The sequence below is a fragment of the Vicia villosa genome, linkage group LG1 (genome assembly GCF_029867415.1).
Source record: "Vicia villosa cultivar HV-30 ecotype Madison, WI linkage group LG1, Vvil1.0, whole genome shotgun sequence".
In the NCBI taxonomy this organism is placed as follows: domain Eukaryota; kingdom Viridiplantae; phylum Streptophyta; class Magnoliopsida; order Fabales; family Fabaceae; genus Vicia; species Vicia villosa.
This window is the reverse complement of record NC_081180.1, coordinates 29267038-29327985: the sequence shown is the minus strand read 5'-3', so window position 1 is coordinate 29327985 and position 60948 is coordinate 29267038. Positions and strand designations below refer to the sequence as shown.

Here is a 60948-nt window from a genome sequence, read left to right as displayed (position 1 = left end):
GACACATTCTGTGTCAACCCATCAAGAATCCCTGTGGTCTTCTTGTCTTTCCAGACTAGAACCTCCACTGTAGGAGAGATTCAAGAGACCAAAGAGGAAGAGAGGGACAGTTCACAGACAGAGAACTGCTGTTGCAAACGGGGCTTTCTCTTAACATAGAAGTTAAGAATATCATTCTTAACCTCTTCCCATAATTCAAGAAAGTCTTCTGTCTTTGGGTGAACGTTGATAACAACATCAAAGAAGAGGTCTGACTTGAGAGGTATTAGGAGAGCCATCCCGAGATATGCATAGATCTGCCGCCTTTGAGTCATAGATCTTCAACAGGCTTAGAGCATGATTAAGAGATCCAGACAAAGGATTCAAGATGAACGCTAGGTTTGAACTAGGATATTTTAAAGAAAGAAAAACTTTGTTTGAGCAAGAGAAAAAAAAACAGGAGAGAGAGAGAAAACTTGATGAGGAATGCAAAGGAACGGAGGATTTAAATAGACAAAAAAAATGAAAAAGTACAATAAAGAAAATGGTGAAAAACAATTAGTGTTACATGACAAGACGGGAGAGAGATTTTGACAAAAGATAAGATACGCACAGTTACCTATGGTCGGCGTCCCTTCAACTGCACGCGCGCTTATCCATGAACAGTAAAGACAGGTTTACCATCCGAGATAAAACGTTACAGCTGTTTTGCTTTAAAAGAGGTTCTGAATCAACTTAGACAATGAAACGTTAGTAATAACCGAATCATAATTTCTAAAAGATTTCAATCAGAACTTCTGATTAAAAAATAATCCACTTTCATTTCAGAAGATACTCATACATAAGAACTTTTCATCTTCTCATTCTGGGCATAAATCCATACTGATGTTCTTCAGAATGAACTTAAACCTATCTTCAGCCAGGGGTTTTGTAAAGATATCAGCCCATTGATGGTCTGTATCCACAAAGTTTAAAGATAGAACACCCTTCTGAACATAGTCCCTTATGAAATGATGTTTAATCTCAATATGTTTAGCTTTTGAATGAAGAATAGGATTCTTAGATAAACATATAGCAGAAGTATTATCACAGAATATAGGAATGTTACTCTCATATATCTGATAATCTTCTAGCTGACTCTTCATCCAGAGCATCTGTGTACTGCAACCAGCAGCAGCGACATATTCTGCTTCTGTTGTTGATAGAGCAATAGTTGCTTGCTTCTTGCTATACCAGGAGATCAAATGACTTCCAAGAAATTGGCAACTTCCTGAAGTACTCTTTCTTTCAATTCTGTCTCCAGCATAGTCAGCATCGCAGAATCCTACTAAGTTGTATTCTTTAGATTTTCTGTAAACTAAGCCAACATTAGTAGTACCTTTCAGATACCTTAGAATTCTCTTAACAGCAGTTAAATGAGATTCTCTAGGATCTGATTGGAATCTAGCACACAAACAAACACTGAACAGAATGTCAGGTCTAGAAGCAGTCAAATATAGAAGAGATTCAATCATACCTCTGTATAACTTCTGATCTACCTTCTTACTTACCTCATCCTTACCTAGGATGCATGTTGGATGCATAGGAGTTTTGGCTTCTTTGCAGTCTAGAAGATTAAACTTCTTCAGAAGTTCCTTCACATACTTGGTTTGGTGAACATACGTTCCTTCTGATGTTTGATTTATTTGTATTCCAAGGAAATACTTGAGTTCTCCCATCATGCTCATTTCAAACTCAGCCTGCATAGACTCAGCAAACTCCTTTCCAAGTGTAGCATTAGATGTTCCAAAAATAATATCATCTACATATATTTGACAAATTAAAATACCCCTTTTAAAGGTTTTACAAAAGAGAGTAGTGTCCACTTTTCCTCTAGTGAAACCATTATCCAGAAGGAAAGAACTTAAGCGTTCATACCAAGCTCTGGGAGCTTGTTTCAATCCATACAACGATTTCTTTAGTTTAAAAACATGATTAGGAGACATAGAGTCTTCAAAACCAGGAGGTTGATGGACATAAACTTCTTCATCTATATAACCATTTAAGAAGGCACTCTTAACATCCATCTGATAGAGAGTGATGTTATGTTGAGTGGCAAATGAAATTAATAGACGAATAGATTCTAACCTGGCCACTGGTGCAAAGGTTTCTGTATAGTCAATCCCTTCTTGCTGACTGTAACCCTGAGCCACCAGTCTGGCTTTGTTCCTTACCACTTCACCTTTCTCACTGAGCTTGTTTCTGAAGACCCATTTTGTACCGATTATATTGAATCCATCTGGTCTAGGAACAAGATCCCAAACATCATTCCTTGTAAACTGATTCAGTTCTTCTTGCATAGCAATTATCCAGTCTGGATCTTCTAGAGCATGATCAACAGAAGTTGGCTCGATCAAAGATACAAGACCTAATTGACAGTCTGCATTGTTCTTAAGGAATGCTCTTGTTCTGATTGGATCATCCTTCTTTCCAAGAATGACATCTTCTGAATGACCAGAAATGAGTCTGGATGATCTTCTGACAGATGGTTCTTCAGAAATGCTTAGATTCTCCAGAGAAGCTGATACTTGATCTTCAGATTCTTTGCTTCTGAGAAGCTCTGCTTCTGATGCGTTGCTTCTTGGCTCAACAACTTCTGATATATCAATATCACAATCTGCAAAATTATCAAACTGCTTTGGTTTTTCAGAACCAAACTTATCATCAAACCTGATATTGATTGATTCTTCTACAATCAATGTTTCAGTATTGTATACTCTGTAGCCTTTTGAGCGTTCAGAATATCCAAGAAGGAAACATTTTTGTGCTTTGGAATCAAACTTACCAAGATGATCTTTAGTGTTCAGAATAAAGCACACACATCCAAAAGGATGGAAATATGAAATGTTGGGCTTTATATTCTTCCACAATTCATAAGGAGTCTTATTTAGAATAGGTCTGATAGAGATTCTATTCTGAATATAGCATGCAGTGTTTATTGCTTCTGCCCAGAAATGCTTAGCCATATTGGTTTCATTGATCATGGTTCTGGCCATTTCTTGCAGAGTCCTATTCTTTCGTTCTACAACTCCATTTTGTTGTGGAGTTCTAGGACAAGAGAAATCATGGGCAATACCATTTTCTTTGAAGAACTCTTCAAAGAATCTGTTCTCAAATTCACCACCATGATCACTTCTAACCTTTATGATTTTACATTCTTTTTCAGATTGAATCTGAATGCAGAAATCAAAGAACACTGAATGAGACTCATCCTTGTGTTTCAAGAATTTTACCCATGTCCAGCGGCTATAATCATCTACGATGACTAATCCATATTTCTTCCCTCTGACAGATGCTGTTTTGACTGGGCCAAACAGATCAATGTGCAAGAGTTCTAATGGCCTTGAGGTAGAAACAACATTCTTGGACTTGAATGCAGGTTTGGAGAACTTACCCTTCTGACATGCTTCACAAAGAGCATCTGATTTGAATTTCAGATTAGGGAGTCCTCTGACAAGATCCAGTTTGTTAATCTGAGAAATCTTTCTCAAACTAGCATGACCTAATCTTCTGTGCCAGACCCACTGCTCTTCAGAAACAGACATAAGACAAGTCACCTTCTGACTCATAAGATCTTGCAGATCTGTCTTATAAATGTTGTTCTTCCTCTTGCCTGTAAATAGGATTGAGCCATCCTTCTGATTTACAGCCTTGCAAGACTTTTGATTAAAGATTATATCATAACCATTGTCACTCAATTGACTGATAGATAAGAGGTTATGTGTTAATCCTTCTACAAGAAGTACATTAGAAATGGAAGGAGAGTTACCAGACTTTATAGTTCCAGAGCCAATTATCTTGCCCTTCTGATCTCCTCCAAACTTGACTTCTCCTCCAGACTTAAGCACCAGGTCTTGGAACATAGACCTTCTTCCTGTCATGTGTCGTGAGCATCCAGAATCCAGGTACCACGACATGTTGTGCTTTGTCCTTTTTGCAGCCAAGGATATCTGCAATAGGAATAATCTTATCCTTAGGTACCCACATTTTCTTGGGTCCTTTCTTGTTAGATTTTCTCAAGTTCTGATTGAACTTGGGTTTAACATTGTAAGCAATAGGAGGAACAGCATGATAATTCTTAATGTGAGTTTCATGATATTTCCTAGGTTGTGTCACATGCTTCTTAGTGTGTGTAATGTGAAAACTTTGAGCATGTGAAGTGTGCCTAATATCATGTGAGTGGCCATACTTGAACTGATCATACAATGGCTTGTATGTGATTTTCATCTTATCAACAGGTTCAAGTTTGTATGGGGTTTCACCCTCAAAACCAATGCCAACTCTACTGTTTCCAGACACAGCATATATCATAGAAGCTAGCTGACTTCTGCCAATACTTCTAGATAAGAACTTCCTGAAACTTAAATCATATTCTTTCAGAATATGGTTTAGACTGGGAGTGGATTTTTCTGAATTGGAAGGAGATCCAACATTATTGGATAATTTTAAAACTTTTTCTTTTAATTCAGAATTTTCCAACTCAAGCTTCTTCGTTTCAAATTCAAATAGCTTTTTCAGCTTTTTGTATTTGAGACTAATCTGAGACTTGAATTCCAGAAGTTCTGTTAGACTGGAAACTAACTCATCTCTAGTAAGTTCAGAAAATACCTCTTCAGAATCTGATTCTGATGTAGATTCTGATCCGTCATCTTCTGTCGCCATCAGCGCACAGTTAGCCTGCTCATCTTCAGAGTCTGAATCATCTTCTGACTCATCCCAGGTTGCCATAAGACCCTTCTTCTTATGAAACTTCTTCTTGGGATTTTCCTTCTGAAGTTTTGGACATTCATTCTTGAAGTGTCCAGGCTCATTGCATTCATAGCACATGACCTTCTTCTTGTCAAATCTTCTGTCATCAGAAGATTCTCCACGTTCAAATTTCTTTGAACTTCTGACGCCTCTGAACTTCCTTTGCTTGTTCTTCCAGAGTTGATTTAGCCTTCTGGAGATCAAGGACAGTTCATCTTCTTCTTCAGATTCTGATTCTTCAGGATCTTCTTCTTTAGCCTGAAAAGCGTTAGTGCATTTCTTGATATTGGATTTTAATGCAATAGACTTACCTTTCTTTTGAGGCTCGTTTGCATCCAGTTCAATTTCATGACTCCTCAGGGCACTGATCAGCTCTTCCAAAGAGACTTCATTTAGATTCTTCGCAATCTTAAATGCAGTCACCATAGGACCCCATCTTCTAGGTAAGCTTCTGATGATCTTCTTTACGTGATCAGCCTTGGTGTATCCCTTGTCAAGAACTCTCAATCCAGCAGTAAGAGTTTGAAATCTTGAAAACATCTTTTCAATGTCTTCATCATCCTCCGTCTTGAAGGCTTCATATTTCTGGATTAGAGTAAGAGCTTTAGTCTCCTTGACTTGAGCATTTCCTTCATGAGTCATTTTCAAGGACTCATATATGTCATAGGCCGTTTCCATGTTAGATATCTTCTCATACTCAGCATGAGAGATAGCATTCAGCAAAACAGTTCTGCATTTATGATGATTCCTGAAAAGCTTCTTCTGATCATCGCTCATTTCTTGCCTTGTCAGCTTTACGCCACTGGCATTTACCGGATGTTTGTAACCATCCATCAGAAGATCCCATAGATCACCATCTAGACCAAGAAAGTAACTTTCCAGTTTATCTTTCCAGTATTCAAAGTTTTCACCATCAAATACCGGCGGTCTAGTATAACCATTGTTACCGTTGTGTTGCTCAGCAGAGCCAGATGTAGATGTAGACTTTGCAGTTTCATCAGCCATCTTTTACTGAAGCGTTTTTTCTCTTCCTGAATCTTTTCTAAACACGGTTAAGTGCTTGCACCTTAGAACCGGCGCTCTGATGCCAATTGAAGGATAGAAAAACACTTAGAAAGGGGGGGGGGTTGAATAAGTGTAGCTTTAAAAACTTGACCGATAAAAATAAATTGCACAGTTATTTTTATCCTGGTTCGTTGTTAACTAAACTACTCCAGTCCACCCCCGCAGAGATGATTTACCTCAACTGAGGATTTAATCCACTAATCGCACGGATTGCAATGGTTTTCCACTTAGTCAGCAACTAAGTCTTCCAGAGTCTTCTGATCACACACTGATCACTCCAGGAACAACTGCTTAGATACCCTCTAAGACTTTCTAGAGTATTCTGATCCACACGATCACTCTAGTTACAACCTGCTTAGATAACCTCTAAGACTTTCTAGAGTATTCTGATCCACACGATCACTCTAGTTACTTACAACTTAATGTAATCAAATCTAAGAGTATTACAATTGCTTCTTAAAAGCTATAATCACAAACTGTGATATTTCTCTTAACGTTTAAGCTTAATCTCACTAATATATTACAACAGCAATGTAGTGAGCTTTGATGAAGATGAAGATTCTGAGCTTTGAATAGAACAGAGTTTCAGCAAGTTAATATGAGTTGTTTTGTTCAGAATCGTTAACCTTGCTTCTCATCAGAACTTCATATTTATAGGCGTTGGAGAAGATGACCGTTGAGTGCATTTAATGCTTTGCGTGTTCCGTACAGCATCGCATTTAATGTTATACGCTTTTGTCAACTACCTCGAGCCTTGTTCACGCTGTGTCTACTGACGTTGCCTTTAATAGCTTCTAACGTTCCTTTTGTCAGTCAGCGTAGACTGCCACATGTACTTCCTTCTGATCTGATGTTTGTGAATACAACGTTTGAATATCATCAGAGTCAAACAGCTTGGTGCAAAGCATCTTCTGATCTTCTGACCTTGAAGTGCTTCTGAGCGTGATACCATCAGAACTTCAGTGCTTCTGATCTCATGTTCTTCTGATGCTTCATAGACCCATGTTCTGATTCTGCTTCGACCATCTTCTGATGTCTTGCCAGACCATGTTCTGATGTTGCATGCTGAACCCTTTGAGACAAAGCTTCTGAGCGCTGAATTATGCATACTCTTTATATATTTCCTGAAAAGGAAATTGCATTGGATTAGAGTACCATATTATCTTAAGCAAAATTCATATTATTGTTATCATCAAAACTAAGATAATTGATCAGAACAAATCTTGTTCTAACACATTTGATGCTAGAGGCAGAGCCAGGAGAGGGCGTGGTGGACGGAGAGGCAAAGGCGAGGCCAGAAGCAGAGGAGAGCAGTATAATGATGTCCGACACACATTAGTCATGCCTGTGGTTTTTTTTATGTTTGTATTTCTTTGATGATGTATGTTACTTATGTTACTTTGATTATGTATTCTACATTATGACCGACATTATTTATACGATGTATTTTTTTAGGTTTACCTACTATTGTGTTTAAAATGCATTACTTTAATTTTACATTTTTGTAACCAAAATTTAGTTTTGTAATATAGCAGACTGTTCCGTAGGTGCGTCTATAGAACACTCTGTTTTTACCATGTTCCGTAGATGCATCTGCGGAAGGCTTGCTGAACTGAAATCACTTGATTTTAATTATACTATACTATTTTTTAATGCTCCTGCAGATGCATCTACGGAAGAAAACACATTTTTTGCAAAATAGGGGTGCTTCGGGATGTGCATCTACAAAATCAAGGGGCAAATTTGGAATTTCACGTAGTGTTTAGAGATCTATGGGGTGTATTGAAAAATTATCTATAAGTTAATGAGCTCATTTTTTAAGTCCATTAATTAAATTTAAAGTATTTGATAAAATTAGTGGTTGAAATACCTGACAAATATAAAATTTAGATGTACTTTTGATGACATTTACTTTATTTTGATCAAAATAAAATTGTAGTCTCTCCATTTTAAAATTTAATTTATTTAGTCCTTCGTGTCTTAGAATTTTCTTGCTAGTTGTTCATATGACATATTCATTTCTGTTTCTATTTAATGAATTATATTTACCATTAAAAAATATTACATATTCATTCTTAGGGGATTTCAAAACCAAATTGGCCCATTTAAAAATTGTAAAATTTAATCAAACCAAATTCAAACCGCAAAAAATCGTATTTGGTTCGGATGTGTTTGGATCATTTTAACAGAACTGTACTGTTCGGTTCGATTTGTGATTTGTATTTTGCAAACCAAACCAAATTGCACGATCACATCTACATGTTGGTAAACCTAGAAATCGACTGGAAGTTGAAGAAAGGGAATCGTATGAGTGGCTATCTACCATGTTAGCAGAAGAAGAGGACGAAGATGAAGAACGAGAACTGGGATGAAGGATTCGACAGAGACAGTGATGAAGTGGGTGCTAGAAGAAGAAGGTGGAGCCAACGATGAATGACTTGAAAATTTGGGAACAAAATTCTACTGAAAGGGGTTAAATAAGAAAATGAAGGTAAGACAAATAAACCCTAGGCACAGTTAGCATCATATACATAGTCACCAACTTATCAAGTGCCAAGTGTAAAGATTCTCTTGCCAACTCAGCATTAGGGGGGACGTGTTTTGGAATCTGGGTTTGTCAAAAGGGGGTCACAAATTTTTTTTAAGGGGGGGAAATCAAAACTCGCTTGTTTGGCAGGGGGTTTATATATTAAACCCTAATATAAAACAATAAGTTAAATCTATTATTGTGTTTCTCTTATATTTATTTTTCTTATCCTGAATCCTAGAACATCAAACCATCACCAACCCCTGTTTTTGTTAAATTTGTCATGTTTCTCATATATTTATTATTCCACCGACACTCATCTTCATCTCGTTATAATGTCTCATTACTCTAGTTTTAGTAGGCGAGACATGTATCGTCCTCTTCGGTATTAATGCGTCACCTTCATTACTCGAGTTTCACTACAAAAAACAACATTTTAGTGTCGTTCAAAAGTCCTCGCTAAAAGGCAAAAAATCGACGCTAAAGGGTGTTAGTGTCGGCCTAGCGTTGGGGTCGAGGCGAACACCTCAAAGTTGGAAGCAAAACGTAGCATTTAGCCAATGCTAACTTTAGCGCCGACTAAACAAAATGTTAAAGGGATGCTAATACACAAAAGTCGACGCGAGAGCACACACATGTTTAGGTTTAGCATCAGCCATTATCGACACTATAATTTATGTAGTGTCGGTCTAACGCGATACTATAGTGTTGACTTCATGTGATTAGCATCTGCTATGAGCGATGCCACTATCTAGCTATAATCATATATCGTCGGTCCCAAGCAACACTATAGTGTTGTATACATTATGTAGCATCGACAAATAGCGACAATGACTTCTATGTATACCTAACCAAAGCTGATGCTATCTATCTTATATTCCATAGCGTCAGTTTCTAAAGACATTATATGGGTATGTGTATTGTGTGACGTCGATCTGAGCCAACGCTAATTTTATTTTTCTTACCTACCAAAACCTAGTTGGGATGAAACCTGCTTGAAATTTATCTTTTTATGACCTACCAAAACTTGTTTAGAAACATGTTTAAATCCACGATGAATTGCTACATTTATATATTACAAAAACATGTTTTTTATTTCCTACTATATAATTTCTTTGATATATTATCACATCAAAATACCAACACAAGATATCAAACCTGTGTAAATTCATAATGACTTACTACATTAAGATGTAAAAGTTACACAAGCCTCAAACGTATTCTGATTTTGTCTTGCATAGATATTGATACAACCAAATTTTCTTTTGCAAACAGAAGCACAATTGTATTCATAAATTATTTTGAAAAAGTTTTAGAACTAAAAAAAGGACAATAATGTGATAACACGATTTTATATCGTATATTTAGCCTAAAATCCATAGATATTTATAGCATTTTCCGTTTATTATGTTAATTTATTATGATATTACGCGTGTATTTGCTTTATTTCAGGTTTTACACTTCAATTTCGACTATTTGCGAAAAGGAAAGAAAATTGAGCTTAAATGACCAATATTTATGCCTAAAAGATGAAAAGGGAGTGCTGAAGTGAAAGAAGGGTGCAATTAGGACCCAAAAGGCCCAAAAGAGATATTCGGCCCACCATGAATCAAAAGGCGCGTGGCCCAGACCTGCAAGCAAGTGGAGACGCACGTCTCCACGTTCTCTTCAGCCACGTCACCAAGAGGAGACGCCCGTCTCCAACTGCCCAAGATTTTCTCCACTTGAGACGCACGTCTCAAGTCTTCCTGAAGAAACGGAGACCCACGTCTCCACGCCCAGTCTGCAGAAAGTTCCTCAATTCACGGATTCCAACTGCAAACCTCCTCCTATAAATAGGACCTGCTATCCCACTTCCAAAGGGTCCGATTTCCTGCCAACGAAGTGCTGCCGAAATTGTACCGCGAACTGCTTTTCCTTATTCTGTTTTCATTTAACCGTCTATTTTCTCACAACGATTTCTACACTGGAAATTGTTGTGAACTTTTCATAGATCTAGCCTTACGTTAGATTTATCGCTTTATTTCCTTGTTTTTATTTTCTGCCATTTAAATTCCGAAGAACGATCCAGCCAACCTGTGGTGGAAGTTCGAGTACTTCAAGATTCAATTCAATCCAGATTTATTTTAATTCAGGTTTTCTATTTACCGCTTTAATTATTATTATTATTATTATTGCATGACATATTATATGCCAATTAATATGCCTAATATTATGAACCGAATTTATTTATGCATGTTTAACCATATTAATATGTCTGGCTAATTTATTTAGATATCGGTATGTAAAGTAAGTTAACCGTGGGATCCGAAATAAATTGGCTTAATTATGTTTTATTAAATATCACTTGTTTTTGGTTTGTATGTCTAATTTAATTAGTAAGTCTTAAAATCAATAGAGCGAAAGTTTGAGGTTTTAAGACGGTCAAAGGTTAAAATCAATAGAGCGAAAGTTTGAGATCTTTAACTGGATAGTAGACATAGGACATTAGTTTTAAGGATGGCGAAAGCGTATTAAAACTAATTAGAACTTATTTATTTTCAAAAAGTGTTTTTAAACCCGCGCGGGATGGCGAAAGCGTACGTTAGGGATATTAGCATGTTCCGAGTCAACAGAGCGAGAGTTTGAGATTAGGAGATTTAAGTAGATAACGACTTCATAAAGCAAGCATTTTATTAACTATGTTATTTCCAAAAAGCGTTTCTAAATCTGGTGGGATGGCGAGAGCGTACATTATGAGTTAGGATCGTAGTCTTAATCAACAGAGCGAGAGTTTGAGAGGAGGACTTTTAAATGACATAGTTAGTAAAGATCTTTAATTTAATTAGAATCTGGCCAATGGAACTTCGGATCACCTAAGTTAGACGAACTACATACCGATATCCGCGCATTTATATTTTATTTAGATTTAGGATTTTAGTTTCCCCTTAAACAAAACCTACTATCATTAGCCTTAGCTTTATATAGTAACTTAGATAACGGTAGGTCGATTTATAGTCCCTGTGGATTCGATATCTTTTAAAACTACACGACACGACTGTGCACTTGCAGTTATCCCGACTAATAGACACGTATAGTCGCGATCAAGTTTTTGGCGCCGTTGCCGGGGACTATTTAAGTCGATATCGTAACTCACTGTTACACCGTAGAGACTAGGATAATTCTTCCCTTTCTTTTTGAACGATTGTATGCCAAATACTCGTTCAGAAGGAGGAGACTTAATACAACGAATTAACGAGATCGAACGTTTCATTAACGTTAAACGTCGAGCTCGCAACCTTCCCGAAGTAGCAGAAATTCCGATTAATCAGGAATTGAATTTTACTGATCAAATCAATCAAATCACCCCGAAGTTAGAGATGGCTGCTATTCGTCCTCTTAGAGACTATGCCGCTCCTTCGCGCGCTGAACCGCATTCAAGTATCGCACCACCTGCGATTGAAGCGAACAATTTCGAACTGAAACCTTCACTGGTCCAAGCTGTTCAACAGAATCAATTCTCTGGAAGCCCTGTAGACGACCCCAATCTCCATTTATCCGTGTTCGTGCAATACGCCGACACTATCAAAGCCAACAACGTTAGTTCCGAAGCTATTCGATTACGCCTTTTCCCTTTCTCCTTGAGAGATAGAGCGAGAGCGTGGCTTCAATCCCTGCCTTCCAATTCCATAACAACGTGGGACGAATTGAAGAGAGTATTCTTAGCGAGATACTTTCCGCCTAGCAAGACTGCTATGCTTAGAGGTCAAATCAACGGATTTACCCAGAAATATAACGAATCGCTCTTCGAAGCTTGGGAACGTTACAAGGACATGCTTAGAATATGCCCTCATCATGGACTCGAACCATGGCTGATCATCCATACCTTTTATGGTGGTCTCTTATATAACACTAAAATGACTATAGATGCCGCTGCTGGCGGAGCATTAATGGACAAACCCCATGATGAAGCATACAAACTCATAGAGAACATGGCACAAAACCATTACCAATGGGGAGGAGAACGCGCCGCTCTAGAGAAAGCCCAAACCAAAGGAGGAATGTACGAAATTAGTGGTATAGACCGCGTTAACGCTAAAGTAGACGCTTTAACTCAAAAGATCGAGAATTTAACCATCACTCCTTCAGCCACCGCTGCCGCTGTAGCACCTAACTGCGAGATTTGTGGATTGACTGGGCATGTAGTTGCTGAATGCCAACTCTTGACTGGAGTCCCATCTGATCAAGTAAATTACGCTCAAGGAAACCCTTATTCTAACACGTACAACCCTGGATGGAAAAACCACCCGAACTTTTCTTATAAGAACAACAATGCGTTGTACGCGCCTGGACAAGCACCTGCTGTACCACCTGGCTACCAAAAAGCGCCTGTAGCTGCTCAAAACACCCCTAGGAAGTCAAACCTAGAAATCATGATGGAGAACTTTATAGCTTCCCAACAACAAACCAATAAAGACTTCCTGAATCAAAACATCCACAATAGCGAGCAACTAAAACAACTATCGAACAAAGTAGATGCTTTAGCTATGCATAACAAAATGTTAGAAACTCAAATCTCACAAGTAGCTCAACAACAAGCACCTACTGCTGCCCCTGCTGGCACGTTTCCTGCTCAACCACAACCTAATCCTAAAGGACATGCGAACGCGATAACACTACGAAGTGGAACTAATTACGATGGACCCATAGATCCTAGAACCCAAAACGTACCCATGTCACAACAAGAGCCAAAGGAAACCCAAAAGAAAACAACCGACGAACAAACTGCTAAGACTAAAGAGAACAATAACGAAGTGGAACCCGAAAAAGAGAAACCTTATGTTCCACCACCACCTTATAAGCCACCAATTCCTTACCCTCAAAGATTAGCCAAATCAAAAACCGAAGCGCAATTTAAAAGATTTGTAGAACTTCTGAAGCAATTAAACATAACCATACCATTCACAGAAGCCATAACTGAGATGCCTTCGTACGCTAAGTTCTTAAAAGAAATCTTATCAAACAAAAAGAAGCTCGAGGATAACGAAACTATAACGCTTACCGCTGAATGTAGCGCTATCATCCAAAATAACATGCCTCCAAAACTGAAAGACCCTGGTAGTTTCTCTATACCCTGCGTAATTGGAAAAACCATCATAGAGAAAGCCTTGTGCGATCTAGGAGCTAGTGTTAGTTTGATGCCTCTTTCGACCTGTAAGAAACTCAATCTAGGTGAGCTTAAAGCAACAAGAATGTCTCTTCAACTAGCAGACCGTTCAGTTAAATATCCTGTAGGAATGTTAGAGAATATCCCTGTTCGTGTAGGTCAATTCTACATCCCGACTGACTTCATCATTATGGATATCCAAGAAGATTCTAACATCCCGATCATTTTAGGAAGACCATTTTTAGCGACCGCTGGTGCAATTATAGATGTAAAGCGAGGAAAGCTTACTCTCGAAGTAGGAGAAGAGAAAATAGAATTTATCCTTTCCCAATTCCTAAAAGCACCTTCTATAATTGACACATGCTGTTCTGCTGACATAATCGACGAGTGTGTCAAGGAAATGAAATCCGAACCAAATAAGGAAACCGAAACCCTAAGGATTCCTATGCCGCCAATTTTTGAAGATGACAACTGGCGTGAGGAATATCAAGATAACCACCTGAGTGAATGCTTAGCTTTAACCCCTGATCCTATACCTGGACCTAAGAAACCTGCTATAGAGCTGAAGACACTCCCTACCGATCTTAGATACGAATTTCTAGACGAAGAACTAAACCGACCAGTTATAGTGAACGCCAACTTAGGACGAACCGAGACTGAAAAATTACTTAATGTCCTAAGAAAATACCCTACCGCTTTAGGATACAACATATCAGATCTGAAAGGTATAAGCCCTTCTCTATGTATGCACCGCATCATGCTCGAAGACGATAGTAAAACCTCTAGGGAACATCAAAGGCGAATAAATCCTATTATGAGCGATGTGGTTAAAAAGGAAATCCAAAAACTGCTAGAAGCTGGAATAATATATCCTATATCCGATAGTAAATGGGTTAGCCCCGTTCACGTCGTACCAAAGAAAGGAGGAGTCACAGTAATCACTAACGCAAAAGGAGAATCTGTAGCACAACGTACCCAAACTGGATGGAGAATGTGCATTGACTATAGGAAGCTAAATAAAGCTACCCGAAAAGACCATTTCCCTTTACCTTTCATAGATCAAATGCTCGAACGCTTAGCTAAACACTCACATTTTTGTTATCTGGATGGATACTCCGGATTTTTCCAAATTCCTATCCACCCTGACGACCAAGAGAAGACCACATTCACCTGTCCTTATGGTACATTCGCTTATAGACGAATGCCTTTTGGACTCTGCAATGCACCCGCGACCTTCCAAAGATGCATGATGGCAATATTTGCCGACTTCCTAGATGGAATAATGGAGGTCTTTATGGACGACTTCTCTGTCTGTGGAGGAAGTTTTGAAACATGTTTAGAAAACCTTGAAATGGTGCTTAGACGATGCGTAAGCGTAAACCTAGTCCTTAATTGGGAAAAATGCCATTTCATGGTTCGACAAGGAATTGTACTTGGACACATCGTATCCGATAGAGGAATCGAAGTTGATAAAGCAAAAATCGAAATTATCGAAAACCTTCAACCTCCCAAAACCGTTAGAGAAATAAGAAGTTTTCTGGGACATGCTGGTTTTTACCGACGCTTCATTAAGGATTTCTCTAAAATAACCAAACCCTTAACTGAACTACTCATGAAAGACGCCGAATTTATTTTCACCGATAAATGCACTGAAGCATTTCAAACACTTAAACAAGCATTGATCTCTGCGCCAATTATGCAACCTCCCGACTGGAATGAGCCTTTCGAAATAATGTGTGACGCAAGTGATTATGCTGTAGGAGCCGTTCTAGGACAAAGAAAGGATAAGAAACTACATGTCATATATTATGCGAGTAGAACCCTAGACGAAGCTCAGATGAATTATGCCACGACAGAAAAAGAATTATTAGCTGTCGTATTCGCATTAGACAAATTCCGTTCTTACCTGGTAGGAGCCAAAATAATCATATACACTGACCACGCCGCCATTAGGTACCTCCTAACCAAAAAGGACGCTAAACCAAGACTTTTGAGATGGATCTTGTTACTACAAGAATTCGACCTGGAAATTAAAGATAAGAAAGGCACAGAAAATGTCGTAGCAGATCACCTCTCTCGATTGGAAAATCTGAAACCCGAACAAGTACCAATTGACGATGATTTCCCTTATGAAAGACTCATCGCCCAATTAGAAGCAAATGAATTCGAACCATACCGTCCAAACTCTGAAACCGAGAAATTAGCTGAAATAGCTTTAGCCCGATCTGACGCACCTTGGTATGCAGATTTCGTAAATTACCTAGCTGCTGGTGTGCTTCCTCCTGATCTAAGCTACCAACAGAAGAAGAAATTCTTCCATGACATAAAACATTACTATTGGGACGACCCACTCCTTTTCAAAAGAGGCCCCGATGGAATCTTTAGACGTTGTGTACCCGAGGAAGAGATAAGAAGCATAATAACACATTGTCATTCTGCACCGTGTGGAGGACACCATAGCACATCTAGAACCTGCGCCAAAATCCTTCAATCTGGACTTTTCTGGCCCAACCTGTGGAAAGACGTCCATTTTGCTGTACTAAGCTGTGATAGATGCCAACGAACTGGAAACATTTCAAGACGCGATGAAATGCCTCAAAAAGGCATTCTAGAAGTAGAAATATTTGACGTCTGGGGAATAGACTTCATGGGACCGTTTCCGTCATCGTTTGGAAATCAATATATACTCGTAGCCGTCGATTACGTTTCAAAATGGATAGAAGCTATTGCTTCCCCTACAAACGATACACGAGTAGTTATTAAACTTTTCAAAAACGTCATCTTTCCTAGGTTCGGTGTGCCAAGATTGGTAATTAGCGATGGTGGTTCCCATTTCATTTCAAGAATACTTGAGAAACTCCTTCGAAAATATGGAGTAAATCATCGAATAGCCACACCATACCATCCACAAACAAGCGGTCAAGTAGAAGTATCTAACCGCGAAATAAAACAAATATTGGAGAAAACTGTTGCTATATCTAGGAAAGATTGGTCAACCAAGCTAAATGAAGCTTTATGGGCTTATAGAACAGCTTTCAAAACTCCAATAGGAACTACCCCATTCAAACTCGTTTATGGAAAATCATGCCACCTACCAGTAGAGTTAGAACATAAAGCCTATTGGGCCATTAAGAACTTAAACCTAAACTACACTGCCGCTGGTGAGAGACGACTTCTAGACATAAACGAATTAGAAGAACTTAGACAAGACGCTTACGAAAACGCCAAAATCTATAAAGAGCGAACGAAAAAATGGCACGACAAGCGTATATCTAGGAAAAATTTTAGCATCGGCGATAAAGTGCTCTTATTTAACTCTAGACTAAAATTATTTCCTGGTAAGTTACGATCTAGATGGTCTGGCCCTTTCGAAATAACTAACATATTTCCGAGTGGAGCGATAGAAATCAAAGGAGAAACCGTCAAACCTTTTGTCGTAAATGGGCAACGTCTTAAGTATTACCATCATCTCGAATACGATGAAAACATCGAAGTTTTTAAACTTGACGAACTGCCCGCTCTTTCGAAAAAATAGTTTTCTATTTTTAAATCGTCGAGCTTACGACATTAAACAAAGCGCTTGGTGGGAGACAACCCACATTTATTTATTCTTCTATTTTTTTTTATTTTATTTATTAAAACGTTAATTTTTCTAATCTTTTATTTTTAATTTTCATTTTAAAACTTTATTCTATTTTTAATTTTAATTTTAATCATTTTTGATTTTTCATACATCTTATAATAATTATTATAATTATAACTACTATCTATGAATTGGGAAAATATTTCCGTTATAATTATATTTATTATTATAACTTGTTACCTAAGCTTAATTTTAACTTTTTATTTTATTTTAAATAAACACTAGCCTAATTCTAACTTATCCTAATATTTTCAACTTCTAGGTTTTTCAATTAACTACTAACTACGATGGAAGGAGTTGATAATATGGAAGTTGTGTTTCGTGGTAGAGGACAAGAAGCAAGATTCAACAAGCTGGCTGAAAGACAAATAGATCTGACTTGCTACCCTGACCAATCGACTATGATACGACTTGGCATCCAAGAAAGCGTTTTACACCTGCTTAACCAAGTCGGTTGGACTGGTTACCACTTGTTCCGCAAGTTTAATACCTACCGGAAACTCACTTTGGAATTTTTGAGCTCACTGACCTATCTTCCAAACAGTGGACAAGGACTGAAGAAAGGAGTCATCCTTTTTCGACTCTTTGGAATGGAATTTAACTTTTGCATGGGAGACTTTGCTAAAATGTTAGAACTACCTCATGGACCCGATGCATATGCCAAAGTAGCTGAAGAAAACCTTCCATACCGGGAGCTGGAAAAATTCTGGGGGAAAATCACTGGAAATGATAACCCTGAAGAGAATGAATTTCAATCTGAGAATATCCACAATCCTGCTTTCCGCTACTTTCACAAGATCCTTGCTCACTACATTTTTGGAAAGCCTGATAATGTCACTGAAGTTACTAGAGAAGAGTTATTCATCATGTTCTGCTCCTCTCAGAATCGCCCGGTCAATGCCATTGCATTCATGCTAACAAACTTCGAGCGCATCACGCAAGACGAAGTTTCACCCATTAGGATCGGCGGATTTGTCACTATGATTGCTAATGCTATAGGAATGAGAGTACCTTTGCTTAGATTGACACCTTTTGGTACCCATACCTCTATGGACATCAATTTCTGCTTTAATCGAGGTATCATCGGTAATCTTGGACCTCATCGGTTTGAATTGCTCATTGATAACAAAGTTTGGTATCAGTTCACCTTACCGAATCCTAGGACAAGTGTGCACAACCCTGCCAACTGGCTTTACTATGGTCAGATTCCTGAGAGAGAGCCCTCACCTGAAACTCCTCAAGCTTATGAACATGTTGATGAGGAAATGCCTGCATCCGAATCTGAACCTGAAACACCACCTGGTTATTATGAACCTCTTCCTGTTGATGAACCCATTCCTGAATATGAACCTTTATCAGAAGACGAGCCTATACCCGAGTACGAGCCTGAGACACCTTCTGAAGATTCTGCTGATGAATACACTGTTGACATGACTGATGTCGAACTCGAGCCACAACAACCCGCTACGTCCACCGCATCGGTAAATCAAAGGATGCCCAATCTGAACACGCACGAACAAGCAATCAATGCACTACAACAAGATGTACAACATGTGCGCAACGAGCTTCACACTTTGCAAATGCATTTCTTCGATTTCATCGACACCGTCAACGCTCAGTTCGACGAAGTTTTCAAGCACATTCAGTCTAATCAAAACAACAATAGACGTGGCTAGATGTTACCGTATTAGATTATTAGATTTTTATTTCTAGTTTTAGTAATTTCAAATTCCTAGTTTAGAATTTAATTTTTCTGCACTTCTACATTCTGCTCCTGTTAACACTCAGTACCGGTTTAATTTTAAATGCAATATTCTATTTATTACTGCTACTGTGTTTTACTACATCACTATTAAACTGCTATGCATTCCTGTATACCATATTTTTGCCGTTTATAGTATGATACAAGGACACTGTACTGAGCTGGTATTCTGTATTATTGCTACTGTCAGAATTGGTCCACACCTGCACGTGTGGAAACCACTTACCTGAGCTAGGAGACGCACGTCTCCATTTATGTGGGACCAGCAGTCTGCATGCATAGGACAGGAGACGCACGTCTCCATGCCTGTCCCCCAGCAGACTGGCTGCCTGAGACGCGCGCCTTCCCAAGGCCAGCAGTCTGTGCTGCCTTTTTGACCACGCAGAAGACCACATTTATCCCATTTTTGAATTTTGAATTTGAATTTCAAAATTCATTCTCCTCATTCTTCCCCTATTTATTCCATTTAAACTCCATTAACCTCATTCATCCTCCATCATTCACCTCTTAAACTCCATTCATTTCCCATTCTTCTATTCTATTCAAACTTCAAACACCACCATTAATCCATTTTAATTCTCCATTAACCACCCCATTTTCAAACCTCACTATAAAACCACACCACCACCACTCTTCTTCCTCACAACTATCATACCATTCTCTACTCTTCTACACTACATTTTTATTTTTCATTTCCATATTCACCATGCCTCCACGTTCATTAATCCGTAGTGAGCGTCCCGAGCGACCACCTCCCAACATTTCAAACATTATCTTCCGAGATGATGCTCAACGAACAAAATATGTTGCTTTCTACGAACGTTCGGTTGTTCCCACAAAATTTGTGAACACCGAGTGTCTAGAAACTTTGGGTCTTATTGATGGTGTCACCCGTTTGCTCACTAAATCTAGCCTCCACCATCTTTGTACCGAACCCGTACCTACTTATGAGCCGCTCGTCTTAGAATTTTTGAGTTCCTTCAACTACGACACTCCTGTCATACCCCAAATTTGTCCTACCCCTTTAGTATTAACTGGCTTAGGCTTTGCATTCATGTGTATCCTTCCATTAGGTCATTTAACATAACATACATCATTAATCAATAAATTTGGCAGGGGATCGAGGTCATAGATGGAACTAGGGTTTCATATGGATTCAGGTGGACTTGTTTCAATTGAGGTGTTCTTTGGCCATGAATTAGGGTTTATTTCCCTGATCTCTTAAATCAAGAAATAAAGTTGGTGTTCTAAAGCATTTGGTGGACAAGCATTGTCAGGGTTATCTTCTCAATAAAAGTTCCATGTAAATCAAAGTTTCTCTTTCTATGGGGGTTTGTTTCAAACAGAGGGCCCATGAACCATAGATTGAGGTTCACTTCTTTATGCTAATGTTCATCAGCCGATTCTACGGTCCATATTCTTTGTATTATCATCATGATGGTTCGTGCCTTAGGTTGTTCACCTGATTACTTGTGTGGCAAATATTTGTTTTGAGCCTCAAGCATGGATGTTAAAGTGAGACATGGTGTTTTTAAGCCTTGAGAAGTTATTTGCAAAGACTTTGACTTTTGGTCAAAAGTCAACAGTGAGGTTGAGTTTTGAATCGTTCCGATTGAGTTTCTCCATTCGAGTTGCAATTGAAGAAAGGTCCGAAATTCAAATAATGCATATGGAGGGAAAATGAGAATTCAAACATTATTTGGAACCTATCACAAATATGGTCAGGGATATCACAAAGTCTATACTACATCCATTCAATTGTGTTACTGGAAAGATTACAAAAAAAGAGTCTACATTCTATTCCTGTCCAAGAATCAAGTCCATACACATATTACAAAAAATTATCCTTACAATATTCATCAAAATCCATTTCTTACATCCAAATTCAAGCTCCATACAAAAATTACATCAAGAGACTTGCAACATTTTATCCTTCAAAAATCGAATTAAACCTCCTGCCAAAGTTTCAAGCCATGATGTTCTTTCCAAACATCCTCACTGCAGCATAACCAAAATTCACCAACAAAATAAAACAGATTCGAGCCGAAAAGTTACTCCTAGGCGGTTCACTAAAATCAGGTGATCCAAAGCTAAGTTTGTACCAGAAGAAGACCTGCAAACTCAAAACCTGCTGCAGCCTTATACCATACAAACTACCCACCCTGCAGAGAAAAGAAACAGAGTCAGCTCTTTAAACCAACACCAAATCAGGTTCAGCACTGTGCCATGATGGCAACCGATAAAAAGAAACCTATACACATTGAGCTCAACTCGCAGCAGGATAAAACAAGTCAGAAAAGTCCCATACGGATTACATTTCGGTTCAGCAATAAACAAAAAAAGGAGAATCAAAAGCACCAAGTTTTGTTCACCCAAATGCATTCATAATTTACACCAGTCCCAATCCTACATAAAATAAAGAAGACAGAATGACTAACAGCCTAATCTCCTCCATCCATTTTCTAACTGAACTCGGAAATTCAAAGGCTGGGATTAATTGAACCTCTAACCAACTTGTGAGGCCGCATAACAGAAGCTACACCATTCATTCAAAAACAGAAACTCGTAACTAACTTTTTCCCAAACAGTTTGTAACTGATTCTAACTACCTAACAGAACTACTAACAGAATTAAACAACAGATCATAACAGAAAGAGAAGAAGGATTGGATTATGAGAGGAGGAATAAACAGGATGAAACTAACCTCTAACTGAACTCAGTTCCATTGATTGCTATAAAATCACTCTTCCCTCCATTTTCCCAGGGGGGGATCGCTGAACACTTTCGTCCTCTTCCACTCACTCTCGGAATTCAGAGACGATTTTTCTTTCTCCACTCCTTCATCATCCTCATCTTCATCATCGACCACTCACCATAACAGAAAATCACCAAAACACCTTCACTCCTTCTCTTCTTCACGTCTCCGCTCTGTTCCCATCTTCTTCCCTCTTCTCTGAACCCATCATCTCCATCACCTTCAACTCATCATAACAGAATCTCTCACTCTTCATCGCCTTCACCTTCAACATTCAACTTCACTCACCTTCTTCAATCACCATCTCTGTTCTCGATTCACTCTCTATCATTTCTCCAGAATCTCCACTTTATCCCCACGCTCCATTCCTCCAATTCTCTGAGTTTTCTCTGCAAACAATATCAGCAAACAGCAACAACGTGTCGCCATCACGAGTTGAGAAACAGAAAACGCAGAAGGAGAGGAAGAAAACGGAATCGAAGCTTACCGGTTATTGAAGCTTTCTCTGGATTTCTCATCACCACTTCGACTACATGGATCTTTGAAGGAAGCTCGGCCATAAATCTTCACCACGGTCAAAATCCAAACAAGAATGAGTTTATTTCTCCGTCGAATCGAGGCTTCAGACATCATTCATCCTCGTCAAGATTATTGGAGCAGCCGTTGAGTTTTTCTGAAGAATCTATTGCGCGGAGAGAGCGAATCCGAGATTGAGTCGGAAAGACGATACGATAGAGTAAGGCGGAGAGTGGAGGTTTCCGTTGCGCTTTCTTGCTCTTGACAGAGAGGAAGAGAAGAACCTCGTCGGAGAGGGTGATATCGCCGCCGCTTTGAGTGAGTGAGGGAGAAGATCGTTAAAGCCCAGAGGTCACAGTTTACCCTAATTTCCCTTTTGCCTTTTTATTAAACTGATGAAATAATTGAGCTTAATTAGATTTAATTAGGATTGATTAAAATTTAATTAGGATTGATTTTGTTAATTAGGCTCATTAAGCAAATCTGAATCTTAATCAATATTAGTGATAAAAGGTCTGATAATATGAAACTGGATCAATACAATCTTCAATGGGCCACGAATTCCTCTTTGCACCCCCATGGCCCGTCACTGCCATTTTTGGCTAGAGAAAATCTGAAACAAAAAGATCTTGCTGGGCCAACACCCTTGGGCCCAGCGTTTTTCTATTCACCATCCTTAACTCAACTTGCACCCCCCTCTGACTCACAAAATTATTAGGATTTTAGATTTTTACTTAGATTTTTCCCACTCTCTTTAGGTAATAAAATTGCTAATTTTCTTTTAGACTATAGTACATTTTTGACATATAAAAATAATCATAAAAAATAGTAGATTTTTAGGTTAATTTTGACATTTAATTTCCTTCATAAAAACGCCATAAAATGATAGTATTTTAGTTTAATTTTGCATTTATGTTTGAATTGCTTTTGTACCATTTATATGTTGATTTCTATATGACTTTTTGTGTGACTTTGTTACTTGACTTTGGCCATATTTTTGGCCTAGTTTAGATTCCTTTTGTACATAAATAGGAATTAGAACAACTTAGACTAGAATTTAGGGATAGTTCCCTTCTTTCATTCTTTTTCTTTTCAACTTTTAAAATACTTAATAAAAACCGATGAAGATCATACCGTTGCTATATTTCATGGTAGGAAAGAAATGATTGAGGCGTAGGCCTCGATGTATGTTCTTTCCTACTTAGCGGAGAAGAAATGATTGAGGTGTGAAGCCTCGGTGTATTTCTTAACCGTTATTTAGAGAAACGATTGTGGCGTAGGCCTCGATGTGCATTCTCTAAATATTCATAAAAAACTCTTTTTGTATCTCTTTTACTTAGCGGAGAAGAAATGATTGAGGTGTGAAGCCTCGATGTATTTCTTAACCGTTATTTAGAGAAACGATTGTGGCGTAGGCCTCGATGTGCGTTCTCTAAATATTCAAAAAACAAACAAAAACTCTTTTTGGTATGATCTAAGTCACAAATTAAAATCCCCATAAAAAAAACACCAACCAAAAACACTTCAAAAAACCTAATAAATGGTCAGATTTAAAACAAAGTAAGGAAGTGATGCGAAGCCTTGTAGTAGGTTCTCGTCATCATGGAATTACCCTTAAAAGATACAAACCAATTCTCTCTCTCTTCCCTCTCTTCTTAAGGGCATTGTTATCTCCGCTCCATTGTATCCTAGGCTGTCCCCTTGTGCAAGAGCGCGAGCGTTGACTCCGCCCAACTAAAAAACACAAAAACAAACAGAAAATCTTTAGCCGAGCTACGGTAACTCTGATTCCTGAAAAGGATACGTAGGCAGCGGGGTAGGGCCCGTGCGAGTACAATTCTTTATTTTCCCTACATTTTGCATTCATTTCGCATTTAGACATAGACATAGTTATACACCCTTTAGATAGAAACAAACATAGGTGGATACCATCGAGTACGATGGGCGTGAGGGGTGCTAGCACCTTCCCCTTGCGTAACCGACTCCCGTACCTAGATTCTCTGGTCGCAAGACCCTGTTCCTTCCTTTTCTAGGTTTTCTGATATTCCTTTCCCTTATGGGATGAATATATTGGTGGCGACTCTGTTCATTTTTCGCGAGCGTGCGACAGCTGGCGACTCTGCTGGGGATGTTGCTAGACCTGTTGCTGGTCCATCCATAGCGAGTCGATCCTAGCCTGCGTTTGTTTGTTTATTTACTGGGTGTTTATTTGTTTTCATGTCTATACCTTGTATATATGTTTGCATGTTTATTTTTTCTGCTTGCATATCATGTTTATTTCTGTTTGCACATCATGCATATGGATTATATTCTGTGTTCCTTGGGGTCTTCTGTTCTGTTTTGCAGGTTGGGTGGGATTGTTTCTATGAGGTAAAAGGCCCAATACCCAGGCCAGAGTGACACATAGGATACCTAGGATAGAGTGGATAGTCATGACGCCGATGAGATGTCAGGTCTTGTCTAGTGCGATCATGAGACCCACGCCCAGTCGAGGTCCAAATGGGGTATCATTGTTGGCATGTAGATGCAACAACATTGGTGCCTCAGGAGGACTGATAACGCTGGTTGCCATTTTGACCTACCCTGACCTAGACTACACCTGTGAGTGGGGAGGGATATACATGACAGGTACCGTTGGTGACTATTCTGTTGTGTTGGTGACTATTGGTTTTCCTGGTATTCAAAAAGGTGTCGGACCTTTGGTCCTGTGACATTTGACCTGTATCAGTTATTCAGAGGATTGTACAGTGGTTACTAAGATTATATGGACCGTTGATCCCATGATTTTGCATTACATAACATCATTGCTTTGTCCACTCCATTTATGAAAGGTCCTAAAGTCTATTTCCAAAAAAAAAAAAAAGAGAAAAGAAAAGAAAAGAAAAAAAAGATATGTAAAAGAAAAGGAATTAGAAAAGCAAAAAAGAAAAGAAAAGATATTCTATACAAAAAAAAACAGAGAAGCTTTGATTCAAAAAAAGAAAAATGAAAGTGTGTGAAAAGACTTTAGGATCTCTCATAAATGAAACATTGCATTCATATTATCATGCATCTCATAGTTCTATCAGAAGCTTATTGGGGTCCTCTTTCAATACAGATTTCTGCTTCATCAACAAATTTGACTTCCCTACATCTGTATTATACAAGGATTAATTAGAAGAGGATCATGGACCGTCTTGAACAAAATCAGGTTGAACTTCGTAAGGACATGGATACTATGGGGGAAAGGATAACCCAACTCTTGGAGACTCTCCATGTTGTTATTCAGGGGCAAGAGGAGCTAAGACAAAGTGTTGCTAAGTTGGCTAATGGTACTCCGACCACTGTTGCTAATGGGGGGTCAAAACCTGTGCTCGTGGAAATTCCTAATAAGGAGGATACACATCATGAGAACGATTCTGAATTTGAAGCTTTCAAGTTCCCAATCGAGGAAAATGAGAGAAAATTCCATCTCCTGGAAGAAAGACTGAAAGCTTTAGAAGGTCGAAGCCCCTCCGGTTTAAATGCTATTGATTTATGCCTAGTGCCTGATATCAAGATTCCTGTTAAGTTCAAAGTCCCCATTTTTGAGAAGTACAAGGGTACCACTTGTCCGATGAGTCACATCAAGGCATTCTGCAACAAGATGGCACCGTATGCAGAAAATGATAAGCTTCTAATGCACTTCTTTCAGGATAGCCTAAGTGGGGCATCCCTTGAGTGGTACACACGACTCGAACGAACTCATGTCCGCACATGGGATGAACTAGCAGAGGCTTTTCTCAGACATTACAAGTATAACAGTGACATGGCTCCTACTAGACTACAACTCCAAAGTTTAACTCAGAAAGTTGATGAGTCTTTTAAAGAGTATGCACAAAGGTGGAGAGAATTAGCTTCCAGAGTCCAACCTCCTCTTTTGGAACGAGAGCTTGTAGACATGTTCATGAATACTTTGAAAGATCCATATCTGAATATGATGGTTGGATGTGCTTCCTCCGAATTCTCAAGTTTGGTGGTCGTAGGGGAACGAATTGAAAACGCCTTAAAGATGGGTAAAATTCAGGATATTGCTAATGTTTCCGAATTCACAGAAGAAGAGAAAAGTGAAATAAATGCAGTTTCTGAGATCGCAGAAGAGGAAATCCCTGCTTATCCTCAGGTTCAGGTTCCTAACTATCAGATGGTACTAGTTTCTCCTGGCCAATATATTCCACAAGCCTTTGCCACCACTATCAATCAACAACCCCAGATGGTCCAACAACAACCGGTTCAGTATCTGCCACAAAAGCAATGTGCTCCACATCAACAAGGTCATCCGAATCAACGCCAACCTAGAAGTAATTTGGAACGAAGAAATGCTCCTTTGGACCAGATTCCTATGACATACACTAAACTTCTTCCATATCTAGTTCAAAGCTCATTGGTGGTTCCCAAATCTCTAAATCCCCCACCACAACCGTTTCCACCTGGGTATGACCCTAATGTGCAATGTGGATATCACGCTGGATCAATGGGGCACTCAACTGAGGACTGCAATGCTTTCAAAGCCAAAGTACAACAGTTGATTGATGGGAGGCATATAACCCTTCAAGAAGGAAACATATGGGTGAATGGAATTCCTTTGCTCGAATAAATGCCTAGATTTCAGAAAGTCTCCAGAATCAACAAATTCTTTCCTCACAACATATAGCTTTTCTAAGTTTGACGGCCATGCAAGGTTCCTCCATGTTTGATGGTGATTACCACTCTAGCAACTATGCTTGGGGCTCCCAATTGAGGGATAAGCAAGACGTACTCTTATCTTGAGCATTGCATCACTCGCATTGCTCGAATCCCTAAAGTAACACAAAGATTTACAACTCTTGGATGACTTTGTTGGAGTTTTCTTTTGAAGTAATCTGAAGTGTTTGGAAGGAACTACAGGAAGTATTCAAGATCAACAAGCCCAGACGGAGTCAAGCCTCCTCAACTATGGCAATCATCAATTCATTTCTGCATTCTCATTTGTAGTTTTCCTTGTTTTGTTAAATGTTACTTCCATGTAAAACTTGTTTGTTTTTAATACATTGCATATGCTAGTTTCGAATCAATCCATTCGTGTTCACTCATATATTTCTGTCTATCGATATCAAACTCTTGATTAAGCAAAAAATATCAAAAGGAGAATGATGAAAAATATAATAAAAACGCAAAATCTCTAATTGTGTGCTTTTGAATAAAACCCCGCTGAGGATGTACAGGCATTGATTCTAATTCCCAAACACTGGAGATATAAGGGAGATAGACCCTCGTTAACCCCTTTGAGCCTTGAAGTAGGAGTTTCTTTTCTATACAAAAAATATAAAAAAAAAAAAACCCTCACATTTAACCCAGGGGCAGGGTAGCATTCAATTAATCTGATCGAGCATTCAGAATTCATCAGGAGTGTGCATCCAAGGATACAACAAAGGTTATCTTTCAAAAGGTTGAGGAAAGTCAATATCACAATGGTAATCCCTCATCAATCAAAGAATGAGGCAGTCACAATCATTCCCACAAGTCAAAGATTCAGGATCACACGACCTGTTCAAAAAAAAGAAAAGAATTGAAAAAAAAAAGAGCCCGCTAAGTCAACAACTTGAAAACGAGTGACTTAGGCAAAAATTAGGGCATCCCGCTGGACTCCAAAATAAAATTCAAAAGAATTTGTCCAGGCAAAAGTTAGGGAAACAAAAAGGAAATGCAAAGCAGAAACGAAAAACGAGGATTACAACATAAAGATCCTCATCAAAGGAACAATGTCGTGTGATCAGGCACCAAAAAGAAAGTGAGTGACTGCCATGTCCGAGAAGACTTCATTGATTCCTCAATCATCTCAAACTTCTCCTGAAGGATGAACGCTCGTATCAGGTTAAGTTGAACTTAGGACTGAAGAACATCACGAAGAAGGGGTGGGTTAGGTTAGACTTTGAGCCTTAAATCCTTTCTTTCTAAAACCGTGAACCAGACCACGTTACAACCCTTAAAAGACCTAATTGAAGCAGGGTTTATTTCGAAAGCATACTACATTCAATTCGCGTAAAACTGACTCCTAGATGTTTGCTTACCATTTATGTTGATATCGATATGACAAATAATTCAAACACTGAATGTCACAACTTTGTTTTAATAACTTTGATTTTGAAGCTAGCATAAGCATTGCATTAGTATTAGCATCTTCAAAACAAATATCTTTTACTTGTGAATAGACACTTGACATCAAGGAAGATCCAACAATGAACAACTGCAAAAAAAGTTGATCGATTCCATGAGCCATTCAATTCAAAGACTGATTACTCCAAGGGGCAAGTCGTGTAAAGACTCTGTCAACTGAGGCATCCATTCACCATTTGTCAATCTGGGGCAATCATGTCGATAAATCTCTTCAAGCTTTGATCAATCTGGGGCAATCAAGTCGAGGAATCTCTCTTGAGTGCAACCAATCTGGGGCAGTTACGTCAAGATTTGACAAATCTCTCCAAGGATCCTTTGGGGCAAATTCCCTCGTAGTTCACGAAGCTTGGGGCACAATCTTCTGAGTTTTATTGCCTTCTCCCCGATCATAGGAGTTTATTTCTCCTGGAATTATGGTTTCTCCCCAAGCACATGAGTTTATTTCTCATGGGAGTTGCTCCACCTCCCCAACCGGGTCTCCTTATCTGGATTTCTCACCCTTAGTATGGTGAATCGAGGGAATCTCCTCAAGCTCACCACCCCCAAGCAGTTCAAGGTGTAGGGAAAGTCAAATGAAGTCACTTCCTCCTCAACAAAGCTACATTTCAACCCTCAGTGCAGTTTCCAATGATCTTTTGCGCTGCGGGGTTTCAAACACTGATTCATATTGGTATCTCAAGATAACAAGCAGCGGACCCCAAGGAGCCTGCTTCTCTATCACTAATGCCTTTATTTGGCACTTTGCATATAGTTTCCATTGCATATAACATGGCATCCTCAAAAGCGTAGCATATCCATCAAAATGGAGCATTACGCCACAGAAAAATTCAAACATGCATACAAAGCATAAGCCAGATAATACAAATCAACACTCAATCAAGACGACGGTACTTCCCCACATAAAAAGTTGTCCTTACAAACTCCGATTGATATCTGCTACTACATCACAAATCTCCTCAAACCCCAGTTCCCGTCCTGGTAATCATTCCTCAAAGCCCAATTCCCGCCTTGGCAAACCTTTTTCAAAGTCCAGTTCTCGCCCTGGCAAACTTTTTCAAAGTCCAATTCCCGCCTTGGCAAAATTTTTCAAAGTCCAGTTCTCGCCCTGGCAAACTTTTTCAAAGTCCAATTCCCGCCTTGGCAAACTTTTTCAAAGCCCAGTTCTCGCCCTGGCAAACCTTTTTCAAAGTCCAATCCTCGCCCTGGCAAATCATTTCTTTCATTTTTTTGATCCTAGGTGAAGTCAGTTCTCGCCTGACAACCACCATTCATCCATAATTTCTTACTGTAAAACTAATTCCCAATCCCCAACAAGTCATTATTCTCTTTCCCCATTCAAATCTATTACTCATTGTAAATTCGTCCACCAGGAAAAACAAAAATCTCTTTCCCCAGCAGATATCAAAACAAAAAGAAAAATAAGGATAACACTTACACCATCTTCTCTTTAGGACAAATTTTTGGTACTTTGATATTTAATCGTCTTCTACCTTCAATGTTCGAAAGGCTAGCGCCATTCTCACCTTCAGGTTTAAGACGATTAAATAGGGGCAGCTGTCATACCCCAAATTTGTCCTACCCCTTTAGTATTAACTGGCTTAGGCTTTGCATTCATGTGTATCCTTCCATTAGGTCATTTAATATAACATACATCATTAATCAATAAATTTGGCAGGGGATCGAGGTCATAGATGGAACTAGGGTTTCATATGGATTCAGGTGGACTTGTTTCAATTGAGGTGTTCTTTGGCCATGAATTAGGGTTTATTTCCCTGATCTCTTAAATCAAGAAATAAAGTTGGTGTTCTAAAGCATTTGGTGGACAAGCATTGTCAGGGTTATCTTCTCAATAAAAGTTCCATGTAAATCAAAGTTTCTCTTTCTATGGGGGTTTGTTTCAAACAGAGGGCCCATGAACCATAGATTGAGGTTCACTTCTTTATGCTAATGTTCATCAGCCGATTCTACGGTCCATATTCTTTGTATTATCATCATGATGGTTCGTGCCTTAGGTTGTTCACCTGATTACTTGTGTGGCAAATATTTGTTTTGAGCCTCAAGCATGGATGTTAAAGTGAGACATGGTGTTTTTAAGCCTTGAGAAGTTATTTGCAAAGACTTTGACTTTTGGTCAAAAGTCAACAGTGAGGTTGAGTTTTGAATCGTTCCGATTGAGTTTCTCCATTCGAGTTGCAATTGAAGAAAGGTCCGAAATTCAAATAATGCATATGGAGGGAAAATGAGAATTCAAACATTATTTGGAACCTATCACAAATATGGTCAGGGATATCACAAAGTCTATACTACATCCATTCAATTGTGTTACTGGAAAGATTACAAAAAAAGAGTCTACATTCTATTCCTGTCCAAGAATCAAGTCCATACACATATTACAAAAAATTATCCTTACAATATTCATCAAAATCCATTTCTTACATCCAAATTCAAGCTCCATACAAAAATTACATCAAGAGACTTGCAACATTTTATCCTTCAAAAATCGAATTAAACCTCCTGCCAAAGTTTCAAGCCATGATGTTCTTTCCAAACATCTTCACTGCAGCATAACCAAAATTCACCAACAAAATAAAACAGATTCGAGCCGAAAAGTTACTCCTAGGCGGTTCACTAAAATCAGGTGATCCAAAGCTAAGTTTGTACCAGAAGAAGACCTGCAAACTCAAAACCTGCTGCAGCCTTATACCATACAAACTACCCACCCTGCAGAGAAAAGAAACAGAGTCAGCTCTTTAAACCAACACCAAATCAGGTTCAGCACTGTGCCATGATGGCAACCGATAAAAAGAAACCTATACACATTGAGCTCAACTCGCAGCAGGATAAAACAAGTCAGAAAAGTCCCATACGGATTACATTTCGGTTCAGCAATAAACAAAAAAAGGAGAATCAAAAGCACCAAGTTTTGTTCACCCAAATGCATTCATAATTTACACCAGTCCCAATCCTACATAAAACAAAGAAGACAGAATGACTAACAGCCTAATCTCCTCCATCCATTTTCTAACTGAACTCGGAAATTCAAAGGCTGGGATTAATTGAACCTCTAACCAACTTGTGAGGCCGCATAACAGAAGCTACACCATTCATTCAAAAACAGAAACTCGTAACTAACTTTTTCCCAAACAGTTTGTAACTGATTCTAACTACCTAACAGAACTACTAACAGAATTAAACAACAGATCATAACAGAAAGAGAAGAAGGATTGGATTATGAGAGGAGGAATAAACAGGATGAAACTAACCTCTAACTGAACTCAGTTCCATTGATTGCTATAAAATCACTCTTCCCTCCATTTTCCCAGGGGGGGATCGCTGAACACTTTCGTCCTCTTCCACTCACTCTCGGAATTCAGAGACGATTTTTATTTCTCCACTCCTTCATCATCCTCATCTTCATCATCGACCACTCACCATAACAGAAAATCACCAAAACACCTTCACTCCTTCTCTTCTTCACGTCTCCGCTCTGTTCCCATCTTCTTCCCTCTTCTCTGAACCCATCATCTCCATCACCTTCAACTCATCATAACAGAATCTCTCACTCTTCATCGCCTTCACCTTCAACATTCAACTTCACTCACCTTCTTCAATCACCATCTCTGTTCTCGATTCACTCTCTATCATTTCTCCAGAATCTCCACTTTATCCCCACGCTCCATTCCTCCAATTCTCTGAGTTTTCTCTGCAAACAATATCAGCAAACAGCAACAACGTGTCGCCATCACGAGTTGAGAAACAGAAAACGCAGAAGGAGAGGAAGAAAACGGAATCGAAGCTTACCGGTTATTGAAGCTTTCTCTGGATTTCTCATCACCACTTCGACTACATGGATCTTTGAAGGAAGCTCGGCCATAAATCTTCACCACGGTCAAAATCCAAACAAGAATGAGTTTATTTCTCCGTCGAATCGAGGCTTCAGACATCATTCATCCTCGTCAAGATTATTGGAGCAGCCGTTGAGTTTTTCTGAAGAATCTATTGCGCGGAGAGAGCGAATCCGAGATTGAGTCGGAAAGACGGTACGATAGAGTAAGGCGGAGAGTGGAGGTTTCCGTTGCGCTTTCTTGCTCTTGACAGAGAGGAAGAGAAGAACCTCGTCGGAGAGGGTGATATCGCCGCCGCTTTGAGTGAGTGAGGGAGAAGATCGTTAAAGCCCAGAGGTCACAGTTTACCCTAATTTCCCTTTTGCCTTTTTATTAAACTGATGAAATAATTGAGCTTAATTAGATTTAATTAGGATTGATTAAAATTTAATTAGGATTGATTTTGTTAATTAGGCTCATTAAGCAAATCTGAATCTTAATCAATATTAGTGATAAAAGGTCTGATAATATGAAACTGGATCAATACAATCTTTAATGGGCCACGAATTCCTCTTTGCACCCCCATGGCCCGTCACTGCCATTTTTGGCTAGAGAAAATCTGAAACAAAAAGATCTTGCTGGGCCAACACCCTTGGGCCCAGCGTTTTTCTATTCACCATCCTTAACTCAACTTGCACCCCCCTCTGACTCACAAAATTATTAGGATTTTAGATTTTTACTTAGATTTTTCCCACTCTCTTTAGGTAATAAAATTGCTAATTTTCTTTTAGACTATAGTACATTTTTGACATATAAAAATAATCATAAAAAATAGTAGATTTTTAGGTTAATTTTGACATTTAATTTCCTTCATAAAAACGCCATAAAATGATAGTATTTTAGTTTAATTTTGCATTTATGTTTGAATTGCTTTTGTACCATTTATATGTTGATTTCTATATGACTTTTTGTGTGACTTTGTTACTTGACTTTGGCCATATTTTTGGCCTAGTTTAGATTCCTTTTGTACATAAATAGGAATTAGAACAACTTAGACTAGAATTTAGGGATAGTTCCCTTCTTTCATTCTTTTTCTTTTCAACTTTTAAAATACTTAATAAAAACCGATGAAGATCATACCGTTGCTATATTTCATGGTAGGAAAGAAATGATTGAGGCGTAGGCCTCGATGTATGTTCTTTCCTACTTAGCGGAGAAGAAATGATTGAGGTGTGAAGCCTCGGTGTATTTCTTAACCGTTATTTAGAGAAACGATTGTGGCGTAGGCCTCGATGTGCATTCTCTAAATATTCATAAAAAACTCTTTTTGTATCTCTTTTACTTAGCGGAGAAGAAATGATTGAGGTGTGAAGCCTCGATGTATTTCTTAACCGTTATTTAGAGAAACGATTGTGGCGTAGGCCTCGATGTGCGTTCTCTAAATATTCAAAAAACAAACAAAAACTCTTTTTGGTATGATCTAAGTCACAAATTAAAATCCCCATAAAAAAAACACCAACCAAAAACACTTCAAAAAACCTAATAAATGGTCAGATTTAAAACAAAGTAAGGAAGTGATGCGAAGCCTTGTAGTAGGTTCTCGTCATCATGGAATTACCCTTAAAAGATACAAACCAATTCTCTCTCTCTTCCCTCTCTTCTTAAGGGCATTGTTATCTCCGCTCCATTGTATCCTAGGCTGTCCCCTTGTGCAAGAGCGCGAGCGTTGACTCCGCCCAACTAAAAAACACAAAAACAAACAGAAAATCTTTAGCCGAGCTACGGTAACTCTGATTCCTGAAAAGGATACGTAGGCAGCGGGGTAGGGCCCGTGCGAGTACAATTCTTTATTTTCCCTACATTTTGCATTCATTTCGCATTTAGACATAGACATAGTTATACACCCTTTAGATAGAAACAAACATAGGTGGATACCATCGAGTACGATGGGCGTGAGGGGTGCTAGCACCTTCCCCTTGCGTAACCGACTCCCGTACCTAGATTCTCTGGTCGCAAGACCCTGTTCCTTCCTTTTCTAGGTTTTCTGATATTCCTTTCCCTTATGGGATGAATATATTGGTGGCGACTCTGTTCATTTTTCGCGAGCGTGCGACAGCTGGCGACTCTGCTGGGGATGTTGCTAGACCTGTTGCTGGTCCATCCATAGCGAGTCGATCCTAGCCTGCGTTTGTTTGTTTATTTACTGGGTGTTTATTTGTTTTCATGTCTATACCTTGTATATATGTTTGCATGTTTATTTTTTCTGCTTGCATATCATGTTTATTTCTGTTTGCACATCATGCATATGGATTATATTCTGTGTTCCTTGGGGTCTTCTGTTCTGTTTTGCAGGTTGGGTGGGATTGTTTCTATGAGGTAAAAGGCCCAATACCCAGGCCAGAGTGACACATAGGATACCTAGGATAGAGTGGATAGTCATGACGCCGATGAGATGTCAGGTCTTGTCTAGTGCGATCATGAGACCCACGCCCAGTCGAGGTCCAAATGGGGTATCATTGTTGGCATGTAGATGCAACAACATTGGTGCCTCAGGAGGACTGATAACGCTGGTTGCCATTTTGACCTACCCTGACCTAGACTACACCTGTGAGTGGGGAGGGATATACATGACAGGTACCGTTGGTGACTATTCTGTTGTGTTGGTGACTATTGGTTTTCCTGGTATTCAAAAAGGTGTCGGACCTTTGGTCCTGTGACATTTGACCTGTATCAGTTATTCAGAGGATTGTACAGTGGTTACTAAGATTATATGGACCGTTGATCCCATGCTTTTGCATTACATAACATCATTGCTTTGTCCACTCCATTTATGAAAGGTCCTAAAGTCTATTTCCAAAAAAAAAAAAAAGAGAAAAGAAAAGAAAAGAAAAAAAAGATATGTAAAAGAAAAGGAATTAGAAAAGCAAAAAAGAAAAGAAAAGATATTCTATACAAAAAAAAACAGAGAAGCTTTGATTCAAAAAAAGAAAAATGAAAGTGTGTGAAAAGACTTTAGGATCTCTCATAAATGAAACATTGCATTCATATTATCATGCATCTCATAGTTCTATCAGAAGCTTATTGGGGTCCTCTTTCAATACAGATTTCTGCTTCATCAACAAATTTGACTTCCCTACATCTGTATTATACAAGGATTAATTAGAAGAGGATCATGGACCGTCTTGAACAAAATCAGGTTGAACTTCGTAAGGACATGGATACTATGGGGGAAAGGATAACCCAACTCTTGGAGACTCTCCATGTTGTTATTCAGGGGCAAGAGGAGCTAAGACAAAGTGTTGCTAAGTTGGCTAATGGTACTCCGACCACTGTTGCTAATGGGGGGTCAAAACCTGTGCTCGTGGAAATTCCTAATAAGGAGGATACACATCATGAGAACGATTCTGAATTTGAAGCTTTCAAGTTCCCAATCGAGGAAAATGAGAGAAAATTCCATCTCCTGGAAGAAAGACTGAAAGCTTTAGAAGGTCGAAGCCCCTCCGGTTTAAATGCTATTGATTTATGCCTAGTGCCTGATATCAAGATTCCTGTTAAGTTCAAAGTCCCCATTTTTGAGAAGTACAAGGGTACCACTTGTCCGATGAGTCACATCAAGGCATTCTGCAACAAGATGGCACCGTATGCAGAAAATGATAAGCTTCTAATGCACTTCTTTCAGGATAGCCTAAGTGGGGCATCCCTTGAGTGGTACACACGACTCGAACGAACTCATGTCCGCACATGGGATGAACTAGCAGAGGCTTTTCTCAGACATTACAAGTATAACAGTGACATGGCTCCTACTAGACTACAACTCCAAAGTTTAACTCAGAAAGTTGATGAGTCTTTTAAAGAGTATGCACAAAGGTGGAGAGAATTAGCTTCCAGAGTCCAACCTCCTCTTTTGGAACGAGAGCTTGTAGACATGTTCATGAATACTTTGAAAGATCCATATCTGAATATGATGGTTGGATGTGCTTCCTCCGAATTCTCAAGTTTGGTGGTCGTAGGGGAACGAATTGAAAACGCCTTAAAGATGGGTAAAATTCAGGATATTGCTAATGTTTCCGAATTCACAGAAGAAGAGAAAAGTGAAATAAATGCAGTTTCTGAGATCGCAGAAGAGGAAATCCCTGCTTATCCTCAGGTTCAGGTTCCTAACTATCAGATGGTACTAGTTTCTCCTGGCCAATATATTCCACAAGCCTTTGCCACCACTATCAATCAACAACCCCAGATGGTCCAACAACAACCGGTTCAGTATCTGCCACAAAAGCAATGTGCTCCACATCAACAAGGTCATCCGAATCAACGCCAACCTAGAAGTAATTTGGAACGAAGAAATGCTCCTTTGGACCAGATTCCTATGACATACACTAAACTTCTTCCATATCTAGTTCAAAGCTCATTGGTGGTTCCCAAATCTCTAAATCCCCCACCACAACCGTTTCCACCTGGGTATGACCCTAATGTGCAATGTGGATATCACGCTGGATCAATGGGGCACTCAACTGAGGACTGCAATGCTTTCAAAGCCAAAGTACAACAGTTGATTGATGGGAGGCATATAACCCTTCAAGAAGGAAACATATGGGTGAATGGAATTCCTTTGCTCGAATAAATGCCTAGATTTCAGAAAGTCTCCAGAATCAACAAATTCTTTCCTCACAACATATAGCTTTTCTAAGTTTGACGGCCATGCAAGGTTCCTCCATGTTTGATGGTGATTACCACTCTAGCAACTATGCTTGGGGCTCCCAATTGAGGGATAAGCAAGACGTACTCTTATCTTGAGCATTGCATCACTCGCATTGCTCGAATCCCTAAAGTAACACAAAGATTTACAACTCTTGGATGACTTTGTTGGAGTTTTCTTTTGAAGTAATCTGAAGTGTTTGGAAGGAACTACAGGAAGTATTCAAGATCAACAAGCCCAGACGGAGTCAAGCCTCCTCAACTATGGCAATCATCAATTCATTTCTGCATTCTCATTTGTAGTTTTCCTTGTTTTGTTAAATGTTACTTCCATGTAAAACTTGTTTGTTTTTAATACATTGCATATGCTAGTTTCGAATCAATCCATTCGTGTTCACTCATATATTTCTGTCTATCGATATCAAACTCTTGATTAAGCAAAAAATATCAAAAGGAGAATGATGAAAAATATAATAAAAACGCAAAATCTCTAATTGTGTGCTTTTGAATAAAACCCCGCTGAGGATGTACAGGCATTGATTCTAATTCCCAAACACTGGAGATATAAGGGAGATAGACCCTCGTTAACCCCTTTGAGCCTTGAAGTAGGAGTTTCTTTTCTATACAAAAAATATAAAAAAAAAAAAACCCTCACATTTAACCCAGGGGCAGGGTAGCATTCAATTAATCTGATCGAGCATTCAGAATTCATCAGGAGTGTGCATCCAAGGATACAACAAAGGTTATCTTTCAAAAGGTTGAGGAAAGTCAATATCACAATGGTAATCCCTCATCAATCAAAGAATGAGGCAGTCACAATCATTCCCACAAGTCAAAGATTCAGGATCACACGACCTGTTCAAAAAAAAGAAAAGAATTGAAAAAAAAAAGAGCCCGCTAAGTCAACAACTTGAAAACGAGTGACTTAGGCAAAAATTAGGGCATCCCGCTGGACTCCAAAATAAAATTCAAAAGAATTTGTCCAGGCAAAAGTTAGGGAAACAAAAAGGAAATGCAAAGCAGAAACGAAAAACGAGGATTACAACATAAAGATCCTCATCAAAGGAACAATGTCGTGTGATCAGGCACCAAAAAGAAAGTGAGTGACTGCCATGTCCGAGAAGACTTCATTGATTCCTCAATCATCTCAAACTTCTCCTGAAGGATGAACGCTCGTATCAGGTTAAGTTGAACTTAGGACTGAAGAACATCACGAAGAAGGGGTGGGTTAGGTTAGACTTTGATCCTTAAATCCTTTCTTTCTAAAACCGTGAACCAGACCACGTTACAACCCTTAAAAGACCTAATTGAAGCAGGGTTTATTTCGAAAGCATACTACATTCAATTCGCGTAAAACTGACTCCTAGATGTTTGCTTACCATTTATGTTGATATCGATATGACAAATAATTCAAACACTGAATGTCACAACTTTGTTTTAATAACTTTGATTTTGAAGCTAGCATAAGCATTGCATTAGTATTAGCATCTTCAAAACAAATATCTTTTACTTGTGAATAGACACTTGACATCAAGGAAGATCCAACAATGAACAACTGCAAAAAAAGTTGATCGATTCCATGAGCCATTCAATTCAAAGACTGATTACTCCAAGGGGCAAGTCGTGTAAAGACTCTGTCAACTGAGGCATCCATTCACCATTTGTCAATCTGGGGCAATCATGTCGATAAATCTCTTCAAGCTTTGATCAATCTGGGGCAATCAAGTCGAGGAATCTCTCTTGAGTGCAACCAATCTGGGGCAGTTACGTCAAGATTTGACAAATCTCTCCAAGGATCCTTTGGGGCAAATTCCCTCGTAGTTCACGAAGCTTGGGGCACAATCTTCTGAGTTTTATTGCCTTCTCCCCGATCATAGGAGTTTATTTCTCCTGGAATTATGGTTTCTCCCCAAGCACATGAGTTTATTTCTCATGGGAGTTGCTCCACCTCCCCAACCGGGTCTCCTTATCTGGATTTCTCACCCTTAGTATGGTGAATCGAGGGAATCTCCTCAAGCTCACCACCCCCAAGCAGTTCAAGGTGTAGGGAAAGTCAAATGAAGTCACTTCCTCCTCAACAAAGCTACATTTCAACCCTCAGTGCAGTTTCCAATGATCTTTTGCGCTGCGGGGTTTCAAACACTGATTCATATTGGTATCTCAAGATAACAAGCAGCGGACCCCAAGGAGCCTGCTTCTCTATCACTAATGCCTTTATTTGGCACTTTGCATATAGTTTCCATTGCATATAACATGGCATCCTCAAAAGCGTAGCATATCCATCAAAATGGAGCATTACGCCACAGAAAAATTCAAACATGCATACAAAGCATAAGCCAGATAATACAAATCAACACTCAATCAAGACGACGGTACTTCCCCACATAAAAAGTTGTCCTTACAAACTCCGATTGATATCTGCTACTACATCACAAATCTCCTCAAACCCCAGTTCCCGTCCTGGTAATCATTCCTCAAAGCCCAATTCCCGCCTTGGCAAACCTTTTTCAAAGTCCAGTTCTCGCCCTGGCAAACTTTTTCAAAGTCCAATTCCCGCCTTGGCAAAATTTTTCAAAGTCCAGTTCTCGCCCTGGCAAACTTTTTCAAAGTCCAATTCCCGCCTTGGCAAACTTTTTCAAAGCCCAGTTCTCGCCCTGGCAAACCTTTTTCAAAGTCCAATCCTCGCCCTGGCAAATCATTTCTTTCATTTTTTTGATCCTAGGTGAAGTCAGTTCTCGCCTGACAACCACCATTCATCCATAATTTCTTACTGTAAAACTAATTCCCAATCCCCAACAAGTCATTATTCTCTTTCCCCATTCAAATCTATTACTCATTGTAAATTCGTCCACCAGGAAAAACAAAAATCTCTTTCCCCAGCAGATATCAAAACAAAAAGAAAAATAAGGATAACACTTACACCATCTTCTCTTTAGGACAAATTTTTGGTACTTTGATATTTAATCGTCTTCTACCTTCAATGTTCGAAAGGCTAGCGCCATTCTCACCTTCAGGTTTAAGACGATTAAATAGGGGCAGCTGTCATACCCCAAATTTGTCCTACCCCTTTAGTATTAACTGGCTTAGGCTTTGCATTCATGTGTATCCTTCCATTAGGTCATTTAACATAACATACATCATTAATCAATAAATTTGGCAGGGGATCGAGGTCATAGATGGAACTAGGGTTTCATATGGATTCAGGTGGACTTGTTTCAATTGAGGTGTTCTTTGGCCATGAATTAGGGTTTATTTCCCTGATCTCTTAAATCAAGAAATAAAGTTGGTGTTCTAAAGCATTTGGTGGACAAGCATTGTCAGGGTTATCTTCTCAATAAAAGTTCCATGTAAATCAAAGTTTCTCTTTCTATGGGGGTTTGTTTCAAACAGAGGGCCCATGAACCATAGATTGAGGTTCACTTCTTTATGCTAATGTTCATCAGCCGATTCTACGGTCCATATTCTTTGTATTATCATCATGATGGTTCGTGCCTTAGGTTGTTCACCTGATTACTTGTGTGGCAAATATTTGTTTTGAGCCTCAAGCATGGATGTTAAAGTGAGACATGGTGTTTTTAAGCCTTGAGAAGTTATTTGCAAAGACTTTGACTTTTGGTCAAAAGTCAACAGTGAGGTTGAGTTTTGAATCGTTCCGATTGAGTTTCTCCATTCGAGTTGCAATTGAAGAAAGGTCCGAAATTCAAATAATGCATATGGAGGGAAAATGAGAATTCAAACATTATTTGGAACCTATCACAAATATGGTCAGGGATATCACAAAGTCTATACTACATCCATTCAATTGTGTTACTGGAAAGATTACAAAAAAAGAGTCTACATTCTATTCCTGTCCAAGAATCAAGTCCATACACATATTACAAAAAATTATCCTTACAATATTCATCAAAATTCACCAACAAAATAACCAAAATTCACCAACAAAATAAAACAGATTCGAGCCGAAAAGTTACTCCTAGGCGGTTCACTAAAATCAGGTGATCCAAAGCTAAGTTTGTACCAGAAGAAGACCTGCAAACTCAAAACCTGCTGCAACCTTATACCATACAAACTACCCACCCTGCAGAGAAAAGAAACAGAGTCAGCTCTTTAAACCAACACCAAATCAGGTTCAGCACTGTGCCATGATGGCAACCGATAAAAAGAAACCTATACACATTGAGCTCAACTCGCAGCAGGATAAAACAAGTCAGAAAAGTCCCATACGGATTACATTTCGGTTCAGCAATAAACAAAAAAAGGAGAATCAAAAGCACCAAGTTTTGTTCACCCAAATGCATTCATAATTTACACCAGTCCCAATCCTACATAAAACAAAGAAGACAGAATGACTAACAGCCTAATCTCCTCCATCCATTTTCTAACTGAACTCGGAAATTCAAAGGCTGGGATTAATTGAACCTCTAACCAACTTGTGAGGCCGCATAACAGAAGCTACACCATTCATTCAAAAACAGAAACTCGTAACTAACTTTTTCCCAAACAGTTTGTAACTGATTCTAACTACCTAACAGAACTACTAACAGAATTAAACAACAGATCATAACAGAAAGAGAAGAAGGATTGGATTATGAGAGGAGGAATAAACAGGATGAAACTAACCTCTAACTGAACTCAGTTCCATTGATTGCTATAAAATCACTCTTCCCTCCATTTTCCCAGGGGGGGATCGCTGAACACTTTCGTCCTCTTCCACTCACTCTCGGAATTCAGAGACGATTTTTCTTTCTCCACTCCTTCATCATCCTCATCTTCATCATCGACCACTCACCATAACAGAAAATCACCAAAACACCTTCACTCCTTCTCTTCTTCACGTCTCCGCTCTGTTCCCATCTTCTTCCCTCTTCTCTGAACCCATCATCTCCATCACCTTCAACTCATCATAACAGAATCTCTCACTCTTCATCGCCTTCACCTTCAACATTCAACTTCACTCACCTTCTTCAATCACCATCTCTGTTCTCGATTCACTCTCTATCATTTCTCCAGAATCTCCACTTTATCCCCACGCTCCATTCCTCCAATTCTCTGAGTTTTCTCTGCAAACAATATCAGCAAACAGCAACAACGTGTCGCCATCACGAGTTGAGAAACAGAAAACGCAGAAGGAGAGGAAGAAAACGGAATCGAAGCTTACCGGTTATTGAAGCTTTCTCTGGATTTCTCATCACCACTTCGACTACATGGATCTTTGAAGGAAGCTCGGCCATAAATCTTCACCACGGTCAAAATCCAAACAAGAATGAGTTTATTTCTCCGTCGAATCGAGGCTTCAGACATCATTCATCCTCGTCAAGATTATTGGAGCAGCCGTTGAGTTTTTCTGAAGAATCTATTGCGCGGAGAGAGCGAATCCGAGATTGAGTCGGAAAGACGGTACGATAGAGTAAGGCGGAGAGTGGAGGTTTCCGTTGCGCTTTCTTGCTCTTGACAGAGAGGAAGAGAAGAACCTCGTCGGAGAGGGTGATATCGCCGCCGCTTTGAGTGAGTGAGGGAGAAGATCGTTAAAGCCCAGAGGTCACAGTTTACCCTAATTTCCCTTTTGCCTTTTTATTAAACTGATGAAATAATTGAGCTTAATTAGATTTAATTAGGATTGATTAAAATTTAATTAGGATTGATTTTGTTAATTAGGCTCATTAAGCAAATCTGAATCTTAATCAATATTAGTGATAAAAGGTCTGATAATATGAAACTGGATCAATACAATCTTCAATGGGCCACGAATTCCTCTTTGCACCCCCATGGCCCGTCACTGCCATTTTTGGCTAGAGAAAATCTGAAACAAAAAGATCTTGCTGGGCCAACACCCTTGGGCCCAGCGTTTTTCTATTCACCATCCTTAACTCAACTTGCACCCCCCTCTGACTCACAAAATTATTAGGATTTTAGATTTTTACTTAGATTTTTCCCACTCTCTTTAGGTAATAAAATTGCTAATTTTCTTTTAGACTATAGTACATTTTTGACATATAAAAATAATCATAAAAAATAGTAGATTTTTAGGTTAATTTTGACATTTAATTTCCTTCATAAAAACGCCATAAAATGATAGTATTTTAGTTTAATTTTGCATTTATGTTTGAATTGCTTTTGTACCATTTATATGTTGATTTCTATATGACTTTTTGTGTGACTTTGTTACTTGACTTTGGCCATATTTTTGGCCTAGTTTAGATTCCTTTTGTACATAAATAGGAATTAGAACAACTTAGACTAGAATTTAGGGATAGTTCCCTTCTTTCATTCTTTTTCTTTTCAACTTTTAAAATACTTAATAAAAACCGATGAAGATCATACCGTTGCTATATTTCATGGTAGGAAAGAAATGATTGAGGCGTAGGCCTCGATGTATGTTCTTTCCTACTTAGCGGAGAAGAAATGATTGAGGTGTGAAGCCTCGGTGTATTTCTTAACCGTTATTTAGAGAAACGATTGTGGCGTAGGCCTCGATGTGCATTCTCTAAATATTCATAAAAAATCTTTTTGTATCTCTTTTACTTAGCGGAGAAGAAATGATTGAGGTGTGAAGCCTCGATGTATTTCTTAACCGTTATTTAGAGAAACGATTGTGGCGTAGGCCTCGATGTGCGTTCTCTAAATATTCAAAAAACAAACAAAAACTCTTTTTGGTATGATCTAAGTCACAAATTAAAATCCCCATAAAAAAAACACCAACCAAAAACACTTCAAAAAACCTAATAAATGGTCAGATTTAAAACAAAGTAAGGAAGTGATGCGAAGCCTTGTAGTAGGTTCTCGTCATCATGGAATTACCCTTAAAAGATACAAACCAATTCTCTCTCTCTTCCCTCTCTTCTTAAGGGCATTGTTATCTCCGCTCCATTGTATCCTAGGCTGTCCCCTTGTGCAAGAGCGCGAGCGTTGACTCCGCCCAACTAAAAAACACAAAAACAAACAGAAAATCTTTAGCCGAGCTACGGTAACTCTGATTCCTGAAAAGGATACGTAGGCAGCGGGGTAGGGCCCGTGCGAGTACAATTCTTTATTTTCCCTACATTTTGCATTCATTTCGCATTTAGACATAGACATAGTTATACACCCTTTAGATAGAAACAAACATAGGTGGATACCATCGAGTACGATGGGCGTGAGGGGTGCTAGCACCTTCCCCTTGCGTAACCGACTCCCGTACCTAGATTCTCTGGTCGCAAGACCCTGTTCCTTCCTTTTCTAGGTTTTCTGATATTCCTTTCCCTTATGGGATGAATATATTGGTGGCGACTCTGTTCATTTTTCGCGAGCGTGCGACAACTCCCTCTAATCAACCATTCTCAACCGGTAGCATCAAATTCCGGATGTTCAACCGTGAATATGCTCTAGATCAAGATGTCGTAGCTTCATATTTGCATTTTAATCATGCTCCAATTGCTCACCGCTCAATCTTTCAAGAACTCAATGGTCGATCCTGGGAGGATCTCGCTTTTGAATTTTGGTTCCATCTCACTGGAGAAAATCCTACCGGTTGGAGAGCTCTTCATGCTTCTCACATTCAAAACCCCGCTATACGTTATTTTCAACGTGTCTTGGGGCATATTATTTTTGCAAGATCCAACAACCACAAGGTAAACCAAAATGAATTATTTTTCCTTTACTGTGCGCTTAACAATATCCGTTTCAATGCCGCACCGTTTATGTTCCAACACATCCAAGGTTTAGTTAACGCCCCCGCTACAAATCCATTCTTGCTTGGAGGCATTATTACTACCTTGGCCTGTGCTTTAGGTCTTGGTGACGAGCTCCTATCACTCTCTCATCTCATGAAGCCTGCTCAGTCACTCGATCTCACTTACTGCCGCGATTCCCACTTGGTTTCACCCCGCCATGATGGCCGATACACTTTGGTCGTCAACAAAGTTCCTATTCCTTATGTCATCCTTCCTTGTCCTGAAAGAATTAACATCCGTTATGTTCAACGTTGGAGGCTTATTGAAGACAACCCTCAAGATGACCAACAAGAACATCCTAATGAACCTATGGATGCAAATGAAGAAGAACTCAACCAAGGGCAAGCTGATGTCAACCAACCTCCTCCAAACAACCCTCCGCCTATCACTCTTGAAGCCATGTATGCTGCTATTCAACGCCAAGATCAACTCGTTCAAGCTATGCAGACAAACCAAACTGAAACAATTAGGCTCATCCGAGAGATGCAACAGGAGCACCGTGACTATGCTATTAGGAACGAAAGTCAATACGCTGAAATTGCCACATATTTGCATAATCTTGACATTCGTGTTAATGACTCTCCTGATAGACGTCGCCGTGTTCGTATAAGAGGCGCGAGCAGTTCTCGAAACCGCAACAATGAGGAGTAGTTCTTATGCACTGAGGACATTGCATCATCTAAGTCTGGGGGAGTCGTATTATTTCTATTTCCTTTAGTTTTATTTTTCCCTTCAGTTATTTCCCTTCCTTGTAATGTTTTTCTAATTCAATAAAGAATATTTATGGAATTTAAGTCTTATATGTATAATTCCGTAGTTATTTCAATTTCTTCCATTTTCTTGAGCCATAACAAAAAAAATTTTACTTTGCTCCTAAACGATAAACGCAAACCCCACACGTTCAAGAAATACGAAGCTACTCAATCACTCAACGCACCGAAACTGATTTAATCAATATCCTTATTGTCGCAACACTCTAAAACCCCCGGGTATACATAACCGATTTGAATACCCGTTATACCAAAACCATCGACTTTAAGTTTTGAAATAACCCTTAGTAGTTTATTCTAGCAGTCGGCACCGTCTTAGATACAAACTACGCAGAGAGTCGATGAATATAAGTGTATGATCCTCATAATAATTATGTGTTCAACTATAAGAAGAAATGTGCCTACTAAGTAAGGTGATCCTCACAAGATCATTTAACCTAACGGTCGCAAATCTCATATACAAAGAATTTAAAAACTCACTGTCGATTGGTTCAGAAGTCATCTGGTAATGAACTTGGTAGGAAGGACTATTGTCCGATTCCCCACAATCTACAAGTGAATGCTAAGGAGTATACCACATATTGTGCCAGAACTCCATGAGAAGGATCATAGTCACTAACCGACTACTTTGCTATGTGCGTGTCAGGATAATGGGCTTAATGTGATTGCGCGCGAATGAAAAGGGTGAAACATAATGACAAGTCAAATAGGTCGAGCTATAATGGCATGATTCGGATTGGTATGCATACTGGGAGTTGTTTAGTGTTGTTACTATAGGTTTATTGCTAAGATTCGTTACTTCCGAATAAGAACACTATGTAGCTAAGTATGACTGAACGACGTGGTGGAAGTGTGTTTCATTTATCTTTATCTTCTTATTTTGCTTGAGGACAAGCAAAGGTTCAAGTCTGGGGGAATTTGATAACACGATTTTATATCGTATATTTAGCCTAAAATCCATAGATATTTATAGCATTTTCCGTTTATTATGTTAATTTATTATGATATTACGCGTGTATTTGCTTTATTTCAGGTTTTACACTTCAATTTCGACTATTTGCGAAAAGGAAAGAAAATTGAGCTTAAATGACCAATATTTATGCCTAAAAGATGAAAAGGGAGTGCTGAAGTGAAAGAAGGGTGCAATTAGGACCCAAAAGGCCCAAAAGAGATATTCGGCCCACCATGAATCAAAAGGCGCGTGGCCCAGACCTGCAAGCAAGTGGAGACGCACGTCTCCACGTTCTCTTCAGCCACGTCACCAAGAGGAGACGCCCGTCTCCAACTGCCCAAGATTTTCTCCACTTGAGACGCACGTCTCAAGTCTTCCTGAAGAAACGGAGACCCACGTCTCCACGCCCAGTCTGCAGAAAGTTCCTCAATTCACGGATTCCAACTGCAAACCTCCTCCTATAAATAGGACCTGCTATCCCACTTCCAAAGGGTCTGATTTCCTGCCAACGAAGTGCTGCCGAAATTGTACCGCGAACTGCTTTTCCTTATTCTGTTTTCATTTAACCGTCTATTTTCTCACAATGATTTCTACACTGGAAATTGTTGTGAACTTTTCATAGATCTAGCCTTACGTTAGATTTATCGCTTTATTTCCTTGTTTTTATTTTCTGCCATTTAAATTCCGAAGAACGATCCAGCCAACATGTGGTGGAAGTTCGAGTACTTCAAGATTCAATTCAATCCAGATTTATTTTAATTCAGGTTTTCTATTTACCGCTTTAATTATTATTATTATTATTATTGCATGACATATTATATGCCAATTAATATGCCTAATATTATGAACCGAATTTATTTATGCATGTTTAACCATATTAATATGTCTGGCTAATTTATTTAGATATCGGTATGTAAAGTAAGTTAACCGTGGGATCCGAAATAAATTGGCTTAATTATGTTTTATTAAATATCACTTGTTTTTGGTTTGTATGTCTAATTTAATTAGTAAGTCTTAAAATCAATAGAGCGAAAGTTTGAGGTTTTAAGACGGTCAAAGGTTAAAATCAATAGAGCGAAAGTTTGAGATCTTTAACTGGATAGTAGACATAGGACATTAGTTTTAAGGATGGCGAAAGCGTATTAAAACTAATTAGAACTTATTTATTTTCAAAAAGTGTTTTTAAACCCGCGCGGGATGGCGAAAGCGTACGTTAGGGATATTAGCATGTTCCGAGTCAACAGAGCGAGAGTTTGAGATTAGGAGATTTAAGTAGATAACGACTTCATAAAGCAAGCATTTTATTAACTATGTTATTTCCAAAAAGCGTTTCTAAATCTGGTGGGATGGCGAGAGCGTACATTATGAGTTAGGATCGTAGTCTTAATCAACAGAGCGAGAGTTTGAGAGGAGGACTTTTAAATGACATAGTTAGTAAAGATCTTTAATTTAATTAGAATCTGGCCAATGGAACTTCGGATCACCTAAGTTAGACGAACTACATACCGATATCCGCGCATTTATATTTTATTTAGATTTAGGATTTTAGTTTCCCCTTAAACAAAACCTACTATCATTAGCCTTAGCTTTATATAGTAACTTAGATAACGGTAGGTCGATTTATAGTCCCTGTGGATTCGATATCTTTTAAAACTACACGACACGACTGTGCACTTGCAGTTATCCCGACTAATAGACACGTATAGTCGCGATCATAATGCATAACATTGAAGATAATATCATCCTGCAATTACAGGAAACTACCAAGATAAAAACCATTGGTTGATAGTGCCAAGCATCTAATTGTTTAGACATTTACCTCTAAATAAAAATACATGGAGGAGATGGCATAGTGGGACCAACTAATTCTGACTCATCATCCATCATTCATTTTGTCTATATCCACTAACTGCTCATCAGACTCATCATCGTAATCGTGATGAGTACTAGGATGGACACTAGAAGAAGCAATGGGAGGACCTGCCTGACCCGGCTGCCACATAGCTAACACTTGTTTCTGAATTCTTCAAATTTCTTTGTCAACTATGTTGTCTCTGCCTTAGCTTTGCCTGCACACACATTAGCTACGTCTTCACGCGTATTAGCTAATGCACCCTCTTCACGTGTTGTAGAAGCCTTAGCTCTAGAAGCCTTAATGGCTTGGGTCTCCGCTTCTATGTTGTGGTTTGTAACTGTTACTTGGGTCAAGTAATACACTTTATACTGTATATTGACCTCTATTTTTACAGCTCTAATTTCGGCCTCGCAACTTACCCCTGACATCTTCTTTCCAAAATTATAGCCTTTTTGATCCATCCACATTATTACCTGTTTGTGTGACTTGTGTCAGACGATTCATATAATTTTCATGTACAACACAAGATAAACGTGTCAATATGAATGAGTAATCATTTTTTAGAAGTGGTTAACTAATAAATAATTCCTGCATAATACATAACTTGAGATACACTTATCAAATTTTTTAAACTCTAAAGTATGAACTACATAATTGATTCCTACAACATAAAGTATGAACTGCATAATAAAATTGAACTGCATACTACATTGTTCTAAACTCTAAATTATGAACTACATGTAAGTTGAAAGGCTATTGTTATCAAATATTTTAGTAGTTCATTTGTTCTGATTTAAAAGGAAGCAACATAAGTTCATGTCTTGCAGATAAACCTGACCGGGTTGTCCAGGTTTTTAAATTGAAAACTTCTTGATAATACTTCAATTATGTATTAAGATAGCACTCAACAGCCTATTTTTTGAATCCAACACATGAATATAACTAATATAAATTTTATAATCTTATTACTAATCTATCGGATCTAAGTCCGAAAACAAATCTATATTTAGACAACTCAGATTTGAGGTTATACTGACAGATCGATCGGTAACGAATGTGAAAGTGCGCAAATGAAATTAAAAGTAATGTTTGTAGCTACCCCCATATTCCAAATAGTGTTGTCAATTGCATATCAGGGAAAATCAGTACTAAGTAAAATAAAAGCATGGTGAACACGCCATTTTATTTCCTTATAATCACATCTTTATTGTTGAACACCGCACCTAATTAAAAGTTAGTGGCATGCACCTTCACCGATTTTATATAGGATGGAAACTTCTCAATATCATGTTCACCATCACTCTAAGGTGGGGTATTCAAGAGATTAGAATCTTCAATAGCTTTATTCTCAAAATTAGTTGCAATAACTAGAGTATTGTTTGTTACCTCATTTTTAGGATTTACATTTTCTTATCAACCTCACCTAAAGTTGTGTGAGGTGTAAAATAGTCCAAACCATATCTTTTGATTCTTTAATACACTCAAACGTAATGTCATTAAAACTACCCAATTCGCTGTCACTTGCACAACATAGTTTGCATCAACATCATCATCATCATGTCAACATCAACCTTTTGAATTAACAATATTCTGAGCAAAATCATCTTCATCACATTGTCTAACATCAACTTCTTTACCAACAAAATTCTGAATAAAATCTTCAAAATCACCATGCTCTACATGACCATCATCATTAACAACATTTTGAACCAATTCATTCTCATCATCATGTCCAACATCAACTTCCTCTCCAAAAATATTCTAAACAAAATATTCCTCGTCACTTTGTCCTACTTGAACATAATTGTTTGGTACTGGAACTAGAATTGCAATTGATTGGTGATAATGTACTTCTGATGCGTTGGTGTTGATCTTCGATATGGATGCTTAGGAGTGGACCTGCAAGGTTAGCATTCAAACACACAAGTTAGTTACAAAGTCCAGGATGAGTAAAGTGAAGTATGAGATCAGAAAATGTACCTTAATTTTTATGTTTGTCAACTATATATTATGGATAATTTTAATTGGGCTTTGTGTTGTTGGGTTTGATATTTGGATCTTACCCATATTGGTGCTTTAGCCGGGCGAGAATAATAATTAACAACATTTTAAACAAAATTATCCTCATCACCCTATCTAACATCAACTTCTTCATCAATAACATTTTAAACAAACCAATCCACATCACCATGCCCAACTTGAACATCATCATCAACATTCCAAACAAAATCATCCTCATCACCTTGTCTTGCTTGCACATCATCATCATCATCAACATTCTGACCTTATCCTAATTCAATTTCCCGAACTACCATCGCGTTATCAACAATATTATCCATATATAAATTTAATAATTCATATCCATTTATATCTTTGGCAAATTAAGAACATTCCTATCATTGTTCAATACACATTCTTATCATTTATATATTTTAATCTTTATTATTATATAAAAATATATGTCTATCAATTTTTAAAATAATCAATGTTAAACTATTACATATTTTAATATAAATATTCGTTTATTTCATAATTCAACGATAAGTTTTTTGAAAACTTCTTTAATGTTTTTTAAAAAAATTAAAATCATTTGACATTTTATAAATGATCAATTAATTTTTATTAGAAATGCGGAAAGCGGATACAAATATGGTTACTTATTTATCTATTATGTACGGCAATTGGTGTTAACGTTGATGTCCGAGAGGGTATGGACTAGAATACTAGAATTTTTTTAAAATCCATATATGGTAATGCTATTGATATTATAATATTCCTAACGGACAATTTAACCTTTCTTTGTAAAAATTAAATAATTTACCGCTTGTAGAAATTGTCTTAAAAAAACATTTCATTTTTTATTTTCATTAAAATTAGCGCACAATTTCCAAAAATTTATTTCTTAAAAATTAGTAGACACGAGTTAACATTACCTACACTACACATATATATAGCCACCCCTATTAAATAGATTATACTCTCTTTGATTATAGTTCATGAATACTTGTTGGTCAAATGGATAAAGTAGTTGTGGACTAAGTCATATCATTTGGTGGGCCAGTTCACAGCATTGGGTTACATACGTGTGTTGTTGCTTGTTGGGCGTTAGAATTTAGCTAGGTGCTATTAGTTGGTATAAGAATATGAGATTTTTTTTTTTTACACATATAGGGTGAAAAATACTCCTAAAAATTTCTAAATACCATTTGGATATATATATTTGAACATATCCTACAGAAATTGAAAAATTTACTATCCACCTATATATTTCTTTAGGGAGCTCTGGCGAAATTCTTTTTTTCCCCAAAGAATTCGGAGATGTATCTTGGAACGCACCAAATTCATAATTTTTTAGTATTTTCGGAGATGCATATCTAAAATAATCCAATTTTTTGTGTTGCGATTTTTTCGATATACATATTCGAAATAACCCAATATTTATTAAAAAAAGTAAAATCAAGATGAATCAATATAATTAATAGTATAATTAATTGTATTAATCAATATATATAATTAAATACGTTTGCACGGGTACCCGTTATTTTTACGCATTTGGAGTGAAGATAATAAAAGGTATTAGTAAAAGACTAAATTTTAGTTAAAATGGATAAAATTATAAATTTACTAATATTAAAAAATTGAATATTGAAAAATAAAGTAAGTAAGAAAAAAAATAATTAAACTATAATTAAACTGATAAATGATATATTTTAGAAAATAGAATATATATTTATCAGTTTCATCTTAGCGTAGTGCTGTAAGCTATGACAAATATAGTTTAACCAAAGTCTTTAGAAGTTACTTGTTGGTTCTTTAATTTCAACACAATACACAAAGCACGCATTGAATTAGCTTGGTTAGAGTCGTCAATTGATTTTTGCCATTCAACAATCTTATACCAACATGGTGCTCTATTGGAATACAGACCAAGTTAAAACCTAAGCTACAACATAAAACAAAACAATCAAACACAAGCAATTCTCATAAAAGACCAAGTGTAGACAAATACATGAAAAGAAGGTTATTCTATTCATGATCAAACAGCATGTACCCCATGAAGAAGTCTTTGATCAAAGTGCCAAACACCTGCACAAAATTCAAGTTCAAGATTACCACCAAAAATAACAATTACACACACTGACATGAAAACACAAATAATAGCTTAAAATAATATAATCATGTGTTGGTGTCAGACACTGAAACGTGTTGCACACGACACACGTTTAATTTGAAATATCTCACGACACGCGTTTAATTTGAAATATCTGGAGCTACATTAAACATAATAATTTATAGGTGTTATGTGTAAGACATTTGAATTAGTAACTTCGTGCATTTGGAATGAGCAAAATAAAATATATTAATAAAAAAAATTGATTTAGAAGAAAAGTTATAAAAATAATAATATAAAAAAATTGAATAGTAAAAATTGAAAGTAATTAACAAAACAATATTGATATTGTTGTAGATTGAATAATACAATTAAGAGTGCATTTAAGAAAAACGATTATGTGAGACCACAATGTTTTTTCTTCACAAACACGGGTACCGGTCGGGTACGCTTATTGGGTTAATAAATTATTGTTTAAAAAAAAGAATAATTAAGTGTTATTTTATTAGTGTGCAATAAAAATTGGGAAGATCAATTATTTGCATAAAGAATACACAACACAATGTCGATGTCCAATACAATAAACTTAGTCACATTTACTTTCAACATTCGATTCCCGTTAATATTCAATATTTTAATTAATAACTCAATGCTTCCGTTAATATTCAATAGTTTGATCAATAACTTCATGTTCCCGTGAATATACAATATTTTGATCAGTAACTTCATGTTTTCGTTAATATTCAATATTTTGATCATGTTTTAGTTAATATTCAATATTTTAATCTATAACTTCATGTTCCCGTTATTATTCAATATTTTGATCAGTAATTTCATGTTCCCGTTAATATTAATATTTTGATCAGTAACTTCATGTTCCTGTTAATATTAAATATTTTTATCAATAACTTCATGTTCCCGTTAATATTCAATATTTGTCCGGGTTTGGATTCATACATTATTTTAAATAAATTTATTTTTATTTTTTTAATTGTACCAAAAATGTAATATTAGTGGGTTCGCATTAATTATAGTTTGTATACCCGTGTTCTGCTAGTACTTGTGTATTACGCGTTTTTTATATAAAAAATATAATAAGATTTGAAAAGAAAGAAAAATAAAAGTGTTACCATAATATCTTTATTTGTTGAATTAACTATGTTAATAGAGAATAATTAAAGGTGTTTATAATTTCAGTAAGAAAAAATGTCTACATATATCAAACAATATCATTAATAAACTACATGTTCCCGTGAATATACAATATTTTGATCAGTAACTTCATGTTTTCGTTAATATTAAATATTTTGATCAGTAACTTCATGTTTTCGTTAATATTCAATATTTTAGTCTGTAACATCATATTCCCGTTATTATTCAATATTTTGATCAGTAATTTCATGTTCTCGTTAATATTAATATTTTGATCAATAACTTCATGTTCCTGTTAATATTAAATATTTTTATCTGTAACTTCATGTTCCCGTTAATATTCAATATTTGCCCGGGTTTGGATTCATACATTATTTTAAATAAATTTACTTTTATGTTTTTAATTGTACCAAAAATGTAATAATCAGTGGGTTCACATTAATTATAATCTGTATACCCGTGTTCGTACTAGTACTTGTGTGTTACGCGCATTTTTTTAAATATAATAAGATTTGAAAAGAAAGAAAAATAAAAGTGTTACCATAATATCTTTATTTGTTCAATTGGCTATTTTAATAGAGAATAATTAAAGGTGTTTATAGTTTCAGTAAGAAAAAATGTCTATATGTATCAGACCATGTCATTAATAAACTACATGCATAACTGGTTATTTCCTTTTGGTACATAATAAGAGGACTTGCAATCCAGCCGACATAAATTTATTATATCATATCATGCATAAATCAAAATCAATTTAATAAGATTATAAAGTTACGACATTACCCTCAATTTTGGAGGCAAAATTGTGAAGTAACTTAACAACTTTAATATATAAGATAAGAGTATGCTTTACTTTAGGAATATGACCACTAATTAAATAAGTGAATTGACCAATCTATGAAAGATATAAACATTTCAAAACCTATACATCAGTCAATACGATATGTACAAAATTTTGTAGCACTAGAGACGAAATCTAATTACAATTACAATGTGACAATAGTTTGCGCCTATCACATATTTAAAAAAGTTTTTTTTTAATAATCTATATATATATATATATATATATATATATATATATATATATATATATATATATATATATATATATATTTATTGTACATCATTTTTTAAAGTAAATATGCAATGATGCAACATGACAAGATCAAAGTTCCACAACACTGGATATAGCTGAATTGTTGCGTAGAATCACACAGAACAAGATCAAAGGTTTGACGTCATTTCGGATACCCATAAATCACCAACGGAACCATAGTCGCCATCAGTACTTGTACCTGTAAGAATGTTCCCGCCCCACCTCACGGGTGTAGTCTAGGTCAGGGTAGGTCAAAGATAAACACAACTTCGACGATTCGCCTGAAAGTAACACCGTCACAACACGTACGTGGGTGTCATACCTCAAAATTTGCCCGATCAGATCTACGTCTCTTAATCCATCCAGAGTCAAAATTAAGAGCCATAGGGTTTGACATTTCTATTGTCAAACTCGCTCTCTTATAAATCAGGTTGAGTTAAAACAAGGGCGTAATTAACAGATGTTGAGGACCCAAACGTTGGGCCCAATTATTACAAGGGCTTTATCGATTGTGGGAGTATTTTGGGGTTTTACTAACAGTTGTTTCGATCACTATCTCGGCTAACTATTAGCATTTAACATTATTAATTTTTATTATTGTTATTAATATTAAGATTAATTAGGTTTATTATTGTAATTCGATTTTAGTAATATTAGAATTATTTTTAGGATAATGATAGTCTTAGAATTAGTATTAATATTATTATTTAGGGTTAATATTTATTGATTAATATTATTATTAATCTCAATAGAATTATCCTTATTATTAGTTTCAATTATGGTTATTTATCATTGCTATTTTTTTATCATTTGATTTTCTTTTAGTTAAATAAAAATATGTTATATTAATATTGTAATTATTATTTTATTACTATCAATTATTATTATTGGTAAATAAAAGAAACAAATTAAATTGGCCAAAAGGGGTACTGTTCACGTTTTCATGGGGCATAGAATTAGATTGGCAAATTTCTCAGTATCTTTTCAAATCTTCAAAACAAAAGTAGCAACAAATCTCAATCATGAAGATTTATTTGGATTTCTTCCAAATTTGTTAACCTATTTTGTTCCCATATATATACTGAACATAATGAGAAGCAAAGGGGGGATTTTTGGCCGAAAAAGCAGAGGTGCAGAGCTTCAAAGTCTGGAAATCAAATGGCTATGGCAGGAAGAGTTTAAGGTCAGTTCGAGTCATCCCACATCTCTAGATCAAATCCTCGGGCCTCCCTGAAGCGTTCCAGATTGCCAAAAGTCGCAAGCACCTCCAGAATCCCGCCCCTCTTGGTCACGGTTTGGACAAGAAAAAATTGATTTCAATTCGCATCATACACGCATTATAAATTGATTTTGATTTCATATTTGTGTTCACCTTGAAGTTTAAAAGCTATCTGGATATTTTAATTCGTGTTTAGGTGCAAGTATTGGGATTCACCATATATAGGGTTCTTGAGCATTTAATTGGGATTATTCGATACAGGAAAAATTGGATCCCAAAACCTATACCATTGCGTTCGGATGATGATTTACAATTGATCTATGCCCCTGGAATTTATTTATCTGTTGTATTTTGCTAGGTTCAGATTTGCAGGGCTATAGAAACACAAAAAAAACATTGCCATAGGGTGAGTTTTCAGAAAAGTGACGCGAGGAAGAAGACAAGCTGGTGGCGCGCGTTTGGTTCATTTAAAGGGACAGTTTTATAACATATAGTTTCAGTTTGGTTGCTTTATCAATTGACGTTAACAGCACAGGTGGTAAGAGCCATTCGCGCGTGACATGGAGGTATGGGGTTCGATCCCCATCTCCAACCTTATATTTAATAAAACACAGTTTTATCAGATCTAGTACCACGCGTCTGCATGGTATCATGATGCACCTTCCACTCCCACCATTAGATTTGCGTTAAAGCTGGATCCAAGGGACATCATGATGCACCTTCCACTCCCACCATTAGATTTGCGTTAAAGCTGGATCCAAGGGACAAAAACGCGCAGGAACACCATAGGTCATCAACAAGCAACCACACACGATTGGTGCCAGGTTTTACTTATTTTTTTTATTATTTAAACTATTTGGATAAAGATAATAATTAATATTTGTTTGTTTAATTAGTTTATGTAATTAAAATTATATGATAAAATTAGGATTAAGGTTATATTAGGTTTTTTAGGATTTCCTACCGATTATTTCGATTTAATCTATTTAATTAATTTTAATTATTAAAAATCGCAATAAAAAAAACCCCTAGAAAGTTGTCAACCTAATCCACTTGGGCAAAACATTAACCTTCGATCAATTCTCTCCTCGACCCGACTAAAGCTATTAGTCGCATTAGACAAGAGATAAAAAATATACAAAATTAAAAATACATTCAATTTGCTGCCCGCGACGATCGAATCTATCGATCAGAGTAACCAGCAATGCCCCATTAATCCGTTAGATATACTGATCAAATCTATTGATCATCGCGCATCTAACGGTGACATATCAAATCAGGGTTGTACGCCCAAAACATTCAAAACACACTAAACCACGACACTACGGATTTTCATCCTTTTCAATCAGGCAATTCAAAAAGCCTTTCAAATCACAACTTCTAAAACTACGATAGGCCATTCAAAAAGCCTTAAAACCATATCAAATTCAAATTCTAAGGCGTACAACCCTGTGCCCGAACTACGTTGACTCTGATTCTCCCTAAGGAGATACGTAGGCACTTGGATAACCAAGGCGAGTCCCCCTCCCTAAAATCTCAATTTTCCCCTATTCAATTCTTTAGCTATTAAACCTCAATATTTTAGCCATAAACCTTTACCTTAGATTCAAAGCCAATAGGAAAGGGTTGAGGGTGCCTAACACCTTCCCTCGACCTGATTATAATAACTTACCCAGATTTCTTAACTTCGTAGGGTTTCCTATTCGCCCTTCAGAATAGGTGGCGACTCTAAACCTTTATTTTTTAGGGCAGGTTGCTACAGTGGGTGACGATAATACTCCCATTTGAACCTCAAATACTCGTGGCACACATGGCTTAACTAGTGAGATCTGACACCTCCAAGTCATCCATGACTCCACTCTATCCTAGTGTTCTTGTGGAAAACTCGTCGCCTAAATGGAGTTGAACAAAGTGATTATTGATAGTTAAAATATGAAGAGGTAGGAAGATTAAAAACCAGAAGGGTGAGACCAAACATAGTAATAGTCACTGAATCAATTCTGGATGCTTCAAACGTGAAACCAAACATAGTAATAGTCACTGAAACAATCTTTCTTGTCTCAAAAATAACTAATTTATTTACTAGTAGTTTGAAAGTATTCAAAGAAATTTAAAAGCTTTTGTTGTGTGATATTTTAAGCTTTTGCTTTTGAAAAACTAGTTATAGAATTCTTGGAAACAATTAAACTACTAAAATATTTTCTCAGGTATATTCTTCAAAAGGGTAAGAAATAAAATAGTATATGACAGTTAAAATATGAAGAGGTAGGAAGATTAAAAACCTGAAGGGTGAGATGTATGAAGCGGCGATTTTCGCGGTGGCAGTCGCAATGGTGACTCATTAGATCTGTGAGCGATGATGGCTACACCAAACTTCCTTCCTCTGTTTTTGTGTTGTTGTGAGGAAATAGAATACTTATTTGAAATTAAATGGTTGTGATTTGAATGATGAAGGTGGTGTTGTATTTATGATATGAAAATGAATTATTCTTGATTTAACAAGGCTATGCTACTTCCATAAAAATAAAAGCATGCAATTGTCATAGACTGAACATAGGATAGTGATTCAATTTTTCCACTTTTATCTCGTGGGTTGAATTAAAACTACTTCACCCATTTTTTCTAGTTGAATATTACTCTTTCCGATCTTTTATAAGTGTCATTATTTAATTGATCATCTTGAATTAGTCGGGTCGCAAAGTCTGATATCAAGATTTCTATATAATTTAAAATAATGTCAACTAGAATAGTTAAATAAATTAATCTAAAATTAAAAAAAACATATATATGTTTAAAAAAAGTTATAAAAAATTAATAAAAAAATTTTGTTAATTAATAAATAATTTTTACATTCAAAAAATAAATTATTTGAACATTTAAACGACAATATTCCAATCTAAACATTTATTTTCAAGTTAGAAAGAGAGATAAAATTGACTCATTTATTTTCTTTAATTTATATATTAAAAGGAATAAAGAGTTTATACCTATGGAGTTGATGAATATATAGCTATGTAGTTCACGTTGGTCAATAAAAAGGCTATAGTCCAATAGTTATGTATATCACATTGTTAAATGAAAAGACTATATAAGACCGAAAATGAAGAGGCAAATCTCAATATTGCAATAAAAATTAATCATATATTCATAAGAAATAAAAAAATTGATAATTAATAATTATATATATATATATATATATATATATATATATATATATATATATATATATATATATATATATATATATATATATATATATATATATATATATATATATATATATATATATATATATATATATATATATATATATATATATATATATATATAGGGGTTTGCTAACATAGACCCAGGGCCGGCCCAACACATCTCGAGGCCTGAGGCGAAATTTAAAAGTAAATATTTTTAATATAGTAAAAAAATTAAAAAATTAATATAATTTAGATGTTTTAAGGTGTAAAATATTAAATTAATATAATTAATTTTAGTTAATATTTTATTTTAATTAATAATACAATTAACTCATTTAAACATTCTTCTCATTGTTTAATAAAACATAATTGAAAAACAATTTCACGATTATAAAAGAAAATATTTAAATATAAAGTTTAAAAAAATTATTATCTATACATGTAATTTTTAAAATAATAAATTGAAAAATATACATCGTAGATGTTTGTTATTATTTAATTGATATATAATATAATTTAAAAAGTTATTTTTTTTAAAAACTCAATTAAATAGAATTACATAAATATGGAATAAAAATGTGAGGCCCTAGGCGGTAGCCTTGGTGGCCTACCCCTAGGGCCGGCCCTGCATAGACCCACTTGATTTTATGAAGGTCTATTTTAACAACATGCACCTTAGAGTGAATTTAAGCATTTTTTTTTAGTTAAAACTTGTTAAAACACACCTTCATAAAAATAAGTGAGTGTGTTTTAGTAAACCCCTGTGGTGTTTGCTAAAATACATCTACTTATTTTTATGAAAGTGTGTTTTAGGAACATGCACCTCAAGGTGCATTTAGCCATTTTTTAGTTAATGCTTGCTAAAATAGACCTTCATAATAACAAGTGGGTCTAAGTTAGCAAACCCATATATATACACATATATATATATATATATATATATATATATATATATATATATATATATATATATATATATATATATATATATATATATATATATATATATATATATATATATATATATATATAATTAAAATTATTGCATATATAATTATTCAATAATTGTTTTACATAAATAAATTATAAATATAAAAGTTTTATCAAATATTTAAATTAAAATTACCATAATTATTTTAATATAATCTAATTTAAAAATTAAAAAAAAAATATTTCTTATTATTTATTAGATTTGAAATAAAAATAAATTACTTTATATTACAATTAGATGAGTTAAGTCAATTTTCTTATTTACGATATCATGTCATAATATTTTATATGATTACCATCCTCTTTCAATATTTTATTTCTCACGCATAAAAATTTGTAGTTGTCAGACTGAGCACTAGCAGTAAAAATGAGTAGATTGAAAGAGAAAGGTGAGAGTGAAACGTGAAGTTGTCATAGATTTGAGCAGTGTCATTCAATTTATAATGTATAATAACAGCTGTATAGAAAAGAGAAGACTGAAAATTAATACAAGAGACTTTACTTTCATTTTTTAAAATTATTATAGTTATTCCTAACTTACCTTTATAATGTACCACAGCTGTATAAAAACCAGTTTGAGACTGAAAAATGGTTTAAATCCGCTTTAGAACCGTTTTAAACCAATTTTAATTAAAAAATAATTTACAAATAAATTGATTACACAATTTTTTTTAAATTTTTATAACATAAATTGATTTTAAATAAAATTGTTGAAAATCATTCTTTTATATTTTTTAAAAGATAAACATGTAACATTGTACGGAACATTTACGTAATTATGTTAGAATTATATTTATTGTTATTCCATAATATTTACAGTATTTCATTTACATTATTTACATGTAAATGATTAAGATTACAAATCAATCTCAACTACAAAATAATTCTAATTACTCTATTCATTCGCCTAAAATAATATATTATATTCTCATAAATTATATTTATTATAAATTATATATTGTTTAATCTTATCAATAAAACATCTATATTTTTTCTAGTACTCTATTTATTTTTATTTTTTTATATTGT

The 60948-nt window shown here is 36.7% G+C and overlaps 1 non-coding gene across 1 annotated transcript; it reads right to left on the bottom strand.

The window, feature by feature from the left end:
* Positions 1-12093: 12093 nt before the first annotated feature.
* Positions 12094-12200, bottom strand: LOC131645344 (small nucleolar RNA R71). The gene has a single exon (XR_009296973.1). It is a non-coding gene; the product is annotated as a small nucleolar RNA R71 (small nucleolar RNA).
* Positions 12201-60948: the final 48748 nt, after the last annotated feature.